This window comes from Biomphalaria glabrata, chromosome 13 (assembly GCF_947242115.1).
Source record: "Biomphalaria glabrata chromosome 13, xgBioGlab47.1, whole genome shotgun sequence".
Lineage (NCBI taxonomy): Eukaryota > Metazoa > Mollusca > Gastropoda > Planorbidae > Biomphalaria > Biomphalaria glabrata.
The window spans coordinates 3,689,445-3,744,917 of NC_074723.1; the positions used below are offsets into that span (position 1 = coordinate 3,689,445).

Sequence of the window (55,473 nt, forward strand, 5' to 3'; positions counted from 1 at the left end):
ATGGTATAATGGTGTCTCAATAAAAACTCTTTAAACTGCTTAATACTTCCATCAGCTAATTCAACCTTCCTATTATATCCTTTATAATTATGTGGTTCAATAAGATCAGAGCATATGGCAATTGTATTTGCACCTGTATCACGGACGACTCTGCATGGTTTATTTTCTACAAATGCTGGATAAACTACAAAATTATTTTTGTGTTCTCTAACAAAGTACACTCTATGTGATCCTCTATTCTTACTTTCTCTACTCTTGCTTCTATTATTGTATCTGTTGTTGTTGTTAGAGCTATAATTATTATATCTGTTTCAACTATCTGACCTGTAACTGTTTCTGCTATCTGACCTATAATTATTTCTGCTATCTGATCTATAATTATTTCTACTATCTGATTTATAACCTTATCCATTTCTACTGTTTGATCTATCATGTTCTGTTCTGCATCTTACTGCTATATGTCCTTTCTTTCCACATTTGTAACAAGTTATATCCCCATTAGAAGATCTATGCCTGCTATAAGGTCTAAAATGAAAATTATCTTTAGTCTTATTTCTACCTCTATCATTACCTTCCTGTGCATAACCCACTAGGTCAATAGTTTTCTTATCCCTATTAGAGAATGGGTTACTGGGGTAAGCATTTTTATATGTCCTAATTATTTCTGTAATTTCATCTAAACTCTTAGGGTTTCTTTCTTTTATGAATGACTGCAACTGAGGGTGACACTTATTTATAAAATTATCAATGAGGATAAAGTTTCTTAATCCCTCAAAAGTATTTTCTATTTCTTCAAACCCTAACCATTTGCTAAAGTAATCCTTCTCTAAATTTATAGTTGTTTGTGGTTCTACTTGGCTTGATGGAGTATTTTCATATTTCGTTCTAAAAGTACTGGCATTGTGCCCATATGCATTTAACAGCTCTTTTTTAAGGATTTGGTAACTATCCTGTATGGTATGGTCATGATTTTGGCAGATGGTAAGTGCTTGTCCCTGGACAAAATCCAATAGTATTTGAGACCACTCACTTTCCCTAACATTACAATTGGTTAATTTAATTTCAAACCTTTTTAAATAATCACTAATGCTGTCTGTTGCTTCTTATTATTATTATCATTTTCATTTCTATGTACTGGTATGTCATTGTTAGTGTTGATGGAGCTAGCTTGTGTGTCAGTGGGACTAGTTTGTATGTTGATGAGGTTTACTTGTGTGTTAGTGGGACTAGTTTGTATGTTGATGGGGTTAACTTGTGTGTTAGTGGGACTAGTTTGTATGTTGATGGGGTTTACTTGTGTGTTAATAGTGTTTGCTTGTCTTCTGGTTTCAGCATCTAATCTAAGTTTTTCTAAATCATATTGTAACTTTCTATTTGCTTCTTCTCTAACTAACAAATCATGTCTATCTTTTTCTGCTCTAACCCTTTCTTCTTCCATCTTAGCTTTTTCCATTTCTACTCTAGCTTTTTCTATTTCTATCTTATCTAATCTGTCTGCCTCTAACCTAGCTTTCTCTATTTCCATTTTATCTCTGCTCTCTGCTTCTAACCCAGCTATCTTATCCCTACGTTCTTGTTCTGTGGCTACCATGTTCTGTACATATTGTGTCAATTCTTTGCCCTTTAATTCAAGGTCTCTTTTTCCTTCCAAAATTACTTTTTTGACGAAACTCTTCCATGTCTTTTTCTGATGCCATTATTTAGATTTCAAATTAATATATATATATTATATAATTTTCTTACTGTTAATATTACAGTCAACAAATATTCCAATTATAGTAATTATTATATAGGTGTGCCTCTCACAATGATTAATCAGGGTTCGTAGCGCTCCTAAAAACTCCTAAAATCTCCTAAAAAATGAAAAGTCTCCTAAAATCCTAAAATTCTCCTAAAAATTGCCGAAAATCTCCTAAAATTTTGTCCACTCTCCTAAAATTTTTAATTTTGCTTATTTCTTGCTAAAAATGCGGGGGAAAAAAAGCAGCCTAACCAGGCATTCTGATCGCATAACCTTACGGGCTGGCTGTGTTAATGAGCTGACCAGTGACGCTTCTACACCGCCTTTCACCCACTTGGGAAGCGCGACCTCGTGATTGAGGATGGCCTTGGCTCAAGCAAGCATTTCACCTGGCAGTATTTTTCTGAAGTCAGCGTAGAAATGTTTGTTTCCATTTATTGTTACCACTAAAGACGCGCTAGATCTAGTCTGTAGTGACTATTGTCTATAATTAGTGCAATTACCAGACAAATTTGTAGGCTACACCCCTCCGGGCCCTCCCTCACCTAAAATCTTCTTGTTGTGAGTGTAAGAGTGACTTCGCGTGGAAAGTCCGTAAATCTTCTAGATCTAGCTAGTATCTAGTAATAGTATCTAGATCTAATTTAGATCTAAGTTAGATCTAGTGAAGATAATTCGCACCTAACCTGAAAACTCAGTGAATTTTAGTCAATTTAATGATCTCGATACATCTAATGTCTAGATTACTCTAGAAATACGCTAGATTCTAGATTTACGCTAAATCAATTAGAGTCTAGTGAAGATAATTAGCACAAAGAAGAGAAAAGCCGGCAAATTTAGTGACTTAGATCTAGACTAGATCTACGGTATATTCAGTGAAGATAATTCGCACACTGCCGCGAAAAGTCCGCAAATTTTAGTGACTTAGATCTAGACTCTAGATCTACGGTATATTCAGTGAATATAATTCACACGCAGCCGCGAAAAGTCCGCGAATTTTAGTGACTTATATCTAGACTCTAGATTTACTCGAAATCACTAGAATCTAGTGAAGATAATTCTCACACAGCCGTGAAAAGTCCGCAAAATTTAGTGACTTAGAGTTAAAGTCCGCGAATTTTAGCGAATTAGTCTAGATCTTCTGTAAATTTAGTGAAGATAATATTCACACAGCAGTGAAAAGTCCGCGAATTTTTGTGACTTTGATCTAGGCTCTAGATCTACTGTAAATTCAGTGAAGATAATTCTCTCACAGCCGTGAAAAGTCCGCGCATTTTAGTGACTTAGATCAAGAGTCTAGATCTACTGTGGATTTAACGAAAATATTTCGCATACAGCTGTGAAAAGTCCGCAAAAATTATTTCACTCGTAAAAGCCAGGGAAACTATAGGCCTATGGTTGAAAAAGATTCTGCTAGGAAAAAAAAAACGTGAATAGGTCTAATCACCCCCCCCCCCCCACCCCCAAATCCAAAAGCCATTTTTAGTAAGCAATTGTCAACTAAACATTCAAATAGGCCTATATTGCCCTTTATATTACACTTTTTACAGGCTCTGTTTATGAGAAGGATTTAAGTTAGCTAATAAAAGAATAAAACATTACCTCAAATGCACACCATGACTCTAGTATCTATAAGATACATATAGGAACTAATAATGTACATTTCCATCACAGAGAATACACATTATGAAGGCATCTCTAAGAATGTTTCGTATTTAAAAAAATGGAAAAGCAACCATTTGTAATGTTTTTAAATAAATCTTTGAAAAAAAAAAATGGTTGTTTGAGGTTTTGGATGACAGTCAAGTTGTTACTTGATTAAAAGATAACTTTCATTACATTTTCTGTGGACATACCACAGTTGATAACATTGTTTCTGTGGCATATTGGCAAGATATTTATTATTTTTAAAATCAAATAACAATAATTGATTTGATAAATGCTTAGTTTTGTGTATGTTTTACTATGTATCACACAAACGGATAGAAAACACTCACACATATCATACATTTCATACTTTAAAAAAACCTCCTAAAATCTCCTAAAATTTTGTCATGGAAAAGTGCTACTAACCCTGATTAATACATATATAGTATTATGATAATACCATTAACTTCAATAATGGTTATAACAACCTCTCAAATGTCTTAGTCAATAGTGGATTTACTTATAACCACTAGATCTGGATCAAAATTATAGTCAATACACCTTAAACACCTTGGACACTTTAGTGAACTTACAAAACAATAATCAGCCACAATACCTTAGATTTATCTTAAAATAACTTTACTATGTCAGACAAAACAATAATCAGCCACAATACCTTAGATTTATCTTGAAATAACTTTACTATGTCAGACAAAACAATAATCAGCCACAATACCTTAGATTTATCTTGAAATAACTTTACTATGTCAGACAAAACAATAATCAGCCACAATACCTTAGATTTATCTTGAAATAACTTTACTATGTCAGACAAAACAATAATCAGCCACAATACCTTAGATTTATCTTGAAATAGCTTTACTATGTCAGTTTTCTTACATACCATTAGCCACTATACTTTAATCAACTGTAAACGACTTACAATAATGTCAATATCTCACTTTCAATAAATAATACCTCGGTGGACTTACAACTGGCCACTCAATCACTCTGATATCTCAAATAAAATATACCTCTGTGGACTTACAACTGGCCACTCAATCACTCTGATACCTCAAATAAAATATATCTCTGTGGACTTACATCCGGCCACTCAATCTCTTTAATACCTCAGATAAAATTACTAGATCTAGGATTCTACTAGTCTAGACTTGAGCCAAAATTCAGATCTCTACTAATCCAAGTAGATACAATATAGATCTATAATACTTATAGAATCTACCTTATGTCAGTCACAATCCAGTGATACTGACAAACAATACTGACCCTTTTAGACTGTGTTAAATCAAACACATCTACATAATAATGTCAACCGATTAACATCGGGACAAATGAGATCTATTAAAATTTAAAATATACTGTAGACCCTGTTGTCTACAAAATAGATCTAGATACTCTCATGAGCTAAATGTAGCTCGAAACCAATCTAGAATTTACTAGATTAAACATAACTTACCCGACCTACTTAAAGATGAAAATTATTTAATAATAAAGAGTAAATAAATAAATAATATGATAAAATAAACAAAAAAATAAATCTAGACTATAATGATATGAGACTTTTTAAGAAGAAGAAGAAGACTGGAAAGATACAATGAAAATAACATCACATTACTTCTAAAAAAATAAAATTTAACTAGATACGAACAAAACAAGACAATCTAAACATATATTGAGACTTTATTAATGATCATACCAACTTTGTTATGCCCTCAAACGACTTGGTATCATGAGGTATATAGGGGTATAACTTAACTGTGACGGACTGCGAGACAATGTAAATAACAGGAACGATGTAAATAACAGGAACGATGTAAATAACAGGAACAATGTAGAATAGTAGGACGTCTAGAACCATTGGATTGAGGAAGTTCACTGAATAAAAATTTCAAAGTCCAGAATTACGTTCTAGCTGCAGTCTAAAACTGTAATCTATACTTTGACTAGATCCAGCAAAGAAAGAAAGAAATACTGGTAGATCCAATAGTCTTTCAGCTCAACGATGTTAAAAGTCCTAGAAGGTTCCACTAGGCTGACCCACTCTAACTCTTAGCCTCGTCAAAAAGGTCGCCAAATATGTTGTGGTTATTTTAATAAAAAATGTAAAGTAGATCTAGATCTAAATGAAGTATTATTTATTCGTTTTAAAACCAAACAACATATATTAAATTCTATAAAATACTTGAGAAAACAGTATATACTTGACAAATAATATTTAATCCAAAATGAAGGGGCACAGTCCCAATGTCAACAGTTACTAAAGATGATGTTTCGCCATTAAAAGTGGAGTGAGTCGTTCTTACTCTCTGTAGCCGTTAAAATTAATCCCATCATTCCTTATTCAGTTCCGTCTAACATAGTCTATTTATAGTCTCGTCAAATTCCCAATTAAACTAAACCTATAACATCAGTGATGAAGTCCCTTAAAATTATTGAATTGGCTTGAATCTACCCTGTGAAACCTCTTGTGGCAGGTTTTCGCTTTATTATCAGCATGGTGGAGTAACACAGACCTAATTTCTTCATAATTTTCAGTTAAGAACAAATTATCCCGCAACATACAGTTCTTTAAAACTATAGTTTACTTATAAAGGAGCATCGACCATTCCTTCTTATCAATATTGCACCTTGTTGCCACAGCTTCAGATCCGCCAACAGAGTTTCCTCTTCTTTCATGCACTGGAAACGTTTATCCAACTTGCCCTGAACATTTTTATATTTATATGTAAATATAAAGTTTAAGACTTGACCTCTGTTAACAAGTCATACGAGGGACGAGGGACTTGAACCGAGGCTCCAGTAGATTGCTGTGCTGTAAAGATGAGTAATATCTAAGTCTTTAAGCATCCTGTTTAAGGATTCTTTTCATTGCTTTTACTTCTGAGTACCTGCAGGAATGCCTTCAGAACATGGACCAAAGGAATCACAAAAGAAACTGAAGCTGCAGCTGCACATGCGAGTGACTTCCTCAAAAAGTTGTAGAAAAGGAAAACATTCTCATTAACAGACCACTGGCCTGGAGATAAACTGCTTGTGGATTTACTTTCTGCACAGTTACAAGGATATTGCTCTACGTTGATACAACAGCCTCTGTAATAGACGAAGAAGGTCGAGTTCCAATAGGTTGTGACATCCTGTATCAACTGATGTCTTGGAAGGACGAGTTGGTTCTGTAAGCTAAGAAAATGGTCAGTTGCAGAGAATGAAAGTTTAAAATGACAAACTATTTCTTGTGCTGCATTAAGCAGTTCCACAATATATCGCTGGCTTAAAACACCATTGTGTACACAAAGCTGAATAGTGTTTGCAAAGCAACCTACACTTGCAACATGACTGTCATGAAAACATTTGCCGCATTTTCACTTAGAACTAAACAATAGTTCTTACGAGGAATGTTCCAATTTTCAAAAGACTATTCAAACGCTGACAACTATTTTGCAATTGTATCCTGAAAGTGGAATTTTACACAATGTAGAACATCCTTGCTTTGGTTAAAGGACCAAATCAGCCACAATCAGCCAATGGGCAGTCAAAATAAATATGTATTTGTGGTATTATCAGCATCTGCTAACATATAACATATCACGAAGCTTGGAAGAAAAACATTGTCATAAATATTGAGAATAATATGTTCTGTGAAATAATTCCAGCACTTAAACACGTACAATAAATTTTGGTTTCTCAATGTGGTGAAATCATTGCTACTTGTTTATATTAGTGTAGCGTCATGAGAATATGTTAACAACTACGTTGATTTTGTGTTCCTTTCTTAGCATCTTTCCTTAGGTTGTTCTAGCTTAATTAATAAAGCCTTGTGTTAGGTTTCTCTGCTGTGTTATCTTCATTGTTATTAAATTAGTTATAAAGGCATCTCTTAAGAAAATATTAAGAACATATCTTGATGTTCTTCTGCCACCATTGCCCTGAACTGACATGAACGGCCATGTTTCTTAGCTCTAGTCTAGCATGAATGAGTCGACAGTTTGCCCGTTTTCTGGTCGACACAGCGTGATCGTGCGTTGTGAGAGAATTTCATTCTTGGGTTTAACGAAGATCTTTTGAAGAACTTTGATAGAGTCTTTAAACAATGTGCATTCACTAATGTACTGGAACACACTAGAGGATACTTAGTTTTCTAACAGTTTCTTCTTGTCAATGTCACTTTGAAAGACTGAAGAGTTTTCAAAGGTTCTAAGTCAGTGAATCTACTTCTCAGCAGCTACTGTCAAGCTTCGCTCTATATCATGTTCTTTAGGCTTAAAGAGACCTTCCATTCTTTACGAATGTCAGCTTACGAGCTGTGTAGGTACCATTCTTCTGAAATCCAATTCAGTCCAAACATATTGAAAATAAGACACATGAATCCAATGAAAAGGACATTTCTAGCTTAATAAATTGTAAGAAATGGAGTAGCTGTCTTTTAGCTGACAAGTAATAGAATCATTGAGGATGAAGGGCTTAAAAACACTTTGGCTTATGTAGATAACATTACCATTTGTGGACATCATTTCAGTTGCCAAGAGTAGAATCTACAGAGAATCCTTAACACCGCTAAGAAATAGGATATCACTTTCAGATGTAATCATGGGACAAAATTTCATTAGTCAGCATGAAATTCTAATGAGAGCTAAGGGGTGGGGGGGATGTGTCTGAGCAGTCACTTGACTTCTATGATAGCTACTAGGCATTACACCGAATGGCCCAGTTTCTTGCCTTGAACCTGTGCTGCTGCACAATGAAGTATAATGGCCTTTTGTTGACATTTGCGTTTCTTGTCAGCGCCTGACGCTAAGACGTAAATCTTCATCTGTCTTCGCCATATCCGGTGATTTACGTGATTTTAACTGATTTTTTCTGTTCTAAATTATTTAGAGTGATGTAAATGTTTGAAAAAAAATATTTTGCCTACAAATTTGTGTATATTTATGAAGAAAATAATTTTTTAAATGTAATTTGGGGCGAAAACAGCACAAAAATATCTACATTTTTGTACACAGTATCTCAAAAACTACCAAAGATATTCAAATAAAACTTTGCACATTTATAGTTTATTATATCTAAATCTATGTAAACTAGAATTAATATGATTGCTGCAAAAAAAAATTATTTTTTTTCAATTTTAAAAGTTTGCAATAGACTTTTTTTTAAAAAAAAGGGGGTAGGGGAAAGAAAAATTTTGTTGGGAAAAAAGTATTATAGATATTGAAATAACTGTAGTTCACAGAGATCTACATATATTCCTGCAGCTGTGTGCCGAATTTCATACAGATATATCAATAACTTTTTGAGAAAATGATAAAAATGTGATTTAAAAAGCTGACAATTCTAGAAAATGTTATTTTAATGATTTCCTGCTACATAATAATCATCATTAAGGTCTCTAGTATTGGTTTTGTTTCTTTTTATTTTATTTTCTGGTACATTTCAGTTTTTATTCAGCTCTCGTAATACGTGCTGCGTCAATATTATTTAGCGCAGAATGACCAAAATAATTAAATTTAAGGCTTACAATGTTGAAAATGTGTATTTAACCAGTTTGCCTTTATTTAAATACAATAATTCATTTAAATAAATCAATTCATAATCCATTTTAGCCTACAAAAAATATATTCAGATTATTTATTTATTATTATGTGGCGAAATGATTCATTAGCATTTTGCGTCACACCATGTAAACACTTTGAATATAAAACACCATAGATCTACTACTCAACAAAACAAATTTTATTTTATATTTTATTATAGTTTAACATTCTGACTTTAAAGACAGCTTCTCAAATCCTAGAAACCAATGCCCAGTGGTGGAGGCATATCAAAGGCAGCAACACCCTTTATTTTCATGAATGTCGCAGAATGCAAATTGAAAGCACAAGTGTTTATTTCCCAAAGCCTATGTTTATTTCCCAAAGCCTATGTTTATTTCCCAAAGCCTATAGCATGTTAACAACAAATAGGCCTACATACAACAATAAATTAGAAGTTGATTCTTCTGTCATTTTAAATCTATTGTCTGATTCATAACAAGAAACAGTGCTATTCGGTCCTCAATCAATTCTATGCTGATACATCTGTATGTCTATAGTCACTGAGCATGTTGTCACTGGGACAAGATCTAGTCTAGATCTATCGGTTGACTGAGTTGACAAATCTTCTGGATCTAGACTAGTTTCATTGTTTTTAGAATGACTAGATGTAGACAAGTTGATGTAGAAAATGGCATTGTTATTGGAGTAATAGATCTAGAGATCTAATAGGACTTGAGTATTCATTGTACTGTCATAAGAAGCCAAAGCTGCTGACTATATTTTATATTATAGGTCTAGTAGATCTTAAAAATTTAGTTCTTGGTCTAGATCCATTTCCATGATTGGGACTAAAGTCTACTAACTAGATCTATTATTCTAAATAATAAATCTTCTGGATCTAAACTTTTAAATCTAGATCTAGTTGTTGAATTAGAAGCAGAAAGCATTGTTATCATCAATTTGAATGTATTCTTTGACTGTACTGTGACAACGAGATGTAGATCTAGATCTAGTAAGACTTAGACTAGTACGGTAGATTAGATTATACTTCTTGAGTCTAAGTCCTGGTCCATTATTAGATCTAGATCTGGCTAGATAATCTAGATCTAGATCTGAAAGATTTAGATCTAAATCTTTTTCAAATAGATCTAGACCTCTGGGGTGTCAACCTATTTTTTTTTTTGTCGTTTTCAAAATGTCGACCCACATTTAAGAAATTAAAAAAAAAAAGTTTCAACTTCTATCTCAGAATCATAAAGAAGAAACAAATAACACATAATCATGCATTTCTGTTGAAAATTTCATTCAATTATCTCTATTGGTTTAAAAGTTATGACCATTTATGTGTGAATATGTATTCTGTTTCTGTCGTTTTTCAACACCTACCCCTACATCAAGGGCTTAACACAAAAAAGTGTTAATAGGTATCTCAGATTTAAAATGGTCATAATTATCAGAACATAATTGTGCATTTCTATGGAAAATTTCATTACATTATCTTTAAGCGTTAAAAAGTTATAGCAGTTTAAATGTATAAGCGCCTCCTTTCGGTCACAATTTTTTGGGTATTTTAATAGGCTAATTTTCCAACACTAAAATGGTCATAACTTATGTTCTAATTAACCTAGAAGCATAAATGAGGTATCAATGAACTCCATTCAAAAAGATCTATCTAACTATACTAGTTTCATTTAGATTCATTAAAGTTGAAATTTTTATCAAAGTACCTAATCTAGATCTGAAAGATTTAGATCTAAATATTTTTCAAATAGATCTAGACCTCTGGGGTCTACAATGAAGAACATAAAGTTAAAGTAGATAAGAATAGTGAAAAGATAAATGATTGATGCTATCGCTAAGGATTACCAGAAATATTAGTAACAATGTTTGGGAGATAAACAATGACAGTTTTATAAGGCGCTTTCTGATTGGCTGAAAGGTGTGCTTTTAATTTGCTTTTCAAAATACTGACCAATGAAAATTAAGTTTACATACATAACAGGAATAAACAATTGTGTTATTCGTATTTTAATTCTGAACAGATTAGTGAAAAAAATTTTGAAAATCGGTTAAAAAATAAAAAAGTTATGCTGTTTTGAATTTTTTTGCATAATTAATGAGCTAAAATGTATCTTTAGTGACCTTTTTAAAAAAAAAAAAATATATAATTTAAAGTATTTAAATAATGATAAATACATAGAATTGTAGGGAATGGAATGAACTTTATCATGGAATGATTTGTAACAATTCGACATTTTTGACCCGATTTCTTAAAATGAGGGCTGTTGGTGGATTTAGCACAATTTCTGGCACTGTTCTAATAAAACTAGATCCACTTCACTTTCTTAAATGATAATTAATACAATTCTTACTTAATTAAAGTGTTACTGCTGCTAACCATGTTGATATACTCTTAAATAAATTACTTATAAAAGTGTTCTTTTATTTATTAGTAGATAGCATCACACTTGATGTTCACATGCCTTCAAATCACAAAGTTAAATTACTTGAACATATCAGAGGATTTTCAGTAAAATTGCAAAGAAATGCACAATCAAAATATATTTCTTCAAAAGTTTTAAGTGAGCATAGAATAGTGTTGTCTAGTATTTTAACATTGTTTATGGACCTATTGCTCACTTAACATGACAACGTTGTGAAGATACTTTTTTGTTCTCACTTTTTTTCATCAGTAGGGAATTGAATTTTCTCTTTTAAAAAGAAAGGTAAAAAGGGACAATTCACGCTGATGGAATTCTGGTTCCAAAACTGTAAATCCCCTGTCTGCTAAAACAGTATCTCCTTCCTGTAACATTTCCAAAATGTCACTTTCTAATGTTATTTCTTTTGTTTTCATTTCTTTCATCCGTAGCGAATTGAATTTTCTCTTTTAAAAAGAAAGGTGTAAAAAGAGACAATTCACGCTGATGGAATTCTGGTTCCAAAACTGTAAATCCCCTGTCTGCTAAAACAGTATCTTCTTGTTGTGACATTTCCAAAATGTCACTTTGTAATGTTATTTTTTATATTTTTTTTGTTCTCACTCCTTTCATCAGTAGGGAATTGAATTTTATCTTTTAAAAAGAAAGGTGTAAAAAGAGATAATTCACGCTTGTCAAGACTCATTTTCTCTCTAATATATGTATGTGTCATGCTAAATGTACCCAAGTCCTGGACAATACCATAATGACACATACAATGACAAAATAAGATTCAGAATGCCACTTTACCGACATATAACATGTTTAATTACATTATTTGCATTATAATACAGAAAAATAGTTAGAGTCTACACTTAGACTATATATATCCAAAAAGTCCAACTGTCCTGGACTAGGAACAAAAAACACACTCTGCCTTATCATGAGTTACATTGTGTTCAACAAAACATCTCACCAAATAAAAACAACCCAAAACAATAACAGTTTTGAAATCAACAACCTGAATTGCCCCCCTTTTCTCTACAGTAAACAGGAGACCCAGGCTGACCAGAACTCAGTCCTGACAACGCTGATGGAATTCTGGTTCCAAAACTGTAAATCCCCTGTCTGCTAAAACAGTATCTCCTTCCTGTAACATTTCCAAAATGTCACTTTGTAATGTTAATTTTTTTGTTCTCACTTCTTTCATCCATAGGGAATTGAATTTTATCTTTTAAAAAGAAAGGTGTAAAAAGAGACAATTCACGCTGATGGAATTCTGGTTCCAAAACTGTAAATCCCCTGTCTGCTAAAACAGTATCTCCTTCCTGTGACATTTCCAAAATGTCACTTTGTAATGTTATTTTTTTTGTTCTCACTTCTTTCATCCATAGGGAATTGAATTTTATCTTTTAAAAAGAAAGGTGTAAAAAGAGACAATTCACGCTGATGGAATTCTGGTTCCAAAACTGTAAATCCCCATCTGCTAAAGCAGTATTTCCTTCAACATTTCCAAAATGCCACTTCGTAATGTTATTTCTTTATCAGATATGCTACCCATCCAGAAATAAAAGAAATTGCTCCATTAGGAGCTTTTCCTATCAATGATTTAGTGTATTATGGTTTTTATATGTGCTAAAACTTTCTTGCTGTTATGTTGGATTTATGGGTTTGTGGATATAAAACTCAGCTGTATCAATGATAACTCTGCAAGTTGGAAAAATTGTTTGAAAAACAAGTGGCATAAAGGCTTTTATTTTTTTTCCGGACGGTCGAATATTGACTGACTTTGCTTTGGCATAAAGAATGGTTACCAATTTATTGACAATACAATACACATTAGTTATACTTATTTGAAACATGGCAGACAAAACTCTAATTGTCAGACCATGTCTCAATCTAAGCAACAATTAAAAAATAATAATAAAAAAAAAAGATTTATCTTTGAGAGACAAGCAAATTTTGTCTTGGATTCAAGTGCTTCTTCTAACTGAAAAAAATCAAAAAGTATTATAACATATTCTTTTGAAAAACCTGTAAGATTTTTTTATAGTTGCCATTTCAAATTTGCAAAAGGAAAATACATTATCTTTCAACAATAACTGAACTTCACTAATATTGTCCTATAGTTTTTTAATCTTTAAAAAGAGTACATTATAAATGTCTTCTGTGCTTAGCTCTGTTTGCACCTATCACATGAAGATGTTCCTACTTCTTTGTGGTTCTGCAACTGATGCACTGAAAAAAAAAGGATGATGTTTTATGTGTCTATAATAATAAATCTAAAAAAAATATATAAATAAACATATGCCTAGTTTGCCTATGCCTAAGGCGGCACTGCTTAGAGCCATGCAAAAGTGTGGAGAGAACCACTGCTTTATAACCATTTTTGTTGTTTGGTGAAGAGACCTGTTCCGCCATATATAATATTTTACTAACTATATGCAACTATAATAAAACACTTAATAATATATATGTGTATAAAGAAGGGTCAAGACAGAATTTCATTACCTAAAAATGTACGATGTTTTGGCTCTTTTAACTTTGGGCTTAGTTTAGGGGAAAAAAAATATATTTTCTGCTGTCGGAAAAATAAATTCATGTTTTAATTTTCTAGATAAAAGTTTTATAAAATAGAACCTAGAATAATTTTATATTTCTAAATTTAGAGCACTAGATGTAACCTAAAAAGCTAAATCTACTAGACTAGAATAGTCTAGATCCCAAGGTAGAAACTACTAAATAAGTTGTAATGGCAAGATATAGAAATAGATTAACTAATATATATAAAGATCACTACTGATCTAGACTAGATTATTCTAAATCTAGATTCTAATCTAAAGCTAGATTTAGTGCTAGAATTTACGAGATCTATATAGATCTAGATCTATAATCTATAGTAATATATCTATATCTAGAAATAGATCTGACTTACTAAATTTACTATTTCATTACTTTCATGAGACATAAACTCTACTCTCTAGATCTAGATCTATTTCTGGAATTTAGAATCTTGATAGATCTGACTAGAGTAGGCCTACTAGAGTAATACAGAGAGGTCAAGCTGGCTCTAGTCACTATAGTATATATTCTAAATATAGATCTAGAATCTATATCTACTTAAATTAATTAAAAAATCATATCAAAACAATAAAAGTATCTCTAGAAATAGATTAATAATAGATGTAGAGGTCTTTGTGACCTGATGACAGTGTGGCACTGTCACTTGAATAACAATCTTAAAAAGGAGCCTTCGATGGGAAGTTTTACCCAAAAGCCACCTGTATACTCTACTATTCTGAGTACAATTTTGTTGAATAAATTGAATAGGTTTATGATCAGTCAACAAAGTAAATCTGTTTGATACCAAATAGTTGTCCAACTTAGTAATGACCCATATTATTGCTAGTGCTTCTCTGTCACTCTATATTTATTTTTTGTGTCAGATAACTTTCTGCTCACACATAATATTGGATGTAAGTTTTCATACATCTGCATTAAACACCCACCAATTGCATTTCCAGATGCATTTGTAGTTACATAAAATTTTTTATTATAATCTGGTAATCTCAACATTAATTCCTTACTTACTATGTCCTTAATCTTATCAATATCTTCTAAGCGCTTTTTATTACATATAACTTTTTGTGTTTTCCCTTTTCTATGGGAATTTAATGGATTTACAATTTCTGCCAGTCGGGCACAACATGGCCTAAATTGTGCGATGTGCCAAAAACCCAAAATACACATTTCTGCTAGATTCCTTATATATTTTCTATATAAAGATTTACTAATGTCAATATACTTTTAATTTGCTTTTTGGTGTAGGTGTTTCTATATTCAATATTTTCCTTATTATCTCCAATTGGATTGATGTTATTAGTACTTCTGACCCCAAAAAAGTGGGACTGATGTTATTAGTACTTCTGGCCCCAAAAAAGTGGGACTGATGTTATTAGTACTTCTGACCCCAAAAAAGTGGGACTGATGTTATTAGTACTTCTGACCCCAAAAAAGTGGGACTGATGTTATTAGTACTTCTGACCCCAAAAAAGTGGGACTGATGTTATTAGTACTTCTGACCCCAAAAAAGTGGGACTGATGTTATTAGTACTTCTGAACCCCAAAAAGTGGGACTGATGTTATTAGTACTTCTGGCCCCAAAAAAGTGGGACTGATGTTATTAGTACATTTGACCCTAAAAAAGTGGGACTGATGTTATTAGTACATCTGGCCCCAAACAAGTGGGACTGATGTTGGTCTTGGATTCAAGTGCTTCTTCTAACTGAAAAAAAATCAAAAAGTATTATAACATATTCTTTTGAAAAACCTGTAAGATAATTGCCATTTCAAATTTGCAAAAGGAAAATACATGATCTTTCAACAATAACTGAACCTCACTAATATTGTCCTGTAATTTTTTAATCTTTAAAAAGAGTGACCCCAAAAAAGTGGGACTGATGTTATTAGTACTTATGACCCAAAGAAGTGGGACTGATGTTATTAGTACCTCTAACCCCCAAAAAGTGGGACTGATGTTATTAGTATATATGACCCCAAAGAAGTGGGACTGATGTTATTAGTGCTTATGACCCCAAAAAAGTGGGACTGATGTTATTAGTACTTATGACCCAAAGAAGTGGGACTGATGTTATTAGTACATATGACCCAAAAGAAGTGGGACTGATGTTATTAAATCTGGGCTTTTCAACACATACTAATAATACTCTACATGTGGAACATTTAACCACATTCATGGCTTTTCTAACAACCCAACCAGCTATGTTTGAAACAATCTGTTCAATTGTGTATTTATAGTTGATGTTGAAATTTGAACAGTAATCGTGCTCAGACAAAAAAGACTGGTCATTTACAAATAAATCTTCACTCATCACCATTTCTGACTTTGCCAATGGTGGAGTTGTGAGGTCTGAACTGTCCGATAAAGATACATTGCTCGTCTTTCCAGGTTGAACACCACATCGAACAAGGATTTTCTTAAATATAGCTTGAAATTGCCTAACATTAGGGTTGTTGCTCCAGCCACCTACAAATATAAAAGTTATAATTGATTATTTTTCATAAATTTGCATTTTATAATTGTAATCTAAATGAAATCACAAATAAAATTATGTACCAACATAATATGGAGAAAATATAGTTTTGATTTTCATTTAACTTACCAGCTTTTCTTACTGCATTGAATAAATAGCATCAAGACTCATTTTCTCTCTAATATACGTATGTGTATTACTAAATGTACCCAAGTCCTGGGCAATACCATAATGACACATACAACGACAGAATAAAGATTCAGAATGCCAACTCACAGACATATAACATGTTTATTGCATTATCTGTACTATAATACAGAATCAGTTCAGACATTTGAAATATCCAGTATCAATTAAAAATATAACAGCTTAATATTCCATAAAGTGAATAGTGACAACACAGAAAAATAATTAGAGTCTACACTTCGACTATATCTATATCCAAAAGTCCAACTGTCCTGGACTAGGAACAAAACCACACTGCCTTATTATCAGTTACATTATATTCAACAAAAATAGCTCACCAAGTAAAACAATCCAAAACAATAACAGTTTTGAAGTCAACAACCTGAATTGCCCCCCTTCTCCTCTACAGTAAACAGGAGACCCAGGCTGACCAGAACTCAATCCTGACAGCTCCAGATGGTCTTGTGAAACTTTGTACGTTAGAACAAAATGTTGAACCATAAGATGTTGTGGTACAAGAGCAACCAGGCTTTCAATATTTATTAAGAAGCCAGTTATGGCAGTGTGTCTGAATAAAAAAAAATAATACATGAAAAAAAAATTTAATAAACAAAAATAATGCTAATATAAAGAGTAAAAAATTCATATTCATTAATGATTTCAAAAAATATCCTTAAAAATTTATGTTTCGTAAAAATATTTATTATATTACATTACATCAAAATGTTTTGTTTGGTAAAGAAAGCGACCATCAGAAGTTCTCAAAGACAGCGAATTTGTTTTTGTAGCTTCTAGAAAATGGAGCTTTTTCTGGCCAGTTCTCTGCATTTATAGGTGACTTGAAACTTTTGTTGTGCAGATTTCTAGAGTTTAATACATCAAAAAGTGAGTCCATTGTCACATGCATTTTGCCCAGTTTCATGTAAGTATTGCAAAGCGTCAGCTACTGAAGCACTTATCACTTGCACAGCTAGAGCTACTTTCATTTTCTGGGTTTTAAACTGTGTATGTCTTAAAGTGAGTTTGTTGGCAATAGATAAACCACAATTTTCTTGGAGAGAGTTTCAATGTACTACATGTCTCCATCATTGCAAATAATGTTTTCAGACATGGCAAAAACATTTCTTGTAAGTTTTATCATATGGCATGGATCCTAAAACATATTAATTTTATTACCAGATGAAGGATCTATGAAAGCTGTCTCAAGAGATTGAACATTTTTCAATTTACATCCAAAAAGCTCACATGTTAAGAAATTTCCAGGATGTCCATCCATTGTTAATGTCCATACTTTCATTCTAATGTTGTGGAGCTCAGATAAAATGTCTAGCAGTATCTGCTTTTGTGTGACTGCACCAATGCAATTAGTGAAATAATAGGCAATAGGAGCTTTCCAGTTTCCCCTTAAACCAACTATAAGTACAACAAGAGCTTCTGTTGCTTCCAATTCTTCTTTATCATGTTGGTGTCCGAGATTCACAAAGCCAGTAATAATTTTGTTATGTGCATGTGACCTAAAGAGGATTCATGAACCTATATGATCAGTTCACATTACCTTTTAGCGGGTATATAAAAATATTCAATGAGAATTATAGCTAGATTTAGGCATTTTAGGTCAACAGATCAGTGTTAAAGGTGTGCTGGCAAGTTCGTCCAGTGGCATATTGGCCCCTACTTGCACTGCCTAGGTTATAAAGTATAACCTCTAGGTATACAATTAAACTAATGTATGCAACACAAGAATTAAGTCGCAGGTAAACATATATACAAAGTTTATTTACATGAGTAAAATAAATGGCCATCAACTCTCTGGCCTTCTCAATACAAAATAAACAAAAGATACACTCAAAAATTGTATGGCACACCGCCCTAGTCATTTAATATATACACTATCGTCACATTCTGGAAATCACTTATCAGTGTAGAAAAATGAAGGTCACAGGCCTCAGGTCAACACATGACCACTTTTGGCCACTGGGTTACAGGCTTCAGGCTGACACAGCCACTTTTAGCCAAAAAAACAAAAAGGTCATGATGAAATATAAGCGTCAGGGAAACCTATGAGCCTACAGCTTCATAGAATCCCACCTATAGACATCCGTTCGGTAAAGACTATCTGATGATTAAATACAGAGTTGAATCCCTCAGAGACAAGTCTATAAAAAAGTCACATTTGGGAGTACCCCAGGATGCAGAACATCAGGGTAAAACATACTGCCTGGAAATCATTTGAGGCTATATCTACTGATTAATACATTATATACAATACAATAATGACTAAAGATATACTTACCCCAAAGATCTCCAGAGCAGGGCACATTTCTCCCGAGTTCCCCAAGACACACGACCAATAACAGAAAAAAATACAATTCACAACACAGGTCCAGTGGTCAAGCCTGTAACTCAGGAGCAAGTTGCAACTAAACACGGTCTACATGCCCTTATATAAACTTCGTAAGGGGAATCACTTTAGTCTTAACAATAGCTCAAAAATAATTAACTCCCCATTATGTCACAGTGCATCATAGCAAATGTGTTTTTTTTAAAGACATTGCATCTAACATGCAAGCCACATTGGTGTAATTTCTGGATTGCCTAGCACAAGTTGCTCCAATGCTTCTATCATGCATCTGTTTATTCCTGGAGAGCCATCAATTTTGGATATTCTCCTGAGAAAATAGGAAAAGTAAATCTTTTATCCTACTGCTTTATAATATAACATTAATATATAAAATGTTTAGAATCATCAAAGTTTAGCACTGTTGTAAATTAAAAAATAATTTTAAAATCGTTTATTTTCTTATCAAGGTATTGTTGATTTGGGTAAATGCAGATGTTTTCAATATCTAAGCATGCTCAACACATATACCTTCTTAAGGTTCTGTTTGAGGGAAGATGAAATTTTGTGGTCAGTTACTCATAAGCCTTGGGTCCATAATAGTGCAAAGTTAAGGCAAATGAAATCTGTTCATCACTGTATGGTGCATTTCCTTTTGCTTTAACAAATAAGTGCAACGGAAGTTCTGAAATATAACAAAATATAAATTAAATTATATTTATATATATATATAATTAACTATAATTTGATAATAAAAAATGTATCAATATCATTTTTATGATTCTGAAAATTATTGAAATATTTATGAAACAGTTACCATTAAACATTTTAAGTCGACTTGTCAGTTCTTTTGCAAGGAGTTTTGTTTTTCTTTTAATTCCTTTTGTAATGATTTGACTCTTCCTTTATAATATGTTTGAAGTTGCTTACAACTTTTCAACTGTTTCCTCAGTTCTACAACTTTATTCTCTGCACAATCAAGTTTACGGTTCAGTATTCTCGGGCACGAAGCTGCATAGTTATGATCCTAAGCAAAACAACAATTAAAACAATTTACAAAATCAATATGTCGTAATTGTAAATTTGTATTACCACTAATTATTACAATTAGTATAAAACAAATACCTAATTCATAAATAAGAATTGATAAAAATGCTTATAAAATCAATTATATTCAGTAAAAATTGTGTCTTTAACACAGGTTTTAAAGGGGAGTAATAATTGTGGTCATTTGTCTGTGTGTTGATCTGGTCTGGGTCGGTATTAGGATACAACTCTAAATTTCATTCCTCTGTAACCACAAGCTTTTTTTCTGAATCAGTTCTTCATAAGCTAACTTGATCAGTTCACTCATTCAACATGAGCTCAGTTCTGTAAGTAAACATGCAGACAATACTTACTGCCATCAGCAGACTATTACAGTATTCATTCATGGTTTCTTAACATCAGCTTTAACCCATTTAATCCTGACCAACTTTTTGGCTTGTTTTTTTCTCTCATGTCCATACATATTTTCATGATGACATATAACTCAATAATGTCTTTGTCCATGCTGGCCAATAAAAGTATGGACATATACTCAATAATGTCTTTGTCCATGCTGGCCAATAAAAGAATGGACATATACTCAGTAATGTCTTTGTCCATGCTGGCCAATAAAAGAATGGACATATACTCAGTAATGTCTTTGTCCATGCTGGCCAATAAAAGAATGGACATATACTCAGTAATGTCTTTGTCCATGCTGGCCAATAAAAGAATGGACATATACTCAATAATGTCTTTGTCCATGCTGGCCAATGAAAGAATGGACATATACTCAATAATGTCTTTGTCCATGCTGGCCAATAAAAGAATGGACATATACTCAATAATGTCTTTGTCCATGCTGGCCAATGAAAGAATGGACATATACTCAATAATGTCTTTGTCCATGCTGGCCAATGAAAGAATGGACATATACTCAATAATGTCTTTGTCCATGCTGGCCAATAAAAGAAATGTTGAAGTCTTTGATTTTAGCACGACCCATTTATAAATGACGTTTTGACACCCCCTTCCATGATTTACCCTAGTGGACTGAAAAACGGAATTGGTTTGTTTATTTTAGTGCAAAATAAGTCTGTTTGCCAAATTTCAACATTCTAGCATATGCTCTTCAAGAATCATAATCTCATTATAAAGTCTTAAGAATCATAATCTTAATTTAAAATTCTGAATTATTCCCCTTTGTTCAAAATAAATTTGTAAAAACAAATCTTTTCTTTGTGTGTCTGCTACCATATTTCTAACAAATATTTGAAAATTAACAAATTAAATAGCTATATATTTAATGTTTCTAATTATCCCAAAGACGGGATGGCATATCAGCTCCAATATTTATAGGGCCATCATTTGCTTTGTTATTATTCATGTTGCATTGGGCAACTTTTTGTAGCATAACCTGAGAATAAAGGTATCCATTACCCCCATGAAACAGAGCCAAAGGTACACAAATATTCACAATCAGGTAATTTTAATATCAACTCATAAGAATTTTTTTTTAAATGTCTTTGTGATGTAAACATGTATAAATATTCTTATAAATATGTATGTAAATATGTAAATATTTTCTTTGTATGTCAATGTGTTAATTAATATTGTGCACAAGTATTAGGCTATTTCTGTTAATATCTTCATCAAATGTATATCCTTGTAAAATGTGACATGTTTTATTTTGCTCTTTCTGGTGTTTGGTTAATAATGCTGAAAAAGACAAATAACATGAAAGCCAAAAAATATTTTTAATATTTTCCAAACCTAGGAGTCTCTGGTTGAAATCCTGGTGAAGACTGGAATTTTGAATTTTGGAATATTTGGGATGCTCCTGAATCCCCCAACTCAATTTAGGTACCAGACATTAGCTGGGGAAAAGTACAGGTGGTTGGTTGTTATACTGGCTATATAAACAGATGTTCTTTATATCATCCGTCTCTTATAAAGATTGGGGTCTACAAAAGTGATTTTTTTTTAACTGGGCAAAGAGTGGCAATAAAAACTTTCTAATGTCACATTCAAGTGTACATTGAGATAAGGAGTAAGGGACACATTTTATATCAATATCATACTGTTAGTACAAAACAAAGTACAGCTAATGGTTACATTTTAGGCCACAAAATTTAACCCAAGTGTCTGAAAGCAGGAAGTCACTCTAAATATAGAACTTTGTTAGGAATGTGAATGAACTCAATTCCATGGCTTAAACAAATGTTTAACAATGTTTTTGCTTTTAACCAGACAAACTTGTGTTACTACACAATCACTGAAGGTGAGAGTGTCATAGAGGAATCTTATTCGTTGATATGTGTAAATTTTTTCAAATATAAGTATTTATAACTATGTACCGGTGCATATGTTCATCTTCCTGCATGGTTTTTCTGAATGAACTGAGAAATTAAAAGAATTTTTTTAATTCAGTGTTAAATAAATTTTTTTAAATTAAAAACAAAATGTTCATAAATTTGAGAATGGAGTAATTGATTGTGAGAATAGAGCTGGAAAGATTTTAAAAATAAAAAAAAAACTCCAGACTATAATTTTTTATATTTTATCATCTCAAAGGAGATATAAGATACTGTTTACAAAAAACAGACACAAAAACTCTTGTTTCCCTGGCAATCAAATCATTGAATAGAATAACGTTTGAGTGAAACCAGTGTGAATGTATATTTTTTGTTTTTATTAATTATTTTTGATGCACAAATTGTAAGCCTAATCTCTTCATGGTTGGTTAATAAAGATTATTATAACTGGCTTCAACAATAAATACAAAATAAAAAGATTGTTCTTGATTTTTTTATTTACTTTTTATACATAACTTTTTTTTTAACTGAACACATTACATACATATAATAATGTTGTCATTTAACTTTTCAGCAGATGTAATAAGATATTGATATATATAGAAAGATAGATAGATATAAGTTAATCGGAACGCCTTAATGTCCTTCATTCAACTGCAGATATTCATGAAAGAACAATGCTTAGAACAATTGAGTCTGTCAGGGACCAGCTATTTTCCAATTTAACCTAAAAAAATATATATAATAAGGCCAGTAAGCATGTTTTAATTCTAGTCAGTTGATTAGTTTCTGGACAAAAAGTGAATGGCAGAAGAGTTCATTCACTATATCTTAGCCTTTAGACTTAGTAGATTGGGCAGAAGATAAAGGCTTTGGGAATCAACTATTTCTAAATGGCAATATAAGTAAGGCTATAGTATGGCTCTGGGATTTAACTATTTCTATTGATGACTTTGAAACAATTTAGCACTGAAGACTTGAAAGAAATCCATTGATCACTAGATGAAGTGCTAGAAAATGAATCATTAGTTTATGGTCTAGAGTTAAGTTTATATGAACATAAAGAAAAAGTGAATTTTTATTACACTTGAGCTGAATCCCGTTTCACAGTATTAGGGTGAAACAGCTCACCACCTTTTCATAAAAACAACAAATACATTAGAATTTCATATTTAGCACACCACAAATTAGCTGCAAATTGGAACCAACCCAGAACAGATTATTTCACTAACAAAAGACTATAATAAATATAAAATTCACCATATGTCAAGGTTCATTACATAAAATTATTGCTTTCTACTACTCAGTTGTTCTACTGGTAATCTTCCTATTTGTACAGTTGGGCCCTTGATCAATAATGTTTTGAGGTAATCATGCCATAAGATTATTTATCATTAAGATATTTACAGTGAAATCAAATCATCTAAAGCATTTGTATTGCACACAAGTTATATGAGTAACATAATTCTGTAAGTCAAAGAACAGCAGACAGGCTGTAAATCTTAGATGAAACAATTTTAAATGACATAAAAACCCACATTGGGTAAGAAATGTGTCATATCTTGCACAGAGATGTACATATACATTGTTTTGCTAAACCAATCACAACATTTAGTTTTGGTCTTTGGCATTTTACAATGAAATGAAAATGGATGTGTACCAAATATCTATTTTTCTGGAAAAATTTCATGTTGGAATTTACAAAAAAATATGACATGATGGTATTTAAAACTAATTCATTATTCACTTCACTTTCTAAAAGACCTACATTTTTGTATTTTTTGAAAAAAAAAAACAACTAAACATTTGCAATTAAAAATTTCTTGCACTTAGTAAAAAAAAAAGTGTATTTATAGAAATTGTTTCCTATTATTAATCTGAAGTTATTTATTGCAATGAAGAACATAGCTTGGGGTTGCTAGATATTAAAGTTCTCCTTATATAGTTAGGAATGACATCTCGGAAGAAAGGATGAATATTTGAGATAGATAATGTTCAGAAATTTATTGCACACAAAATTCTTTTTTAAAGTAGAAATTTTAATTTAAAATGAAAAAGTCTTTTATTTAAATTGTTCATCATCTATCATCATAACAAAAAATGAAATGTCATAATAAAGCCATTAGAAAATGGGAAGAAATCCCATAGCATGACTTATGATTTGGTCTACCATAATTTTTATTTTATTTCAATTCTTGAAACAATTATAAATAACATTTATAGTTAGAATATTTAGTTATTTCAAACATAGTAAGTGAAATATTTTTTTTTAAATTCAGATTTAAGTTTTTTCCCATAACATTTTAAAAGTAATATAGCACATTGCAGTGTACATTCTAACTGCATTAATGTATTGTCCAGTGTTTCATACTGAAATTATTGGTATACTAGAAGGTTCACACTAATTCAAATTCTAAACAACTGTGTATCTTCAGCTGTCAGCAAACAAATCTTTAAGCTCTTTCATAGTTTCGATGAGCGCTTGCATGAACTGGGCAGAGTTGGTTCCATCTGAAGATTTCCAAGAAGAGACGTGAAAGAATATTCGATGATCGCCAGGTACCATGTAAGATATGCCATAACCATCGGGAACTACTGGGCCAAAGCCACCTCCAGGACATAAGAGATGACTGAACTTGAGATCGGTGCATGATGGTGCCCATGAAATCTAAAAATAAAATAATAATTATGACACCTAATTATAAATCATAACTTCACACTCAACCTCTTGTGACTATATCGCACTGGACTGTGTCACAAATGCATATAAATTATGTTTGGTGAAAACTCATTTGCATTAAATCCTGGTAAGTAAATTTAAATATCTAAGGATTAAATTGAAATTCATTTATGTAGCCATATACCTCCTCTCCCCACTGGTGAAAAAAAGAGATTGGACCATAGAGCACCGAGCATACTATAAGCATGAAAGATGTACTATACACAAGACTGGATTTACCAATAGGCAACACAATCTATAGCTTAAGGCCCCAAGAAATAGTTTGCCCTGACATATAATATCTGGACTAATAAAGGTCCACATATCTCAAATAGCTTAGGACAGGGGTTCTCAACCTGTGGGTTGTGACCCTCTTAGGGGTCGATTGACTATTTGCCTTGTGCTGATGTGCCTAAATTCAAAACTCTACTATGGATTGTTATTGTCTACTCTTCTATTGCTGTATATGTGTGTAGGGGGGGGGTCGCGGCAGAGTGGGGGATTGTAAAAGGGCTCACCGAGCTTAAAAGGTTGAGAACCGCTGGCTTAGGACCTTTTAAATCCAAAAATATCACTGGCTTTAGATTTACAAAAGCAATTTAAAAAAAAAACAGTTAAAAGTCTGTAAGATGTCTTTGAACAAATAATTATATATGTTTACCTGTTGTTGAGGCTGTTGGCTGGTTGACAAAGTCCAAGGAATTGATAAATATTTCTTTAGAAATTCAGGATTCTGAAAAAAAAGTTAATGAAATATTTTAAAGTTTTTATTTTGTTTGTTATTGCCTTTAAAAAAAACTCAAAATCAAATACAGTCCAGCTTTGATATCACACTTTTAAGTCTAATATTTCATGTGATTTATTAGAAATATATTCAATCATCATTTGACGCCTTCAGTTGTAAGACTCATCTCATCTCATGAAGAATTTCTCGCTGTGGCTATAAAGCCCAGTTTTGGAGAGGCATTGGCACACACATTTTTAACATGTGAAAATAGAACCTGACTGTGCAATGGAGGAGCCAATCTTTTTCAGTTCAGCTTCCTTTCAGCTGACATGATTGCTACTTTACTGTCTGTTGTTTGTCTTGCTACCACTTCTCTCCCTATAGTGTAGTCCCAGGCATTAACACATCTCCCCCACTTAAAATCCCTTTTGATTACATCAACTGAGAGTAGGTGGGGGCCACCAGTTTTCCTAGTACCTTGTGAAATTAAAACCATAAATAAAGGTTTCTTTGTAGCTTCCAGCTTGCTTAAAGGCATAGCTTTTTCTTTACAGAACTTTTATTTGGCATTATGTTCTGTTCACAGTGTGGGAGCATAGATGCTTATAATTTTAAGTCCATCCAAAAAGTATTTCAATCGGTACAAGTGACCAAAAGATATTTTATAGATTCTAGATTGGAGACCCAGAGCAGATGAAGTTTATCTAGCTTAATGCTTCATTAGTGAGCCTTGTCATAGTAAACGAAACTCACAAAGTGCAGTGGCTTCTACATCAAGTCTGACTTAATTCAATGCCACCATTAAAGAACTTTCACCTATTCCTTAGTCTGTTGGGGCACCACACATGATCTGTCAACTTTCTCCATTACTCTCTCTTTTGCCTTGACTAGAATCTCTTTCAATGACAGGGCTGTCCATTCTTTAATATTGTCTTCCCATCACTTTCTGTCTCTTCTTTTCCTGGTAGGCCTACTCTTCCCTGTAGGAAGGTCTTTGCAAGCCCTGAGGAGCAAGCTTTTTAAGGCTGCCATACAGAGTGCAAACATTTCAACATCTAATTTTGAAAGACATCTCCTTTTTAAGTCAGACTAGACATTTTTAAGTCATACTTTAACGCTTCCAGGCATAATACAGGAACTGGTGGTTAATTGCTTCCTTCTGAATTGGGAGATCACGAATTTGTATCTCTATACAATATTAGGCCTTTGAGCATTTTTTTTTGTTTGTGTTTTTTTATTAGACCAATTTCTTAAAGTTACTTGACATTAGTTTGGAATTCTGAAAGTCTTGGTGCAGACTGAAGGATACAGTTCTTGATAGTCAGAAATAGAAACCGATGAGCTTTACATCATTTGCACCATGGACCGCAAGGCCAGAAAGGAAAGGTTGCCTCAGATACCAGGATATTAGAACAAAATATTTTAGCACAAACAACCTTAATACACTGTTTTACTGTTTGATAGTGTAGATCCTGGGAAAGTACTCAGCTCTATCCTGGAAGTAGGATCTAAGTGAGTTGAGTTGGGTCTAAGTACTTATATATATCTATATCTATATATATATATATATATATATATATATATATATATATATATATATATATATATATATATATTTACAATACATATTTATTAATAACTAATCAAAATGTTTACTACTTGAATTGTGAATAAACTGTTTTTAATACTTAGATTAAAACTTGTATAACTTAAAGTGCTTGACCTATATAAAAATAGAGGAAGGAATGCTTAAGGATTAATTAATTGTGCCTATGTGCCAAAAATCAAATCAAACCTGAAAGGAAAACTATTATTTCTTCAGAAAATACTAAATCTGATTTTGCCAGTATTTGACAATAAAATATTTGAAGATGACACAGGAGTAAACAATTAATAATTTTTTTTTACACTGGATTAAATTTAATTATCTTATACAAAATGTTCTTATTTCCATTAGTTAAAAAGAAAGATAGACATATGTCTATAATTTATAAAATTACATAAAACAACTGATTTCTCTTAAGCAGTCAAATATATTTTAGATAAAAATTAGATTAAGTTTTGAAAAAAAATAGGCAGATAACCTGGCAAACTACTTACCTTCCCTAAACCCCGACAGGCTATATAAAGTGCAAAGAGATGCCTGTCAATTCCTCTTCCATTCATTGCATCCTTGTACATATCTGAATGTTTATCACAGGCTATACTGAGCAGACGTCTTTTTTCTTGTTTAGACACTTCAGGGCTTAGAAAGTTGACAATAAAGTCATTAGCTTCTTTAGTTAGAGAGCGCACTGTTTCTGTTCTGCCTTTTTTATACAGTCTAGTCATGGAGGACTGGGAAAACAAAGAGTTAAATTGAACTTATTATTTTTATTTTATATCAAGATTTTGCAAATATAAAAACTCAAATTTTTAAGCATACTGAACCAGAAACCCCATTAGTAATGAACTATGTTGAGAATTACTCCCTTAGAGCACATGAAAGGAAGCGGGCAGTGAGTTTTAAGGTCACCTTTCCCCCGTACAAGGACAGCTCTAATGCCACACACATATCTTTGAAATCTTTGTCCCGATCGTCCTTCATGCAGAATGCGACATTCGTATAGAATGTGTTCTATAGTTTCTACGTCCTCGAAGCAGTGGCGACACTGTGTGTCGTAATTCTCTCTGAACCATCTGAAGTAAGCACCTATTGGACAGTGACAGATGCGCAAGTGGGCTAGGATGGCCTGTTCTGCACGATTAAGTTGCCACCATAAATCCTTTCAGTCTGGTCTAATTAGCTGCCTATGGAGCTCAGAGCCTTTATTGAAAGAATCATAACTGTCGTACCAAAGTGCCAACAATTGGGTGTCAGCTGGGGATCATACACTTTTGTAAATGCACAGTTCATCATGTAGGGTTGCTGTTTGCACGACAGACTTTGCTAAAATGTCAGCCCTCTGTCAGCATTTTACTCAACTTCCAAAATGCTTAAAAACAATGTTACCTAAAGGTCTAGCATTTTATTTTATGTTTGGTTTAATCCTTACAGTAAAAATACCTTACAAAATAAGTTGAAAGGAAGTTTATTTAGTTAGTCAGTTCTAAGAGGAAATAATTCAATTCAACTGTTTACCTCATATACAAGAGCAGCTTGACCAGTTAATTTTCTATGTGTTGTCATAACAGCCATTTGGATAAAGGCATCAGGGCTCATTTTACATTTTTTAATGGCACCCTTACCAAACTGTTCATGATCACAGACCAAAAGGTCAAGATCTGTATTATTCTGTCATAAAATAGAAAATGGAAAAATTTTATTTAAAAAAAAAACAAAAACTGGCATAGTCTGATAAGAATATTGAAATTCTCAAGAAAGAACAGGTCTGAGATCTTAAAGGGCCCAAATTAATAACAACATTATGTTGTAAGGTGATTGACTGAAACTTATCGGCAAGAGAAAGACCTAAATTGGTTGACTTCCTGACATGTGCCATGCATGATACTAACATGATACTAGGTTCTAATTATCTTCAAAATCTGAAGGAACATCTGAAACATGTAAAACAAACAAGATGTCACTACTTTAAAATACATATTTCTACAAACACAAGTATATCCTTTTATTTTATGGCACATTCCTTTATTTTATGGCACATTCCTTTATTTTATGGCACAAGGAGAAAAACTTAGATTCCAAATAGCTAGAAAGTGCACAAGAATTACTTTCTAAAAGCAACACTTTTCAACACCTTTGGTATTCTGCAGATAGGAACTAGCTATTCACACATTTGTCTTTTTGAGATTTTGTAAAAGAAAAATCTGTTATGATCATTTGAAATTTTTGCAGTTGATAATCTCACAAAAAGAATAATACATACAAAAATACATTTCTCAACAAAATGTTGTTTTTTTCTTCAATGGAAAGATTATAACAGGTTTTTTAATTTGCTCCTTTGAAGTCTAAATATTTTGAAAGAAATGAAAACAAGTTTTTGTAAAATACAAATCAATCACAGATATAAATTATTTATAACTGACATTAATAAAAGTTGCAAAAGTTTAGACAATAATCTAATACACAAAAATGTGGGCATTTGATAATACCAATAATAATAATCCAGTCAAGTAAATGGACAAACATGATTAGACAAGATTTAAAAACTATATGCAATTACTGGCATAAGAATCTCATTAATGACACTAAATAAAAACTTTAAAATTATATTCGAAAATGTATGAAAAACCCATAAAATCTCTACAGAAATAATTAAAATAATAGCTAGGTTTTTCCATTTTTTTTGTGTGTGCTTAGTTATATTTACCTTATTTGCTAGTTTGCAAGCACTATCTATAACACAAGACAACTTAGAATTGACTTCCCACTGCAGTAAACTTGGGGAACACTTCAGATTTTCTTGGGTTCCATTTTTGTGGATGTCAGTGCAATTCCCTTCTGAGTCATAAAGTTCTGATAAAATCCTAAGAATATCATAGACAAATATTTATTTACAAGACAATATTATTATATTATCTTATAAAATACAAAGGTTACTTAAAAAAAAAAGATGATTACGTCCTATGCATCATGCATCTAGTCATGCATATTAACCAATGACTTAAATTCTGCCAAGTATCACTTACTTATTTTTTTCTATCATGAGGCTAAAACTTACTCATACGTAAAGTTGTACTCTATAACATGGGCTACCACAGGAGCATCAGCATAGGAATGCTCACAATTCAATCCCATGTGTCCATCTGCCATTACTATCAACTATGACAAAAAGAATAGATAAAAGTTATGTATGGGTACAAATAAGCATATTCATATTTATACTTAGAAGAAATTATACTTAGAAATTGATACTATACTGATAATAAAATTATAATGTTTTTGTACACTGAGCTATTGTCTCAGATGAGGGAACAAAACCCGAACTACTGGCTCAAATAGCACAGTCCACAGCAGCCCTTTCAAAGCTGAAAATAATTTGGAAAGACAAGGGCTTGGCATCAGACTGATGCGCTCCCTGGTCATGGCCACATTTTTATATGCTTGCAAGTCTTGGACACTGACTGCAGAGCTAGAGAGGAGGATCCTAGCAATGGAATTGAGATGCTACAGAAGGATCCTAGGCATCGCTTTCAAAGATCGCATCACAAATCAAGAGATTAGAGACAGGATTTTAATTACTGCAGCAATCGGACCCCATGATGACCTGCTAACTATTGTAAAGAAACGCAAGCTTAAAATATATGGCCATATTACAAGATCCACAGGGCTCACAAAGACCTTCCTTTAGGGAACAGTACCAGGAAAAAGAAGAAGAGGCAGACAGAGAAAGCGATGGGAGGACAACATAAAAGAATGCAGCATTGATAGAGGTTTAAAACAAGGCAAAAGACAGGGAGGAATGGAGAAAGATGGTCGACAAATCTTGCTTGGTGCCCCAACAGTCCAACAGACTAAGGATAGGTAAAGGTAAAACACTGCTCAGATGTTATTTCGAACATTAAAAAAAACAACCTTTTAATAGTTTAATGAGTTTTTTTTTAAGGAGGAGATGGGGTATATTTGCAGGATGTGGCGTAAACACTTGGCTTTCTATCAAGAGGCCTCGATTTCAAATCCTAATTTGATATGAGTTCTATTTGCTGTCAGGCTCAAATCAGCACAAAAATCTTTTCCCATATAACCCCTTCACCCAGACTATAAGCATTACAGTTGGGCTATGCAAAATTTAAAAAAATAACAGATTTCTCTGAGGTATGATGATTAATTTAACAATATTATATAAATATTTATAGAATGGGGAAATAGAATCAAGAAATTACATAAAAAGATATGTTTCCATAAACCTTAGAAAATGGTGAAAAAAAAAAACAAAAAAAACTCACTGTCCTTTTTCTGTAAGTCTTAAGAGGCTTATATTTAAGTTGTGGGCATTTTTTTTTTTTTTTTTACATTTTTTTGTTTGAGTGTTGTTTTATTTTCTTTCACCTATCCCTTAGTCTCTTGGACCATTGGGGCACCACAGAAGATTTGTTGACCATTTTTCTCCATTCCTCTCTGTCTTTCACCTCTTTCAATGACAGGCCTGTCCCTTCTTTTAAGTTGTCTTCCCATCACTTTCTCTTTTCCCTGAAGGAAGGTCTTAGTGTGCCCCGAATACCTTGTAATATCCCTATAGAAATTTATTTTAACTTTCTGAAAGTAGTTTTATTAGTTTAAGGAATGGGAATGCTTGCAGTTTATTTCTAAGTGTGGAAAAGTTTGTAATAAATCTGTTTTGCATTTCATTCATCAAAAATCAAAAGTAACTTGCAAATAGATACAAAACTTTCAGTTTGTTGTGTCATATGTGTGGTGATTATGTTTTGTATATAATATTGTAAACGGTACGTCATAGAACCTTGGTTGTAAGACTTAAAGAATTCTATGTTTATTTATTATTTTACTATTATTTCATTGGTCCATTTGGTTGGGACAGAGTGACAGCGCTTGAAGTTGTGTTATTGTTGACAGGGGACCGGAGTTTTGTGATAGCATAGTAGGAGCCATTATATGGCAGTTCTGATAGTTAATGTATATTTAGGAATTCAGCTTTTGTTGGCGTTATCTACAGTTATAATTTATTCTTACTTCTTTATTAAATATTTTCTTATTTCTGATGCATCCCTGGTGTTTCTTGAAGTATTGCATATGTAATGTATCCATGTCAAAGTCATAGGCTAGGAGTTCACAACAATATGATATAAACAAAAATGTCACTATACATTGGCCAACAAATGAAGCTAAAAACATAATAAGCTGACCTGTAAAGATTTATCAAACCAAAACTGCCCAGCTCTGCCATGGATAAGGTGAGACGCTCTTGAAGACAAATCACTGAAAGCTTCAGTATCCAAAAATAACTAGATAAAATAAATTTACAAAATAAAAAATAATTTACTCAGTGAGTGGTGGGTATTTTAAAGTTGTTGTTTTTTCTTAAAATTGATTCATATACCTGGTACATTTTAAGTTATGTTTCGCTCTCCAGGAAATTTACATAAACATTTTAATACAGTTCTCTTTCTTTGACAGTCTTTAAAAAAGCAATATTAGAAATAATTATAATGCACTCTTTATGTAAAATAATACCTATTATAGTACCCAGTATTAAATTTTTTTCAAAGTGTATAGAAAAAAACATTTCTATATTTGTGGACATAATTAGACAAATATCTGTTTTTAAAATGAATAAAGTGACTGTGGGAACAAATACAATGTACAACTTACAAATAAAATGGCTGATTCTACACAGTTCAAAGACTCTCTATTGATGCCATCAGAGAAAAATTCTTGTCTTGTTTTTGCCCATTGAGTTCTGTCCATTGAAGTAAGCACTGGGATGGATCTTTCAAATTCTGATACATTAACTAAAAGAACAAAACAACAGTGATTACTTGATTTACACTTCATTGGCTGAATTGGATCTGACAGTTTACAACCTGGCTTCCTGGTCGTGCGGTTTGCGCGCTGGACTGTCGTTCAGATTTATCGATGGTCGAGGGTTCAAACCCTGCCCACTCCCATCCCCCGTCATCCTGCGGGAGGTTTGGACTAGGAAGTTAACTATTTTCAACTCTGAAGGAACATGTAAAATAAACAAAACAAAAATTTTGTTGCTAATCTGGACTTTTAGGTCTTTTTTTTTTTCTTTCTTATCTTATAGAATACAGAGGTTCCTTCAAATGAGAAGATAATTACATTCAATGCATATCCATGTGTTAATCTAATCAGGGATTAATTAGAGATTAAAACTCTGCTAAGTCATTGTTTTTCGTGGCTGATTCAGACATCATGTTCCATGCTCAAATGACTCCTAAACAAATTTTTCCTAACATATGGATCAACAAGAAATGTGCATTTATCTTTGTTTTTAGAGTATTTTATAAAGTTGTGTTTTTGTATTAGAATTGTTATGGTTCAGTGTTTTATGTATTATGTTTACTCTACTCTTTAGTCTCCTTACATAAAGTGTTTTTTATTGGTGATTTTAGTAATGGTGTTGCTCTAGTGAAATTTGAATACAAACCTCATGGCTCTATATTTCTAATGTCTAGTTTCTTTACAATGTACACTATAGCTAGTTTAGGAGAAACTTTGAAAACAAGGTTAATCTTCTAAACATTTGAAGTGAGACAGAACTTACTGCATTGAAGGTCAGCATCTTCAACTATCCATTCCAAAAGCTTTTGTAATCCACAAGGACCAATCAAGTTGCCATTCTTGTCAAGAATTTCTACTCTGTACAACAATCCACGTCTGCTAACTATTATATGCTGCAATGAATATGACATTGAAAAATTCCTGGAGTGTTTTTCACATGGAGTATGCAGCACTAAAGTTTTAAGATGACTAGTGTGTAAACATCTACATAGAATATTCAATATTAGTGAATTAGTTATTTTCTTGCTTTTAAATATTTTTTTTTCTTTATTGGCATAAGCAATTTTGTTTAATAACTGTCATGGGTGACCATACTGTACATGCTGTCAATTAAATTTGTAATGGAATTGGGTTGTGCATAGATATTTGTATTTTCAGAAGTTGATTAAATCTGATTAGTTAGATAGTCTAATAGAGGTGTGGTGGCTGAGTGTTAAAGAGCTTGGCTTCAGAACCGAATTTATAATTTTGGGATCTTTAGGGTGCTTCTGCGTCCACCCAGCTCTAATGGGTACCTTACATTAGTTGTGAAAAAGTAAAGGCAGTTGATCATTGTGCTGACCACATAACAACCTCATGCATGACTAGATGCATGACGTGTAGGACTTATCATCTTCTTTTTTGAAGTAAAGTCTGTATTATATAAGATTAGAAGATAAGATAAGACTAACTGTGTGCCAGAGACCTTTACGTCATCTGCCCTATAGACCACAAGGTCCAAAAGGTCAAAAGAGAAACTAGAAAGTCTGGTGTAAGTTGGGATTTCTATTTAGGTGAAGAGATAACAGAATAAATTCCTCTTTACAAATTAAATAAAAATTATCCTCAAATAGAAATCATAAAACGATTGAACACACTTAGTCTTAAATCCTCCTGCAGCATTCTTAGCATTGGGTGGCAAGCTGTCCCCATAATGATCTGTCACTGACAATGTCTGAAGCCTCTGCTGTGAGCTCCTCCATGAAAGTGTGTCACCAAGTTATACAAGGATGTCCCTGTTTGCACTTTCCTCATATTGGCCTCCATGTTATTGCAACTCTTGGTATGTGTAAATCATTTTGTTGGAGAACTTGTCCCGTGAATCACTAAGTGGTTAACTCCCAGTTCAGCATAGGATTTCATTGAGACTCGATCTCTATAAATGATTCCTAAATCGGTCTTAACCATCTTTATTGAGCCACAGTTAGTCTTGTCTCAATTTTGGCAGATGACTTCCATGTCTCGCATGTATATGTTGCTGTTGGGATGATGATTGTGTCAAGTAGGTGTATTTGCAGCCTTTAGAAAACACCCCCTGCCTTTCCTACTCAGCACGATGCATCCCTATCATTTGTTATGATGCTGCCTAGGTATGTGAACTTGCCCAACTCTTCAAGCTCTGACTCACCAAGTTTGACAGTGGCAACCTTCGCCTTTTATCCCACTCGCACAATTTTAGACTTATCCAAGTTTATGCCGAGGTAAAATGTTGGGTGTCTCTCTATCTAGGCTCTCTGTCATTTCTTGTATGCATGTATTTGTAGACCCGAGTAGTGCAATGTCATCGGCAAAGTCCAAGTCTGTCATTCAATTCTATTCACACATCTATATAAAACAATACTACACGTTATAATCCAAAGTCAATAATACATTTAGCCTGAAGCTTCAAACTTATAAACTGAACAGACTGATATTTTGGCCACTGAAGCAAGCCTCTCTTCTATATTTTTTAATATAGGTTTTCAGACTGAAAGCTCTCATATTTGGAATAAAATAAGAAATTTTTCCTTTCTAACATGCCAACTATTCTGTATAAAAAGTCGAATTTTCGAGAAGGCAATGAGGAAATAAACTTTCTTTTTTACAGTTCACTTGCAACCTTGATGCATACACCACAACCATGTGAATGTGAGACATTCAATGTGATGGTGAGTATTGACACAAGATCGAGAGCTCTATAGCTCAAAAGCTAATTACAACTTCATGATGTCAAAAAAAAAAAGTTTTCATTTTGTAGACAAAACGATTAAATGATCAAACCAACACTATGCATATTATATCGATTGAACACTGTGCTTTTCTCAATCTTGTTGAGAGCTGTAATAACTAATTAATTTACCCTAGCAGAAAAATTATGTCTACCTTAGTAGCCTAGAAAAAAGTTTTGTGACAAATAAAAACTTACTTGTGACTTGCTTGCAGGGTAAGTCTGTATAGTATCTACTTCCTCCCCTGGTATCCTAATAAAAAAAATTAAAGTAGAGAAGTGCTTAGTTCAACAATATAAAAAATAAACATTTTAAAAATTAATTCAAACTCTAAATTATTTTTGTCTTAGGTCTTAGTCAGACAGAGTGTTGGTAATTCCGAGTAAATTTTCTAAGTAACATCTTTTTTTATTGTATTTTCTTTTACCTGGCACAACAGTCTGAGAGTCTCAAGCCATTAAAAACAAATATTATGGTTGTATTAGACCATAGCAGTCACTGGTTAGGCCAGATGAATAAAAAAAATGCCAAATAAAAAAAAGTTTCTAACAGTAGTGGAAGAACCTATTATCTAGATCTAGCTCTACCAGCTAAAGGGGAATTGAATTCAGAAGCTTATACTCTCCCATACCGCCTTACCGATATTTGTTTTCCAAAGAGTTGTCCCCCCTTAGCCAAAATAAGACTCTTCCCAAACTAATTCTGGTAAAGCCCATCTTAATTAATTATGCTCATTACGGATATAGCGTTGAATAACATTCTACGGTTTGTGTCACTTTTTAAATAAAATATTTCAAGAGGCATTAATAGATTTAGCTCTAGTAGATTCACATCTAATTTTACCTTGTGGTAGAAAATATTCTCCTGTATTGCTCCATACATACAGGCACTGTCTGTCTGATTGTCAGAGGTTCCAATGTCCCGGACAGAATCATTTCACGTACACATAGGATTTGATAAAGAGAGCTAGCACCTCTAAAATTTAAGAAGCATTTTTGTACAATGTAGATTTTAAGCATTTGCTTTAAAACAGACCTTATATTAAGTCCTAGGATCTATATCTATAATTGGGAAAGATCTTACTTTATCTTATAATTACATACTGGTCACGCTGGTCACGCTCCCTCGTAAAATAAGATAATTACGCCATGCGCGTAACCACGTATCAATCTAATCGTGCATGCCAATTTAAGACTTTTAAACTCTGCTAAGTGAGTGGTTTTCCTGGCTGATTCAGGAAACCCGTTTGCTTGAGTTGAAAGGGTCCCAAACACATGATGCGTATTTTAATATTGTACTCGGAGGGTTGGGGGTGTCCAGTTTGAAACTAGAATTGAACCGTGAATGTCGATATCGCATTCCTTGAAGGAGCTCTTGAGAGTGTCTTTGTAGCGCTTGTATTGACCTCCCTCGCACTAGCTCTCGATCGCTCCTCATGGCGTGAAGCTGTGAGTCTCGTAGTCTCAAGATTTGAAGCAAGAAGAATGGCCAGGGTGAAAGAGCGCCGAACCAACAAATAGCTGAGAGAAGATGCAGGCCCATCTGCAACTGACCAAACCTACCCAAGCCACGTATGCGGCCGGCTTTTTAAAGCGAGGATTGGAGTCTACAGTCATCTTCGAGTCCATAGGAAATGAGAAATGTGCTCATCATCGACCACGAAGGAGGAGATATAGAATTGAACTAAGTTGTGTTTGCTGAGCGGTTAATGGCATCACGGAAAACTTCTTCCTAATAATCTCCACCCCCCAAATGGTCTACAAAAAGACATTGGACCATGACATTGTGCTATACAAAAGTAATTTTTAAAATCCTTTAAAAACTGGAAGCAAGGAATTTAATTATATAGAACAAACCCAGACGATCTATACAAATTTGTCACATCATTAATTGATAGTTGGTGACATTTGATGGTCGTGGACCATGAGATATGATGGTTTATGGAGAATAAGATGTTTCACGTGGAAATCAAGGGGCCACAGGGGCATCATGGGAAGAATAAAAATCTCGTTGCGAGATCTGCCCATATGGTTAAGTAGTAGTAGTAGACATGTCTTTGAGTTGGATTGACGTTTTATGTAGTTAATTTATGAAGGTACTGGCGGTCGCGTACTTAGAATATTTCATTGGATTTATGTGATAAAATATGTATTTCTTTATGGTGGAATGTGACAGTTTTATGTGTATCTTATTTTATGGATAATAAAAGATAAGTCTGCTGCTTGGAGACTTGGTGATTAATATTAATATTTGTTATGCTGTGCTGAATGAAGTAGACACCCGAGATAAAAAGTAGTGCATCAGCTCAAGTGAAACAAGACATCTTTAAGTACAGTAGTATACACAATTGAATGTCACGGAATGAGAAGTTACAAGATTAATGATGGCATTATTTAAAATGAAATAAATGTCATAAATATACTTACAAATTCATTATTGAAATTCGGGGGAGAGGCCAAGGAGTCCAAATAAATAGGGCACAAGTGGCCTGAATTGTGCCGATTGCCCAAAACTAACAAATAGACTAAAAACTAGGTCTAGACTATTTATGCCTTTGTTAATAAAAGTAGGCTACTATAATATAGTAGGCCTATTAATAATGATAGCCTAATTACCTGGCACAAGCCTTAGTAGTAGGGGTCCAGTAGCAATGATCCATTATATAATAATTACTGTTATTGGCCAGCGGACTTCTTGACATAAGGTAAATGTATTTTTCCCTTTAAAAAAAAATAATAATACAGTCATTTGCTTAGGATGTACGGGCATCATCACTGGTGACAACCACCAGGGTTAACACCTTAGTGAGAAAAAAAAACACTTTGGCAGATCAAACAACTTAAAGAAAGGTGTTCTCTAGCTACACTTGCTCAAACTTGCCCATTTCATTAATTTATGTATTTAGATCTATATTATTTATAGAGGTACTCTAAGTCACTTCTTATAGCTACGATAACTACGCCTGGAAGGGCACATGTCCCGTAAAAAGCAGTCATTTTGTGAGCTGAAAGGTGGTCGACGTAACGGAGGAGCCCCACGGAAACGCTTTAGGCACCAGTTAAGGCGCCAACATGCTTTAACTGCCATACAAGAGAGCGTCTGGCTGAAGGCGGCTTCAGAACGAGACAACTGGAGATCACTTACAACAGCCGCGGGATACACACTTGAGGACAAAACAAATTGCACTGCCAAGGACAGACGTAGACGGCTAAAAGAAAATCTAAATCGACCACCGGCGGACAATGGTTATGTCTGCTCTGGATGTGGCAAAGTATGTAGGTTGCTGCATTACTCATTAATCTTCGGACTGCTGGAATGTCCGCACACTGTAGGACAGCAACAAAGTGAATGCCCTCAACGGAAGTCTGCACTTGTGGCATTAGAGTTGGACTAGCTAGATGTAGACAAAGCTGCCCTTGGTGAGGTACGCTGGGCGAGCCAAGTGTCGCTTATATCTTATCTTATCTTATATAATACAGACGTTACTTCAAAAAAGAAGATGATTACGTCCAACGCGTCATACATTCAGTCATGCATATTAACCAATGACTTAAATTCTGCCAAGTCACTGGTTTTCCTGGCTAGCTCAGGCAACCCATTCCATGCTCTAATAGCACTAGGGAAGAAGGAGCATTTGTACAAATTTGTCCTATATGTTTTGTTTCGCTGACTGAAAGGTCTGACCGGCTACAGCCTATACTGGTCTGGGAGAGGCCATGAGGAATACAGGCGATCGTGAGTGGCTTTCATGATAAAACAATCTCTTGCCAAGAAACTACCGTACTAGATATCTCTGTTGGTCACTCAGACAGACTGATGTCACCCTTCATCTAAGCAAAAACAAAATTACATCAGCATTCTGAACACTTTAAGACAAAGACGCAGTCCCTTATTTTCGTAGCATTTTAATTCACTACTTTCTCTCTTAAAAGCTTGGTCCCTGGTGCTGCTATTCATTTATGTTTAATATACCTAGCTTCAACTCTATGTTTAAAATCTAATACAAGAATCAGACTTGTTTCACGACTAGATTTCCCTTCTCCATCGCAATATCTTTACAGGGGAGGATACTCACTGTCGGAAAAGAAGTAATGTGTAAGGAAGGGAGAAAACTCAGATTCGGGAAATCTTAAATGGGATTTGTATCACCAGCATCACACACATATTATAAGACCAAGTTTTAGGACGCATAATATTTCATAATAGTTCTCTAAATGTAGCAACAACATGAGTCCCCTAAATAACATTTTAAAATGTTTTCACCTCACAAAGATATATTTTTAAAACCCACAAATTACTAATGCCTGTAATCACATTGTACCACCTTTGTAACAATATATGAATTGGATTATACATTTCCTCATGTGACTTCTCATGACCCTGAAAGGAACAATCTTTAATTCACATTCACGTAAATCACTTTAAACTCTATCCACACTATATACAACACATGTTCACATATGTATGCTCTACCAATTAGCTTAAGCTTACCACCAATCATCGATGTAATTATCCTTATACCATGAGCGAAGGGTCAGCAGAGCCTGAGCCTTTGTCCCAAGAGTTTTCTGCTCACAAACAAACAAAAATAATAAAATAACTTTAGTGCACTTGTTGAAATATTCCTAAATGACATTAGTAAATTTCCGTGTATCTTATAGTGGACAAAAAAAAAAAGGTAAAGTTCTTTTAAATTTTGTGATCTATAAGGCAGAAGATGGAATGGTAACCTGTTTCTGTGGCCGACAGTTAACAGGGGCGGATATGATCGTGACCTCCGTGACCCGATATGATCAAATCTCAAACATAATTGGAGGCCTTAGGTGACGTGAATCAGAGCTAGTACAGTAGTCATATAACCATAAAGCTCTATTGTGTTTGAGATTTGATTCAAGTTTCGCAATTTTTTCCTTACAAAAAAAATAGTTTAGAGTCCTATGCTATAGGCCCCCACAAATCCGAGGCTGTCTTGTTTACCTACGCCTAAGGCTAGCGCTGCGGTTAACGAGGGTGTCATGTGGCCAGCACTACGGCCATCAGCCTTTACTTTTTCCAACTAAAGTCATGTAGCCATTAATTTTGTTTGGACTCAAGGCGTCTTAAAAGTTTCGAAATTCAAAATCCATGTCTTCACATAGATTTGAATCCGAGATCCCTATAGGTTCAAAAGTCAAGCGCTTTACCATTCAGCCAAACCCACTTGAGTTGACAAGCTAGCACATTTCTTTGTTGTACTCGAAATAAGTTTCTAAAGTATTTTATACACAAATAGGATTTTAAATTTTGAAAATAACCTTAAATGTCTTTGCCTCCTCCTCAAGCTCCTTCAGTTTCTCTGGATCATCTGCATACAATGGCTGAAGGGAAATAATCAATCGGTTTAGTGTTTCTCCCAATGGTGGCACAGGCAATGAAGGCAGGCAGCTTTGATAACAGTATGTTGACAACTTCCATCCGCCCAAAGACTTGACTATCACACCCCACACCCACGTGGCTAAAGATTTTTGGTTCGGTAATTCATCTAAGGAGCACACACATGTTAAAATACTTTCAATGAGTTTTTTGTTTAAAAGCTAACACAATAAATGTCTTTTGATTTGGAAACAATGGCTGTCTGCACTTAAGAAGTGTTTTAGTTTAACTGACATTGGCCCCGTATCTTAAATAACCTCTGCTTGGAGGATAAAACGGAACACAAAAGGATTTTTAAACTTTTATTTCAGTAATAAAAAAGTAATTATCCAATTGATCTGGCCTTTATTAGAAATATTATTTAATATAGGCCTATATACTGAAATAACTGAATCAATTTTAAATTAGCAGTCACTATAAATTTATCAATTACATGAAGTTAAAAATTATTATTATAGTTTTATATAGCGCTACTTTCATGCTTATAGCATGGTCCAATCTCAGTTGTGGACCAGTGGGGGGGAGGGGGTATCTAGGAGTTGGTTTTCCGTGCTGCCTTTAGGCGCTCAGTAAACACAACTCTGCCCGAGTCGGGTGTCGAACCTCGAGCCCCTTCTAGGTAGCCAAGCCAAGTTCAAGCGTACTTAGCCTCTCGACCACGCTTCCCATAATCCCATATTCCCCCTATTCCCCCCCCATCTACTTACAAGTTTCTAGGAGCCTATGATACCCTTTCGTCCTAACCACCGGACTTCTCATCCGACCCAATCGACCTATTTCAGCACGTCTACTTCGTTACTCAAGATGCGGTTTTTGTTATGCATTGTTTTGCATTTAAAGCATCACAACTCCAAGAAAAGTAAAATATAGTTCCACTTTCGGATCTTGCGATCTATAGGGCAGATGATGTAAAGCAGGGGTTCTCAACCTGTGGGTCACGACCCCCTTGGTTGTCGATTGACCATTTGCCAGGGGTCGCCTAAGACCATCGAAAATATGGATTGTTATTGTCTACTCTTCTATTGCTGTATGTATGTTAGGAGTGGGGTTGGGGGTCGCAGCAGAGTGGGGATTGTTAAAAGGGGTCGCCGAACTTAAAAGGTTGAGAACCACTGATGTAAAGGTATTCTGTTTCTATGGCCCACGGTTAAATAAGATGTCATGTGCCCATGACAAAGACCAACCGCCTTTAGGCCTACTATTCCCAAATGATGTCAGGTAACTATTAGAGCTTGTTACGTTTTCATATTGGATGAGACTCTTTAGACATGTACACGACAAAATCACAGTTTATAAATACTTTAATCTTTATTAACACTGAAAACACTTTCTTGTTTATAGTCCTCCATTTCGGTTCTTCTTTCCTTTCAACACGCAATCGCACCATTTCACATTCACACTAAGATGCGCACGTAACACCCCCCCTGTTTAACAAGTTCGATGCACATCGAACGTCCAAAATACAAATCACTGAATATATTATCAGACTATTCCAAGTTAAAACAAATCGGTAACATAAAACCATAATGTAATAACTACACAAAATCAAACACAATGTCATGTTAATACCAATACAATTCCAACATGGAATAACAATTATATTCATCACAATAATAACTGTTATTATGAGCAATTGAAACCACTTCTGTTAACATATATCTATAAGTAATCATATTTCTATTAATACAACTCCCCACTCATAATCGTATGCCTGTACAAAACACCATCATTCCAGTCGCAATCAAATAGTTAACAAACAAAGTCTATCTTGCTCCATGCATATTGTAACAACAATATTCAATTCATTACACATATATTTATTCATTGTAGAATAGAACAATAATTAATGTCCATCATTCCCACCTTTTCTAATCCTATCTATATAATTCTAACATTATTGACATGCCATCCTTTCCGCTTCCCTCCTTTGCAATGATGTCCCATTGTGATCCTACTACCTAATGATCTAGCTGTACTGTTTTCTAGGCTGCTAATATCCCTCTCTTTTCTCGTATACGCCTCTTCACTATTGTACCTTGAATCCTTAATTCTAATTAATTGTTGACACTGTCTTCTAATATGCCCCCTTCTCCCACAATTAAAGCATAAGATGTATGAACTTGTACGTCTATATGTGGGTTTAAATCGCTTTCCCTGTACCACTGATTGCCTTACTTTACTTTGATTTGGACCCATTCCTATTGCATTGCTTTCTACCTTATCTGTTAATTCTTTCTTCTCGTGCTCTCTGCTACCCATGTCATCTGATGTATGAGATCTTATGTCTTCTTCCACATCCCCATTTCTACCTCACGTAGACTTTATCCCATAATATTTCTTCCAATTCTCAATCTCCCTTACTGAACATATTTTCACCCCATGGATATTCCCAATAATTAAATCTATCTCACCCTGATCTACAACACAAGCTTCCACTGTCCCCTTAACATACGGCGTGTCTATACTAACTTTAGCAATCGGTAATTGTACAATATTCCCATTAAACATAACACACTTCCTAGATTCGCCTGTATATTCATGGTCTTCCACTAAATTCTTATTCACTCCAATAATAGTGCTCCCAGTATCCCTGATGGTCTTGGCTGCCTTGTTCCCTACGAATGTATGAAAAATCTCCAATGTTCCAGTATCAGATGACAATGATAAACCTTGCTCTATTCTACCTTTCTCCCAGTCCTTTCTTTCCTGTCTGTTTCCTTGATATCTTCCGTTGCGGCTATCATTTTGTCTTTCATATGTACCACTTCTATACTGTCTCTCCTGTGTCTCCCTTGTTCTGTGAGAGTTATTCTGTGTCTCACATGTTCTGTTAAAGGCAACTATTTCTTCTATATCACTGCCTCTAGATAATTTCTTCTCGGGATGTGCCACTTTATAAGCCCTTATCAGTCTTACTATGTCTTCTATGGATTTCGGTTTCCTCTCCAACAGAAATATTTTTAATTCCTCCTGACACTCGTACATCACTTTGTCCAGCATGAGAAATGTCTTAAGACTGTCAAAGGTTTTTTCTACCTCAGCGGTTTCTATCCAGTTATCGAAATGGCTGCTCATTTTGTCCAAGAAGGTCTGCGGGTCATCCTCTGGTTCTATCTCACAATTAACAAACTGTTGGCGATAGAAAGCTTCTGTTTTCCCGAAAGTTCGAAGTAGTTGTTCTTTCACAATGCTGTAGTTACTCTGGTTCATACATATTTTTGAAGGCACCTCCGCTGTAAATGATCTTGACAATAAGAATGTCCATTTGTCTTCAGGGTACTCCAGTTCTCTCATTTCTATTTCGAACTTCTTCAAAAAAATGTCTATGTCCATTTTGTCTTCGTTGAATATCAAACCTTTATATTTTGCCAGTTTATTCCCTGTAGATTCACTCTTTCTTTTATCATTCTCTTTTCCTTGGTCTGTTTTTAACTTTTTCTCTGCTGTCTCTTTTTCAAATGCTAATCTTTCTCTTTCAATGGCGACCAATTCATTTTTCTTTTCCCTTTCAATTGCTACTATCTCCTTATCCTTTTCTCTTTCTCTTTTGTCCTCCTTATCTAATCTCTCCTTTTCTTTGTCTCTTTCCATCGCTAATCTCTCCTTTTCTTTGTCTCTTTCCATCGCTAATCTCTCCTTTTCTTTTTCCCTTTCTCTTTTGTCCTCCTTATCTAATCTCTCCTTTTCTTTGTCTCTTTCCATCGCTAATCTCTCCTTTTCTTTGTCTCTTTCCATCGCTAATCTCTCCTTTTCTTTGTCTCTTTCCATCGCTAATCTCTCCCTCTCCATCAACCTTTCTTGTACGTATTTTCTTAGTTCTGCCCCTTCCAGCTCCAACAACCTTCCCTCTTCCTTCAACGCTGCTACCTCAGCCCTGTCCGCCATAGTCTATTTCTAATAATATCGAATCGAATGTTCTCCTGTCTCTAGATCTAGATTTTACTATCTCTACTGTCTGCTGACAGGAGATCCCCTGTGAATAGAGGGATACGTGGGTTACCTTTGCGTTGGGCGCCACTTGTTACGTTTTCATATTGGATGAGACTCTTTAGACATGTACACGACAAAATCACAGTTTATAAATACTTTAATCTTTATTAACACTGAAAACACTTTCTTGTTCATAGTCCTCCATTTCGGTTTTTCTTTCCTTTCAACACGCAATCGCACCATTTCACATTCACACTAAGATGCGCACGTAACAGAGCTGTATGGACTCCGAGACGCCCTAAAGATCCCGAAATTAAAATCCTAGTCTTCACCCAGATTCGAACTCGTAACTCCTCGGTTCATAAGCCATCGCACTATCACAATTTATGTGATTCTCCTTCTGCTTCTAAATATGATTATAAAGCCCTCCGTGATTTAAAATGTAATGTAAAACTGCTTTAGTTAACCAGGTATTATTTAACATACATTATTCTAAATGTATTAGCACGTATAAACAATTCAGCTTACACATCCAAAATCTTCGTGCTAAAAGAATTCGTAGAGCCAGCCTTCTTACAAGAACATTGACTGCAAACAGAACGATACCACATGATGCTAATACAGCGATTATTGCCAGAGATTCTGAGGAGAAACAAAACACAACGCCTTAGTTCCTCGGGTTAGAAATGAGAATCGATCAAATACAATCATGAATAGATCTCATTACGATTACGATTAGTTTTTGAGAGTGTAGCGATATCGAAAAGGTTCGGAAGAAACATTTAAATTGTATGGTATTATCTTATAACTTTTCCTAATTCTTAAATTATTTTCATATAGCTGCAGGCTACATTCACGGAGTGCCTTCCAATATAATAGACATAAGTCTGTAATGAACAAGAAATAAGGGAAAAAAATACTTTAAAAAAAAATAACAAAGCTTATATTAAGTGTAATTATATTAATTAGTTTGGATCAGTCATATTTTAAAATTTGTAATAGATCTAGACCAACAAAAAAATAGATCTGTGCGATTAAAAATACCAACTGTTTTTGTTTAGTGCAAATTCATGCCTTTAGATTTCTAAATGCGCTCCTATCCTAGCACTTGTCTGGACCAGTTGGGAAAAGGAAATGTGGGGGGGGGGGAGATAGAAGGGGGTATCTTTGTGAATGTTACAGTGATCGCTTTTTACATGCATACAAAAAAAATTTGTTCACTCAAGGCTCAAGCCTCCTCAATGGGACTAATTCATCTTATACCATGACATCTGTCAAGTACTCTCGATACCAAATACAAAAGACATTATTACCAATAGTTAATTAACCCATTATTGTTTTTTTTTAAATATTGATTCTTGTTTTGTCAGGTACAAGAAATAGTGCAAAATTTCAACTTGATCAGAGATGGGGTGTGTGAGAAATAAGGTGTACACAATTTTTTACCAGATAGACAGACAACTTTGTAAAAACTATTGCTAAACATGTACGAAATAAAATAGTTGAAGCTCCTTTTTGATCGAACATAAGCACAACATAGCCATAAAAAGATTTACGGAGCTCAATCTTTGTTTTTTAAAGTCGATAGCATTGCAAAGGTAGGCAGGGTATACTGTTTGCATTAGCTTAAACATTAGATTATGGCCTCTTTCAGTCGCGAAGTGATTATGGATCATCTCAAAGAAATGAGATGAATGCCTGGGCATTAGCTATAGTTGAAACGATGTTGACCACACATAAGTTCCCCTCCCCATTGTAGGCAGCTAATGCGTCCAAAGGCACGGCAAGTGCCGATACAGTTTTGGGATTAGTGGCGTCGCAGGCCAATGTGTAGCATTGTGTGCTGCAGAATGCCTAAGATCGATGGCTCCTAATTTTTCTTTAATTTTTAATTTCGAAACATTTCCCAAGTTTGGATATGTCCTCCTCAATATAGCAGAGGTTTTTATTTTTTAGTTTTACTTCTCCGAGCTGGGTAGCCAGCCGAGGCTAACAAGCCCCTCCTGTCCGACTGGTCAATGCGCCTGGTGTTTGTCCTGCCTGTGATAACAGTTCCACCAGACCCAATTTCAGAGTCACACGTGATAACCAGGAATTGGACTGGTTGTCAGAGGCTATTTGAGACGCATGCCATATGAGGCATTTTATAGGTAGGGGAGAGCTTATATTCCTTATCATTTCACGCGAAAGCAACTTACGGATCCACAACAATTTCGCAATATAACTTAACAAATTAAATTAAATAATCACTTTTGAAACTTGGCAGAACTATAAAAGGTAATAGGAAACAAGAATACTGAACACAGAAGTTCTGAACTACAAAACATACTGAAAATACGTCTAATGAAAATATGAACACATATGTCACGTGACACACACACAAAAACACTCTAATACATTGTTTCCCAAATTGTGTTCCGCGGAACCCTAGTATTCCGCGAGGCCTGAATAGGTGTTCCGTGAGCTAATGGAATAATTAACTAGTAGGCTACCACGTTAATTAATTTCTCTAAAAAATAAGCAAAGTGTTCCATTAAAGACTCAGAATTTGCAAAGTGTTTCGTTGAGGAAAAAGTTTGGGAACCACTGCTCTAATACAAAATAATTGTCTAGCTTCTATTGACTTCCAATTCTAATACAAAATAGTTGTCAAGCTTCTATTAACGTCCAATTCTAATACAAAATAATTGTGTAGCTTCTATTAACTTTCAATTCTAATACAAAAATAATTGTGTAGCTTCTATTGACTTCCAATTAGTCTACTTACCATTTGATGGTAGAACTACTCTTTCGATGACTTGTAGTTTCAGCTTGAGAGGGTGCAACAGCGAGAAGTGGCTGAACCTTATAGTTGACAGACAGCTGACTATCACGAGAACATTGAGCACAGAGCCAGGCCATATTATATCATTGACTTTGTTGCTAGCAGACGATAACACATTCAAATAGAATAAGTCGCTTTTGCTATAACATGTGTACGTTACAAAAATACTTAACATATTTCTATACCATTTCATATTAATAATGTTTGCCAAGATAATCATGGGCCTATTATTGCATTAAGTTGAACGATTTTAAGAACACGAAAAAAATGGGAGCCAATGTGGCAAACGGACAATAAAAGTAAGGAAACTGAAGAAAAAGAAACTAGTTTGGCGACATAGAAACATTGTTAAGAAAGTAAGGATCTGTCAACGTGTTATATATATATATATATAAAATTTTCTCCACCGACATGAGTAAACCGTGTAGAGTGTGGAAGAGCAACAGCAGCTTCCAAGTAAAATTTCTTCTTTAGTGGTCTTTGTAACCCTATATGGTTTGTGAAATTTGAATATTGAAGGATTTGAGAGTAAATGCTATAGACGACTGCTAGGTATCAGATACCAGTAAAAGAAGACAAATGAGTTTGTAGTTTTACAAGTCAACCCTCTGACTGACAAAAACAAGGAGAAACTCAATACTGGGAAGAAACGAAAGCTGAGCTGGTTCGGTCATATTGTAAGACCTGACCCATTGTTTGAAGGTAGGGGGTGAGGTGGCTGAGTGTTTAAGCGCTTGGCTTCCGAACCTGGGATCCTGGGTTGGAATCTCGGTGAAGACTGGGATTTTGAATTTCGGGATTTTTAGGGCGCCCCTGAGTCCACCCAACTCTAATAAGTACCTGACTTAAGTTGGGAAAAGTATAGGCGGTTGTGCTGATCACATGACACCCTGCTTGTTAACCGTTGGCCAAGAAACAGATGACCATGACATCATCTGCCCGATAGATCGCAAAGTCTGTAAGAGGAACTTCACTTATTTTTCATCCTTCAAGGTACAATAGAAAAAAAATGATTGTCCAAAAAAAAATAGCTGACTGGACATCGTGGACATCATAAGCTTTATATTAACTAAAGAACACTGAACTCAATAAGCGACGCCAACACTAGACGCTGGGTTCATCAGACTCTTTCATAACACACCCTCACATAACACAGGTTACACAACTCTCAGATAAACGTTCATACCAAGGGGAATAACTCTACACGCTTACAACAAACGCATACACCTAAACACAATGTCAACATATTTAGCAGACGATACTAGAGGTGTAGCAAAACAATAACCATGGGTACACGTCATCTCTACTCATCTCTGGGAATGGGGGTCGGAAGATAACTTTTGCATTTTTTAGTTGACATGCTAAATATTTATGTGTACAAGTAAAATAAAAAAACAACTAAATCGATATGTAGGCTACACTCTCTCATACACAAACTGCGCAAGAGTGGCACACACAGTAATCGAACATTCAATCTATAAATCCATTCAAAATTACCTCCAAGATTTAATGTTATCCATCTATGTTTATTGTAACTCAGATGACTGTAGACCTATATATTCTAGACTGATCAGGCCACACTGTAGGCTATGTCCTGGACTCCGGTGTTGGATTCCAGTGAAGTCAATATTAGAGTTACGTTTCTAGATAAATAAATACAATTTATTAGTAAAAATAAACCAACCCACTTTTGTTTACAATTTTTGGTTTAATTTATAAGTCTCTGAGTCTAAGGCAATGATGTTATCTCATATCCGATCAAGCAGATGGGCCGAGTAATTTTGTAGCATTCACTCTAATGCTCTCCCCTTGTCTGAGCTCTTCAGCTTTCAATCATTTTTCACACACAGCCCATTCTCCCCAGAAGGTTTGGGAGAGTGAGATTTTCAAACTTGGCTATAGATTTTCTTCTATCTTATTAAATACAGACGTTACTTCCAAAAAGAAGATGGTCACGTCCTACGCGTCCGTGTCCAATCTTTTACTTCGTTAGTTCAATTCTCCACTGTTTGGTGATTTCATTTAGAGACACTTAAATTATTAAAAGACATCTGAAGTTGAAGGCGCAAATGTATATTGATGAATTAGAGCGTTTAAGTCTGCAGCTATGTGGCCATGATTTAGTGTTTCTGCGTTGTCTAATGTGACATGATCTCCAGGAGTAAATAGAGTTGTGAATATTCCTTCGAGAAAGTCGTCATGAGATTCAGTAACGTTGAAAGAGATTCAGTAACGTTGAAAGAGATTCAGTAACGTTGAAAGTGATTCAGTAACGTTGAAAGTGATTCAGTAACGTTGAAAGAGATTCAGTAACGTTGAAAGAGATTCAGCAACGTTGAAAGAGATTCAGTAACGTTGAAAGAGATTCAGTAACGTTGAAAGAGATTCAGCAACGTTGAAAGAGATTTAGTAACGTTGAAGAGATTCAGTAACGTTGAAAGAGATTCAGCGACATTGAAAGAGATTCAGTAATGTTGAAAGAGATTCAGTAACATTGAAAGAGTTTCAGTAACGTTGAAAGAGATTCAGTAACGTTGAAAGAGATTCAGCGACATTGAAAGAGATTCAGTAATGTTGAAAGAGATTCAGTAACATTGAAAGAGTTTCAGTAACGTTGAAAGAGATTCAGTAACGTTGAAAGAGATTCAGCAACGTTAAAAGAGATTCAGTAACATTGTAAGAGATTCAGTAACATTGAAAGAGATTCAGTAACATTGAAAGAGATTCAGTAACATTGAAAGAGATTCAGCAGCGTTCCTGAAGTGTTTGTGCCAATTGATGAGTAAATTACAAATTTTACTGCATCTCTTGGCAGAGGATTCCAGCATTTTTTTTACCTTTTTCTCTCTCAGTTTTTCTCTTTACGATTTCTTTTCGATTTCTGTTTGGTTCCATGTTTAACTGTTTAAATAATAATTGTGGTTTGTCAATGACTTCGTAGCTGTGAAATCTTAGGATCTTGCGACGAACCGACCAATCCAAGTATATAATGCACATTAGAGAGGACATTCCATCACTAAGTCAGTCTTAGTAACAGTGAGTCTACAGACTGCTTTGTAAACATAACTACATCATAACATGAAGAAATACTTCCTAGTTTTAAGTTCAGCGTCTCGTTTTAAATTCACGCGAGTATGTTCACACTTGTTCGACTTCTATAGGACTATTAAAAAAAAACATAAGTCTTATGTTGTTTGTTAATCTCTTAGTGTGTAAAGAGGATGATTACAGAGGCACGGTAAACTGCTATAGGGCGAATCCATTATTTCGGATTATGTGGCTGTCACAGTGTTGTATGTGTGTGTGTGCGCGTGAGTGATATTAATTTGTTGCATAGGTGTTATCAAGACTCACCGATAGAATTGCCAGAGACCAGACAAAGGTTAGGGGCAATGTGCAGTTAGATGTTTGTCTTGTAGAGCGATAGATACGTGGGTAGGGACACAGGCAATTATTGATGATAGTTTTAGGTGGGTTAGATATTTTATATATATAGAGACATTTGGGGCAGACCAGGACACAGCGCCTTTTAGTGTTAGTGCGAGATTGTGAGGTGAGTGGGTTCTTGACTGTGGATTTAATACACAGTTAAAGTCTGTCAAGATCTTTTTGAAAGGTAAGGAGGGGTCTATCAAGTTTACTGGACTTTTAATGTGGCCTATTCTGCAGCCCCACCGGCCCATTTTGGCACCGGCCCACCGAACATTTGCCCATATACCCTGTACGTCCCTGCTTGGAATATATGAATACAGCGACGGGACTTACCCCCACAAAGTAAAAAATATACTCTTTTATTTTAAACTAAAATATGCATGTTAAATGTTTTTTAAAAGGAAAATGAGATTAAAATGACAAAATTTCCATTTCTTCTTCTAAAATTTAGTATGCTATTAGACAAGTATTTTCATTCATAAGTAGATCTCTATGAAAGCTTTCAAAAAAATTCTAGGGACCTTCACAAAAATCATGCCCCAGGGCATCCACATACTTAAATTCGGCCCTGAATATGTGTGTGTGCGTCATTTGTTTGATTGAATGATTCTTCAGTTGTATGTTATTAGAATAAAAATAATCGAAAATGAATATGAGTTCTTTATTTCTAAAATATAATGTTTTAAGAGTTTGCAAGAGGTGTGGGGATTTCCGGAATTTTCCAGGTTGTCCATTGGTCACGTCTGCCACTGGATACATCGATTTGGAAAAAAAAGAAAAAAAACGTCTGCGCCAAGAGCGCCTTACCTCTGCCCATTAGTGATTCGGAACTTTAAAGTTATGCTTGATTAATATCTTTGAATACATCTTAATATAACTTAAACAAGACTACTCTCGAATATATATAGATTACTCACCAGTACAAATTCTCTTTCGTAATCATGGTTAGTAGGCCTACTATTGCCAATTTGTAAACCAAAACAAAACACAATTTGTTAATGTACCAGCAAACTAAAAATAGATTTGGATCTGTGATATAAAGAGTTTGATAACATGAATCCGTTTATCTGTTGTATCACACAGTTTTGTGTTAAAAGATCTCAGCGGTTCTTACTGCATAGCTTTTAGGGACATAGGCATTGTTTGTGGTCCATTCTTTTCTATCAGTTCTGTAGAGAACAGAAAATATTTCATCAGCTTTAAGAAACGTGTACAACCAAAGCATGGTCGGCACCTTCTTTATTCAGATGGGCCGCCACGTAACCCATTCATGTGCTGTGCTTTCCGTCTAAGTGTTCACGTAATTCTCTGTGTCTGTGTACACAATAAATGAACCTGTACACACTGTACACTGTTCTTAAACTTTGAACGTGAGATAGCAGTAAGTTTTTTTTTTTTTAAATCTTGTTTGCGTGTGTGTGTATATACATCTGTGTATGTGTTAGCGATTACGTAATTGCGATAAATGTTATAAGTGCCCCTACCACTTTTAAAAAAGTACACACTTTCGCTCTATTTCTTTATGTTTTTATGTTTGTTTTTTTTTTAAATGCCCTTTTTGAAAACTTTTTAATAACTATTTGTTTTCAGGATAATATGCATTTTTACATGCTGGGAATGATAGTGAGCTTTAGTTTTTTTAGGTCTGAATTAGGATCATATTAGTTTTGACATCGTTCTTACCCACCCCTTTTTTTACAGAGATAGAGAGAGAGAGAGAAGAAAAGAAAAAAAGAGAGAGAGTGAGAGAAAGAAGAAAAGTGAGAAAGAGAGAGAGACTAAGAGATGGAGAAAAAACATCCACTTATCTAATACCACATCGTTATTATTATCTTTCCTTTGCGTTCTCCCTGGAACATAGGGCCTCAGAAAAACACACCACTCTCCACGGTCTCTTAATAGTTTTTTAATTGCTTCCAAGCTCTTTCCTGTCCTCTCGGCTTCTTCACTGCGTCGCCATGTTCTTTTTGGTCTTCCTCTGTGCCTTGTGCCCTGAGGGTTCTACTCTAAGGCCTGTCTAGCTCTTATGATGGAATCATTTCTAAGGGTATGACCAATCCATATCCACTTTCTCTCTAAGATCTGCACCTCCATATTTCTCTGTCCGCCCATCTCCCACAGTTTAGTGTTTTCTAGTTTGTCGTACCAGAGTAGTCGATACTTCTTAGACATCTGTTAATGAAGGTCTGTACTTTTTCTATTGTTGCTTCAGTTCTCCTTCATGTTTCAGAACCATACAGTAGGACCGCCTTGACATTAATACTTACTATGTACTCTTACAGATACCTGACAAAGCATGTAGAGCCTACTTGTTCACTATCTCACTCACAAAAAATAACTGACTTATAGCATACTCTGACAATACCATCAACTTTTCTAGTTTATATTTAAAACAGTTTTCAATGAAAAAACAAACAAACTTGAACTTTGCACCACTTGTAAACCCTTAGTCATAGGCTATATTTGATTGAAATTCATCGACTATTTAATACAGCATCGACTTGGATTTTTTGTTTTCGAAATAAATCTTGAAACAGAAAAGAAAGTTTAATACTTAAACAAATTCTATTTTTAATTAGTTTTAAATTACTAGGCAAATACATTTAGATTCACTAATAAAATGTTTTCTAAATATCTAGGTCTATGTACGCCTAGATCTACTTCTGTTGGGATGTCTAATTTCAAAATGCAGGGTCCCTAAAGAGGCCAAGCCCCCACGCGCGCCCAAATCCATAGATCTAGCTACGCCACTGCATCTATGATAATCTATCTAAATCTAATCTACTTTTTATTTAGATTTAGATCTATGATCTGGTCATTTAGGACCTTTGAGTACCTTAAAACAAATGAAAAAGTACGTCACCTTTCATAGTTGATGTTATGGAGTTCCTTGTCAACATATTTCTACTTAGGAATGGTAGATGTTAAGCCTAATGTCCTGTCTGAGCCTAAGCTTCATTAAGCGATGTTGGGAGTGCTTATGAGGACAGGAACTCCTAGAACTACCTATTTGGCAGACACAAATAAACACACACACACAGGAATACTGCATCCTTATGGTGTGTGTGTCAGTTTTAATTTTTCCCGTTTTAAAAATATATAGAAGTGTACACCAAACAACTGTGAAAGCACAGCCTATTCTTCTTTCTTATTTAGTGAAGGATATTCGTATAACATAAAAAAGCTATAGCCTTTGCTTGAGTGATCAATAGATCTATGATAAGGATCGTCTTCCAGTGTTCAAGATTAAATGAGGACTGCAGTATTTAATGTGGCAACGCTTTTCTCTACTGGCGGCGGGCCTACTAGTTGACTGAACATCTTTATCAACAGTCTTTAACAAGACTAAGACTAAGACTGCTTTATTGATCCTTACGGAAATTTGTTGTGATTACATTGACTCTTTTCTCATATAAAGACAACACAACAGAAAAATACACATACATACAACAGACAACATAATGAGTTCATCCAGCGACTACACACAGGTATCTTGGTGCGTTTCATGTTCCCTGATCAATGAGTGGCGGTGATAGAGTCTGACCGAGTGAGGTACGAACGAGTTTTTGTACCGCTCCGTTCTTGTTTTGATTGACAGCAGTCGCCCACTTCGCGACGACCTGACGTAGTTCTGATGGAGCGGGCGACCATCCATCTGACACTAGTTGGGGAAAAAGTAAAATTGGTTGGTCATTGTGCTGGCCACATGAGACCCTCGTTAACTGTGGGTCACAGAAACAGATGACCTTTACATCATCTACTCTTTAGATCTCAAGGGTATGAAAGGGAAACTTTACTTATGGCGTAAATAACCGCACCTTAAACTTGTGAGTGCCTGGCAATTAGATAAATGGGTTTGCAAAACTTGCATGGCAATTTATTACTGTTAGAAAATACAAACTTTGAAGATGATCTAAGCAAATGATCTATATCTAAAACCGAAATGAAATCCAATTAAATCGGTTACAGTCTGCTTATCAAAGAGA

The 55,473-nt window shown here is 34.4% G+C and overlaps 1 protein-coding gene across 2 annotated transcripts; it reads right to left on the reverse strand.

Annotated features, from left to right (window-relative positions):
* Positions 1 to 23,701: 23,701 nt before the first annotated feature.
* Positions 23,702 to 54,509, reverse strand: LOC106062230 (carnitine O-palmitoyltransferase 1, liver isoform-like). 2 transcript variants are annotated; one of them, XM_056007454.1, is made up of 19 exons: positions 54,351 to 54,509; positions 52,405 to 52,656; positions 49,553 to 49,698; positions 47,999 to 48,153; positions 45,760 to 45,873; positions 41,184 to 41,410; positions 40,381 to 40,457; positions 38,505 to 38,609; positions 36,733 to 36,864; positions 36,087 to 36,141; positions 33,906 to 34,035; positions 32,990 to 33,129; positions 32,524 to 32,622; positions 30,381 to 30,481; positions 30,030 to 30,186; positions 28,841 to 28,993; positions 27,820 to 28,056; positions 25,654 to 25,725; positions 23,702 to 24,941 (listed from the first exon to the last, which is right to left on the reverse strand). In XM_056007454.1, the coding sequence occupies exons 3-19, from the start codon at positions 49,573 to 49,575 to the stop codon at positions 24,705 to 24,707; spliced, it is 2,214 nt and encodes a 737-aa protein (XP_055863429.1). In that variant the 5' UTR covers positions 49,576 to 49,698; positions 52,405 to 52,656; positions 54,351 to 54,509; the 3' UTR covers positions 23,702 to 24,704. The 2 variants fall into 2 exon arrangements, with proteins under 2 accessions (XP_055863429.1, XP_055863430.1); XM_056007455.1 differs by having other exon boundaries at positions 54,324 to 54,507.
* Positions 54,510 to 55,473: the final 964 nt, after the last annotated feature.

What these genes read in the sequence shown, in the direction of transcription:
- LOC106062230 (XM_056007454.1), bottom strand. Translation starts at nt 49,575, where the DNA reads ATGGATAACATTAAATCTTGGAG. An exon ending in GATAACATTAAATCTTGGAG is followed by an intron (nt 48,154 to 49,552) that starts GTAATTTTGAAT and finishes ATCGTCTGCTAG; the next exon opens with CAACAAAGTCAATGATATAA. An exon ending in AGTAGTTCTACCATCAAATG is followed by an intron (nt 45,874 to 47,998) that starts GTAAGTAGACTA and finishes GTTTCTCCTCAG; the next exon opens with AATCTCTGGCAATAATCGCT.